Raw genomic sequence first — 72,089 nt, 5'->3', positions numbered from 1 at the left:
GTCAAAGAGGCGGAGAGTTTAACACTGAAGTCCAGCATTCCCTGCCTCACAAAGCCTCCTTCACTGTAATTGATGGTCCTGTATCCAGGGACATCATTGATCAGGTCTACTGAAGTCTGATGAATGATGTCAACTATATGGTGTTCATAGGTAGGGAGTTCTTGACTTCATTGTTTAACTCTCCGCCTCTGTGACTTTATACATCTAACTTGCATACTCAGTTGATTTTCTAGATGGCACCACACTGGGGCATGAAAGAAACATCATCTAGAAGCTGACAACATATTGGTAGTGGTTTATTAGGCCAATTTCTGAAGACAGGTTAAAATGTTGTTAGTTTTTTTAAATATTGTGGCTATTTTTACAAGGTACTGTTTCCATTTCAGCAATTCTCATAAATAGGTTTAATATGTTAATATTTGTGAGTAATATATGTTAACATTTATACTAAGGGTGTATAGTAAAGAGTACAGAGACATTTATTATAAATTTTCTAATCCGGCAGCTCATTTTGTGTTTCAGGTATGATGGTAGGTAATGAACATGATGATGCATTTCCATTGTTCAAGTGTTTTACTGTCACCACCTTTGCATAAGCAAATATTTCTAGGAACAAAATATTACTATGTATTCCTGGCAGTGTAATAAAAGGTAATCTAACCAATGCTCGGTACATCATAAAAGGTTTTCTGTCCTTGTGGCACAGGAGGGAAGATAATAAACTCATATGAGCTGTCACACTGACTGAAATGAGCAAGAGCCCCCAAAGCTTTCAATAACATTCATGCATATAGAATATTTTCATGCTTATGTATCCAGCGGCAGCTACTATTACACAATCACTCTTTAAGGCATTTTTAAGCATCCTCATATAAACCCCAACATCTTACTGGTCATTATAGGATTACAGAAACATGTCCGTAAAATCTATACACAAAATGGTATTATAAATAAAGGAAATAATTGCTCTGTGAGAGGAATTAATTCCTCTGTACAGTTTGCAAACATTTTTTTAAAGGGGTTGGCCACTCTTTTGAATATTTTCCTTGTGGATAATCCCTGGATGCTCAAGTGATTCAGAAGTCCTTCAACTTACTTTTGTGCTGTGTGTAGACTCTTTGTGATTCTTTGTTTACATGTCTGAACTCTGCTGAATAGTAGGAGCTGTAAGAGTAGAGTTATGATGTCTATATGTTTTTCTGATAGAACCACCGTGACTGTAAGATGACCATCTTTGAGAGAGAAAACTTTCTTGGAAGGAAAGGAGAGCTGAGTGATGATTACCCATCTCTCCAGGCCATGGGCTGGTGTAACAATGAAGTTGGTTCTTTCCGTGTCCAGTCTGGCGCGTAAGTGATCTATCTATATCTAGATAGATATGGCGGCACTGCGTCAATTAATCCAATATAGCTTGATGAAAAGTCCACACAAAGCTCTTAAAGAAAATCTACCACTTGATAGATGTAAAAAAGTGATCTTGACATGCCAGGACCACCTGATACCTCCCTCTCCCATGTTGGAGAGGGATGAGATGTCACAGAGGAGGCGTGAATAATTAGCAGCCCAGAGCGACAGACATTTTGTCTCTGCGCTACAGTCCATTGTTTATAAGGTGATCCCGGCGTATAAAGATTAAAGAGGACAAGCGCTGCGGACAGGTGAGTATCTGAAGTGTCTTTTTACTTTTTATTGAGTGGTAGATTTCCTATAGCTAGACTTAAAGAAGCAGGCAGCACTCCAAATACATTTTCACCTTGGATCACAACTAAATATTTGAAGAGTGGATTTTGCCTTGGGTCATAACTGAACATTTCTGCAGTCTGCTTCTCCATCTATTTATCTATTAACCAAACTACAGCTGCATTTATCTGGATTTAATTTCAAACATGTATTATCTATTTATTAGTATTGTGTTTAAGTTTCACCTTAATATGCAGTCAATAACCTTTATTAAAATAAAATTTGATATGAGTTACAGCTTATAATTGCAGTATGCATTCTGCAGGGAAATAAGAGAGAACGTAGCTTCTCCATGGTTTCCCTTTTAGGGTATAAGTTATATAGAAAACATGAATATTATATTATCCCCTAAAAAAATATCAAAAAAGAGATGACTGCTTTGGAAAAAATCAGATTTTTTTAAAATTAGAAAACCCCCCACCAAAATTTTGCTTATCACAGGGCATTAACATGTTCCCTTTAAACTGAAAAAGAAGTCTTCATAATGTATAGATGTACCTGTTCCATTCATTAGAGTGAGAGACGTCTCTGTTCTAACTAATATATAGGAACTTTAAATGACTTCTATTACTAAAATTCTCCCAATGTTATGAATATCAGATATTTGTTGAAACAGTTTTAGGTATTCCATTTCTACATTACAGCATGGTGCCAACTGTAGAGTGCTGCCCAGTCCAGGCATAACCATGTAACTAAATGTCATTGTTCCAGGCTGAATTTATTTGTTTCTTGCATGTCACCAGATGGGTGTGCTACCAGTATCCCGGTTATCGTGGCTTCCAGTACATCCTGGAATGTGACCGCCATTCAGGAGAGTACAAACACTGGAGAGAGTGGGGATCCCATGCACAGACTTTCCAAATCCAATCCATCCGCAGAATCCAGCAGTAAACACCTTTTATGTGCAACCAAATATTTTATCCTGATACTAATGGAATGAGGTTTAAAGAGAATAAAGATTTTTGTTTATCACTGGACACACTGATGACTTTTCATTGGGGACTTCTTGTATCGTGCAATAATCAAGGAACAATTCTGGGAACATTGAAAGTAAACAGCACATCTGACAGGGGAGGTTTAATGAATGTAAGTGCATTGGAAGGAGCACTTGGCTGATAGGAGCGTGCTAATTAGCAGAGCCACAATAATAAAAATAATTCTAATGCCAGCCGCGTCCTTCTTGTGATGCTCTGAAAATGGAATCTGGCAACAGATGAAAACGGCCAACCTGAGTGGCATCAAGCGACTTGGCACCACAGATGAGAATCTGTATCGTCTCAGTGTCTCCAGGGGCCCCTTCATAAATATGACTATAGCAACTAAAGACACCAACATTTCAGATAATCATCTTCTAAATGTAGACAATATACATAAAATTAGAAATCAGATGGAGTTTTAGCTCATGCCAAATTTTCCTCTGTGGGTAGAAATAGAGGTAATCCCAGTTAGTTTGAGTTCCTGCATTTTTATGTTTGATGGCTTTACAGGGATAATAGAAAATGTTCTATAGTCAACACATGATACTGGAGGTACAATACAATACTGGTAGTAAGCCAGTCACTGCAGTGTGCTAGTATAGCAATTGGATATGGATGACAGAGGTTACCATGAAAGGAAATCTACCATCAAAAAAACTAAAGGGACACTTCTCATAGATCCTGCCACCAGGATGAAGGATAATAAATAGAGATGAGCGAGCACAAAAATTCTCGGGTGCTCGTTATTCGATACAAACTTTTCCCGATGCTCGAGTGCTCATATCATATAACGAAACCCATTCAAGTCGATGGGAAACCCGAGCATTTTTTCACTGAAAGAACACATTAAAAGAACAGTGCAGAATAACACATTACAGATGTTTACAGATGTTTTCCTTGTAAGAACACATTGAAAGAACACTATTCTTCACTTTGCAGGTGTTCGCGCGTGTGTTCCAATACCTTAGGAGATATGCGCGCACATCTGCAAAGTGAAGAATAGAATAAAAACAGTGAAAACAGTGAACACAGGACCATTTAAGTGCAGAACAGATTGAAAGAACACTATTCTTCACATTCCAGATGTTCGCGCACATCTCCTAACTTAGCGGAAGACACGTGCGAACACCTGCAAAGTGAAGAATAGTGTTCTTTCAATGTGTTCTTACAAGGAAAACATCTGTAAACATGTGTAATGTGTTATTCTTCACTGCAAACACTGTTCTTCACTGTCTTTTATTAATTTACTGCTCGATCTCGAGCCGGCGAGATACTCGTCTGAGCAACGAGCCTGTCCGAGTATGCTAATACTCGACCGAGCAGTATACTTGGACGAGTATACTCGCTCATCTCTAATTATAAACAAACCACACTTACATGCTGGTGTATGCCCCCTCTGGTAGGATCCACTCTTCTTTTTGCTTCTTTTGCCCTGGCTTTTACAAAAAAAAAAACAGCTGAAGCAGATTAAGTTGGGGGAAGGCTAAGATGTGCTTCTTGTACACTGTAACATCAGGAGCACAAATGGGCTCTTGTAACACCCAGAGCACTTCTGACTCATTAGCATAATTAAATTATTATTAGAAGAAAGGAGGCCATGGATACCACGGTTACATTGCCTGGATCTATGAGTAAGTGACCCTGGTTTATCATGCTTGATTTTAATGGTAAGATTTCCTTTAAACAGAGTGCTGATAGGTAGGTGGCCAACAGGCAATGCTAATAAATGGCCAATAATATTCAGATAATACCCTGCATATAAACATGAAGCAATTGGATCATTTATATTACGTAAATCAATTGTGTTTTTGACACATTATTTATTTTTATATCCATGGCTTTATTGTAAATACTATGTTGAGTTCAAATAGGAAATCTAAAAAAAAAAAAGTAATAATACTGTTTCTGGGCTCAATTATTTTCAGTGGTGACTGCTCTATATCTTTTGTCTACTGATCCCGGTCTTAACAGTTACGCCCAATTGTTATTCCAAAGTGACCACAGCACAAAAACAGTCCCACTTGTGCCACTGATAACCGTTTAGTCCTGCGATTGGCTGTAGGAGTCACCTGGCACAGTCAGGATGCCAATGTTGATATAAGCTGGAACCTGCCAATAGAATACATTGAGAGGTCAAATCTGGACATTGAGTTGCTGGGAAAGGTTACGGTAGTTATTATTTGCTCACCTCCAGCACAAAGTTATGTTTTAAAAATAAGTTGGACAACCCCCTTAAGTAAAAATACATCAGTAATTTAATTCTCCCACTTTCTTGGTTTGAACTCAGAAAATCTAAATATGTCTTTATAGTTTACCACATAACCAGCCAACATCAAGGGTGACGTTGACATCAAATAACTTCTAAGTGGCTTCTTTACAGATGATTTCTGCAAGGTGCTCCTGGAGGTCTCCATAAATTCAAATAACAAACATCACGTTTATGTTACTGTACTAAAACGTCTTTTGATCACAAAATAATCCATTTGACAAGCACATGAATTTCTGGGTAATAGGTTTATCTTCAAAGAGTTTTATTATATTCAGTATGATTAGACAGGAATGTCACGGCAAGGTCTTCAGCTCATTTCTATTCCAAGTTACCTGCCCTTTGCAAAACCACTAAAATTAAAAACAAGGCCTACGGATCGTTGAGACAAAGTTCAATATGTCCCTGCTTGAAGTGGCAGCTGGCCCAATTGACTTTGAGATGCCCTTTTAACAGTTCTTAACCTGTAATTCTCAGCCTTCCGTTGATTGATGCTCCACTGCTCCTGGCTCAGCAAAACCACTTTAAGAAACGAGTGGAAAGGGTAGGAGGAAAGATTATTGTGCAATAAATAAGACAGAGGAGGCAGGTAGGAATGAGAGAGCTATCTACCATTCAAGAAACAAACTGTTCTCCTGTACGACAAACACAGCTTTTTCATTAGGTGACCAAACATAAACTACTAAGATGTCAAACCACACATAACCTGGATGATTATGTATAATACATTTTACAACCAATCCCTCCCGGAATGTATAATGATAGGTATTAGTACACAATCCAGTATTCGGTGTTCCAGAACAGACACGACTGGTGTTGACCTTAGTTTTATTACTTTATATTATACCTACATGTGAAAAGTGCAATAGGAACCTTCCGATACAGCCATTTGGGCACAAACCCGTTTCCTTCAGCATTACTACAGGAGTGCTCAACATTTGGGGAAGAAATGCTCACATCTGCAGACCTTCTTTACTTAAAATGTATGCTTAGAAACTAGAACTTTGCCCTCCGCCTTGCTAATGAGGTATATTTCACCTAGTAATTCAAAAAGACTTGTCAATACTCTACTGGTGCTGCCACCTGTCTCAGGCCTTATGGCTGAAGATCTGGCCACCTACTTTAACCGGTTAAGGACCGGGCCCTTTCCTGTTTTTTCATGTCCATTTTTCACTCCCCACCATCAAAAATCTATAACTTTTTTATTTTTACACGTAAAGAGCTGTGTGACGGCTTGTTTTCTGCGTAACAAATTTCACTTCCTAGTGATGGTATTAAATATTCCATGCCATGTACTCGGAAGCAGTAAAAAAATTCCAAATGCAGTGAAAATGGTGAAGAAATGCATTTGCGCCATTTTCTTGTGGGCTTGGATATTACGTCTTTCACTGAGCGCTCCAAATGATATGTCTACTTTATTCTTTGGGTCGGTACCATTAAGGGGATACCAAATTTGTATAGGTTTTAAAATGTTTTCATACATTTACAAAAATTAAAACCTCCTGTACAAAAATTATTTTTTTGATTTTGGCAACTTCTGGCGCTAATAACTTTTTTATTCTTTGGTGTACGGAGCTGTGGGTGGTGTTATTTTTTGCAAAACTTGATAATATTTTCAATGATATCATTTTTAGGACTGTACGACCTTTTGATCACTTTTTATAGATTTTTTTATATTTTTCAAAATGGCAAAAAAGTGCCATTTTCGACTTTGGGCGCTATTTTCCGTTACGGGGTTAAACGCATTGAAAAATCGTTACCATATTTTGATAGATCGGGCATTTTCGGACGCATCGATACCTAATGTGTTTATGATTTTTACTGTTTATTTATATTTATGTCAGTTCTAGGGAAAGGGGGGTGATTTGAAATTTTAGGTTTTTTTATTATAATTTTTTTTTTAAACTTTTTTTTAATTTTTATTTTTACTATTTTTCAGACTCCCTAGGGTACTTTAACCCTAGGTTGTCTGAACGATCCTATCATATACTGCCATACTGCAGTATGGCAGTATATGGGGATTTTCCTCCTCATTCATTACAATGTGCTATCAGCACATTGTAATGAAGGGGTTAAAACGAAATAGAAGACGAAATCGTGAAGACCCGAGGCTACCATGGAGACGTATCGCCGCTCCCCGCTATCTTTTTGAGGCTGCCGGCAGCCATCGCTGTGATAACACCCGCAATCGGTGCTAGCAGGTGTTACCGGTAAGCCTTTGCTGCAATACCGGCTATGGAGAGGGCTCAGCCCTGTCCTCATGAGAATACACCTTTACTTCAAACCTCCCACTCACATCTCCTGGACTTGAATGAACTTTTAATGTATTTCTGGCAAGACACCAGGTGGTGCTGTTGGAATCTTGTTGATTGGTTTCTTACTCCTCCACTCTGTTCAGCCAATACCTGATACCAAGCTACAGGATTCTCTGCAGTCCCCTTGACCCAGGACGGCTGATGACTGCTGATAACTGATTCAAGTAGCAACATCTTTATTAAATTATTTTTATTCTGTTCCCTTATAAAGAATGGCTGGACCATTATTATAAGCTCTTATAGCTCTTGTGTCACCCCCTTCATCCTCATAAGCTCTTGCAAGCAGGGCCCTCACTCCTATTGTTCCATATGACTATGTTTTTACACTGTAATGTCATAATACAGTACTTTATATAATTACATCTGAGTTCTTCAGTATACTAAGACATATTGCGAGAGATTTACTTTGCCTCCTCTGTCAGTTTTCAGGTGAACAAGGCATGTTATATGCCCCCTTTTCAACAGCGGTGGGGCAGGGCCGTGAAAATCTTGACTTGCCTTATTTACTATAGTTTATAGCTATAGTCCTAGCCCTAGCCAAAATTTCCACCAGGTTGCCTCTTAGTAAATCCTGGTGGTGGTCGGAAATTAGGACTGGCTTTCAAAATGCCAGTCCTAATAAATTCCCACTGTTGGGTGTCTGTGAATCTTAGTTTTTTTGGCACATACCGGTGTAACAGGGATGAGTTTGTTTAAAGTTTGACACATTTATGTATGATGTTGATCAGTGATTACTGTGTCCAAACAAAATAATGATAGATACAACTGTACTCCGCAAACATGCTCTCGTCTTCCTCCCCAGCATTCAGGGGTGCACTTCCCATAGCTTTTTCACTAAAACCCTTTGTTGTAGATATCTGCTAATCAAATTAGTTTACAAACTGTACCCTGCATTCTGTATTCACGGCAATTAATGTAATCCCAGAATCATTAAATGATAAGTAATGTGGAGCCCATACCAGACAATAAGGTTTTTTTTTAACTCTGTCTCACTTTCTTCAATAAAGTGGTGGTTGGACGTACTGCAAGAACTACATTCAGATGAATGATTCAGAAATAGCTGAGGAAGATTTATCTGCTATTTTCAGTGCTCCAATTGCCTCCTATTGGAGGCGCATGGTAGTGGAAGCCAAACCTAGACACGAGACCCACAAAGCAGAAAATGAATAATGCAAACCCCAGATAAAGACACTATTACAACCAATAATAAATAATCCAGACCACAGACCAGACAGTTCAGATAAAATAAATATCATAATAAATAAATACTAACTTCTGCTTCTGATATTATTGGTACTATTGAGCGTTTTATAGAGGATTTTTATTTAGAAACCATGTAGGGAATTTATAATCTGACAATATTGTATTATGTCCCTCTTCCCTGTACAAGGCAGATTTATCAGAGGCTCCAACCACCTGATACATCCGGTAGCCGGCATGAGGCGGGTCAGCTGTGGATCAGGTCCGACCTTGCGTAGAATTGCACTAGCAGATCCTGGTAGAGGCTATAGGTAGTGCACCCGCACCAATGCTGGGCGTCCTTTCAAGCCCATCCACACCCACTTAGTGAGGAGGTGGCACAATTCCTGCCTGTACTGTGTCTATTTTAGAAAATTGTCTTACAAGCCCTCATAAATCCCCCTCATATGCCCAGGGCCCCCTATCCTAAAGGGGGGCCCTGCATGTGAACTTTTGTGGGCAGATGATGTATTGCTCCTTATATACCAATTAGTTGAATGTCCAGGTAAAGATGCCCTATCTATTATCTATCCATCTATCACCCTGTCTTATATCTCTCTTCTACTGTATCAATCTTTCATATCTATTTTCTATCATCTATCTATAATTTATGTTATATTTAAACATCTATAAATCTATCATCTATCTATAAATCTATATCATCTTTCATATTTATCGTCTATTATCCATCTATCTATCTTATCATCTGTCTATCTCCTATACAATTCTCCTACAGCCCCATATTACACAGTTTGTAAACTACAAAGTCTTATTATTGTGCAGGACTAATGAAGCCTCTTACTGAATGTGACGGTTCATAAAATAGTTTAATTTTGGGTCTCACTTTTTGCCCAAGGCCCCACTTTATCTAAAACCAGCCCTGCATGTGCATTCAGTATCTGTTTGTAAATATATACTGGTAGTGGTACTGTAAGAAAGAAAGAAAAGGGAAATGTAGATAGAAAGAAGTGCTGCAAAATGCTAGATCGCCTCTCACAAAGGGGGGCCTACCTGATTTCGCTATGGGGTCTCATTATTACTATATTTTAACCTAGGTACAGGAACCTAGGTTAAAATGTCAAAACCTGATAAGTTTACCTTTCAAAAACCTTACATTAAAAAAAAAGAGGCTTGTGTGGCAATATTCTGTCACCCGCATCTTTTTCATACTTCAGTGTACGGAGCTGTGTAAGGTGTCATTGTTTGAGGATGGTTACGTTTTCATTGCTACCATGTTGAAAAATGCAAGACCTTTTGATCATTTTTATTAACATTTTAATTAGAGTCAAAATGGCGAAACAGTGGGGATTCTGACATTTAGGCGCTATTTTCTGTTGCAGGGTTCACCACCGGGAATAATTGTTATTATATTTCGATCGATTGGACTTTTTGGGATTGCTACATGTTTATGATTTTACTTGTTTGTTTATTTTTATATGCGTTCTAGGAAAAAGGGGGGTGATCTGAACAATCTTAAAATATTTTTTTAATCTTTTTTTTTTGCACTGACCATGAGCCCTCTCCATACCCCTCTTCACAACTGGCTGACATATATTTATGTTGTGAAGTGGGTTAAAGGTACGCTGTCACCAATAAACTACCAGCACCCTCAGGTAGGGTTATAGTATAGTTCAAAACTCGTCCGTTTACCTATAAGTAATTATCTCCAAAGTGATGTAAGCTAGCAGAAAAGATCAGCTCTTATCTGAAGGCTATTTACAGTTACTTCATATTAGAAACATGAGCGCAGTACAAACAATTTTTGCTACAGTTTATATAGGAGTTGTAGGTAATTTTTTAAAACTGTTATGATAAAAAATGACACTCAAAAGTAAATCAATAAATAAATCCGGTGTCAAATTGTCACTGGAGAGCAGGATCCGAATAAATAAAAATAACTTTCACATGCTTAAGATGTCGGCTCACCAGAGAGATAGCTCTCCATTAACACACTGACCTTCAGTTTAATGAAGCACTAAATTGTGTTCTAAGAAGCTGAACCCTTCTCTACAGAATTCTCTATGACAGAATTGATGGCACATCGCTCTTATTCTCACATGTATATAGGATTCTGTTTGGTGGTTTAAACTGGCAACAAACTATTTTTTTCCTATCATTTTTTATATAACGTGGTATTGCAGGTCATTTCGTGATTTATTTGTCTAAAGAAAATACAATCGCAGATGTGTATACAAATTTTCTTGTTTTGTCTTTATGATATGGCTGTAGCAGCATCCTTAAAAAATAAAAAAGAAAAGAAATTGTATGGTCAGTCATAGTCTTGTAATGCAAACTATAGCAATACAGATGGCATTGTTCTCACAAGTGACTGCTGACCCCTTAGCTTATTGTCTAAACCTTTAACGGGTGGATAGTAGTTTATCGCGTACCAAAAGATACACAGTGCAGTGCTCATGTGTACAGCAATAACTCACGTCTGTCAGTGTTTGCATAGAATCTTTAAAAAAACCCAGGAGTATGATAAGGTTCACAGCCATGTGTTGTGACTAATGTTTCGCTGTATGATTTGCTGCTGGAAATAAGGGATATCAGTGAGTATTACCTCTACTATCATTTATTTTTAGTAACCCCATGAATTAGATCCCGCATAAATAAAATAAATACATTTTTATTCCTATCAATGCCCACATATTCTGCAGAGCTTTACATATTTAAATAGAATAAGACATTAAGTCGAAACTGTATATTTTATCATTGTAGATCCAGACAAAAAAAAGTTTTGTCCCAGTGACAATTGGAGTTTAAAATTTTTTTGCTGTAATGGACCAAGGATTATCATTAAAGCTTCATTACAGACACCTTACAGCTGATTATTGCAGCCTAGTAACATTCAGAGATCTTCACCAGAGGTCACAGTGGGCAGATGGGTGCGTCTGTAACTAGGGGTCGTATGTAAGTCAGGTGTCCTTATGTAGGGGACCTCCTGTACAGAGAAATAACCTGGTCAGAGAAAACAATAGGAGGGCCCTGCTCCCAAGAGCTTGCAATCTATGATGTGTCCTGTGTGCTGACCAAGTGTATATGTACCATGTAACCCAGCTGCTTACTGGAAGCTTGAGGTCACATTATATGTAGGAAGGCCCATGAAGAGTAGGAGATTACATCTTTCACCACAGTTCACATACAAAAAAACACAGCCAGAAAGTCAACGCCTCCTTAGCTGCAGTCTGTGGAGAGAAGACAATGCTTTCACGGATGTAACAGTACCCCTCACCGTTTTATGAGGGGCCACCAGACCCTCATTACACCCACCCAGCTTGGAAAGATTTTGGTGGTGCTAAATATTGAGCAGACTTTGATCATGGAGATCCTCAGGACCATAATCCTTCCAATGAACCAGGTATAGTACAGAATTTTGGAACATGCAAGAATCCAAACTTTTCTCTACCTGAAATTCCACTTCACCCTGGACCCGGCGGGTCAGTCATAGGAAGTACAGGTTGGACATACTTTTACAGTAGGGAAAAACACAGGACTAAAGATTTCACTGATGGCGTACGGCCCAACAAATCCAGGAGCAAATTTCCCAGACTGAACTTTGAGAGGCAGATTTTTGGTAAATAACCACACTTGTTCCCACATAACAATCTGCAGATAGAAGATGATGCTGGTACGGGCGTTACAGATTTATTATGCTCTAAAATTCTAAATACAATAATATAGCAAAATATAGTAAAAACTTGAAAATCTCATTTACAACATTGCCACAATTCACTGATCCATAATGTACAGTAGATAATATTACCCACCTCCCTATTACAGTGCCTCTCTCCTGCCATCCTGCTGGCAACTATTGGAGTTTAATATGACTGGCTCATTGAAAGCCTTACATATAGGCAAAAAGACATGAGCCTGTTGAAACAGTTGTGGTCTAACATATACCTAAGACTCACTTACAAGAGAATCATTTGTACATACAAGCTCCTTAAAGGAAACCTACCACTTAAAAGTGGTAGGTTTAGACACATATACATGGCACCAGCTCAGGGTGAGCTGGTGCCAGAGCATATTTTTGTTAGGGGAACAAAGCCCCTATTGCCGTTTTATAAGTTATATTAACTTATAACTCGGCGCACCACACTTGGACACGGCGCACCATGCGCGTACCCGTGCGTGCGCCGGATTCTAAAGTGATGGAGAGCCGGTGACGTCACCGAGCTCTCCGGCACACGCGCGCCTGCACAACTTAGCACGGCCTGTTTCCCCGTGCTAAGTTGCGCAGGCGCGCGTGTGCTGGGGAGATCGGTGACGTCACCAGCTCTCCAGCACTTTAGAATCCGGCGCACGCACGGGCACGCGCATGGTGCGCCGTGTCCAAGTGTGGTGCGCCGAGTTATAAGTTAATATAACTTATAAAACGGCGATAGGGGCTTTGTTCCCCTAACAAAAATATGATCTGGATGTATATGTGTCTAAACCTACCACTTGTAAGTGGTAGGTTTCCTTTAAGGTTAGTCATTCAGCTCTATATGGCTACTGGTACAAGACAGACATGGACATCTTACCTCTTAGACATTGGAGAAGATTCAATCATGATGGACAACCCCTTTAAAGTTAAAAGAAGCTTTGGAAGAGAAAGGCAAACACCAAAGCCAACGGATGCAGTATTATCTATTTATAGAATCTGTGGCCGGCATAAAATGGCCTTACTCAGACATAATTATATATTGTGGTTAACATTTGTTACAATATACAACGAGAGGGGAACATCTGGCCTGTGAAGTGACATGACAAAGTGTATATAGAATCCTAGCTGCCATAATTACAGACAGTGAGAATTCTCCCTGATTAATGAGTCATAGTTTCATAGTATATAAAGTTAGAAAAAGACATTAGTCCATCAAGTCCAACCTATTAATTCTACATTATACAGAGTTGATCCAGAGGAAGGCAAAAAACCTGACCCTTAATATGGTGGTCAGAATAACTCCCTGGATTACCAGAAACTACTAACAAAAAGTTTAGTCCCATACAATGTGATATTGAATTGAACATGTTCAAATTAACCTTCTGCGGCAGAGAATTCCAAAGTCTCGCTGCTCTTACCGTAAAGAACCTTTGTTTATGGTGATGGTAAAGGCTGGTCACAGGCCTAGGTATAAAAAGATCTTTGGAGAGATCCCTGTACTGCACATTTGGATAATGGGTAATAAAGTTTTCTTTTTCTGAATAACCCCAACCTTTTTGCAATCTGTCATTGTATTCTAGTCCCCCCCATTCCCCTAATAATCTTGGTTGTTTTTTTCTTCATCAGTTTTACCAAGAATTGAAACATTTAAAACAAAAATTATAATGTTCAATTCCTCGACCAATTCAGTGCATAACCTGACATTTATCCACATCAAAATTAATCTGCCATTTCTCTGCCCAATCCTCCAATTTCCACAAATCCCTTTGTAATATTATACTATCCTCCTCTGTATTAATTACCTTACAGGCTTAGTATAATCTGAAAATATTAAAACTCTATTGTATAAACCATCTAAGAGGGCCCCAATGTTGACCCCTGGCACCCCACTGGTAACTTTGAGCCAATCTGACATTTATGATGACCTCCTTTATGTCAATGCTATCACTAAGCTATTTGCTTTCCCAAACACACAGATTTTCCATTAGTCCCAGCATTCTCATTTTATGTACCAACCTTTTATGTGGCACTGTAGCAAATGCTGGATCAGAGACAGAATTCTGACAAGGCATAAATCTGGCTAAGGTTACAAAAACATTTCTGCAGCACTCAAGGTTCCTAAGAGCACAGTGGCCTCCTGTGCTCCTTAAATGGAAGAAGTTTGGGATGACCACAACTCGATCAACCTGGCCGTCCAACCAAACTAAGCAATCGCGGGAGAAGAGCCTTGGTGAGAGAGGTAGAGAAGAACCACAAGATAACTGTGGCTGAGCTCCAGAGATGGTGTAGGAAGAAGGGAGAAAGTTCCACTGCAGCCTTCCATCAGTCGGGACTTTATGGCATAGTGCGCCAACGGAAGCCTCTTCTCTGTGCAAGACATTTGAAAGGTGCATACAGTTTGCAAAATTAACAAATGAAGAACTCCCAGACTATGAGAAATAAGATTCTCCTGTCTAATGAGCACACAGCTAAAATAACAAAGCAGTGGCTTCAGAGCAACTCTGAGTGACCATCCAACCTGAGGGAACTGGAGAGGATCTGCAAGAAAGAATGGCAAAGGCTTCTCAAATCCAGGTGTGAAAAACTGGTATCATTCCAAAGAAGTCTCATGGTTATACTAGCTCAAAAGTAGCTTCTACTCAATACTGAGCAAAGGGGTGAATACTTATGCTCACTTCAGTTTTTAGAGAAAAACAGAAATGTAGATATTTTTGCTATCAAGATGGGGTGCAGGATGTACATTAATGAGCAATAAAAGGAACTGTTTGGATCTTACCAATTTGCTGCAATGAAACAAAGAGTGAAAAATTTAAAGGGGTCTGAATACTTTCCCTACCCACTGTATATGAGCTTTTGTTTTGCAGGAACCAAAAAGAATGAAGAATTCATTTTACATCCTGTGGATGCAGACAACTTTTGGGATATTCTGGGAAATTACCATTTCGGGTACAAAAAGCTGAAATGAAAGCATTTTTTTCTGTTTCTGTCATGCTGAGGAGAGGCTACCTGCAAATGACACGGCCCCCAAAATCGGCTGTAAAAAAACAGATATTCACAGATATCTCAACTGATATTCTCAACTGATTTGCATCAGTGTGGCATGTTTTCACATATCATGCACTATAATCTATGGGGTGATTTGTCAGGACTCGTACTTCAGTTTGCGCAATGCCTTGTGAACTGCAAGTAATTGCAATGATTTGCCCCTTTACATCTCCTCAATGCCAAGTGGGCATGGAGGGACGTGAAGGGGTGCGCGGCCAGTTCCCGGGACGTTCAGGAAAAAAATTGATTGAGCTAGGACATGCCATACTTTTTAACAGTCTGTAGATTATGAGGTTCTGCAACAGCTAAGGTGAAGTTAGAGGTTCAGCGCCGCCTACAAAATCACTAAAATAGGCAAATCATGGGCCTAGATGGCATACACCTATGGGTAGAGCATGAGCTATGTTCTGAAATAGATAAACAACTGTTTTAAACAGTTGAAGATTCCTTGCAGACAGGTTCTGTTCCACAAAACTGGTGCATAGCAAATGTGGTACCCATATGAAAAAAATAAGGTGATCCTGGAAACTACGGACCTGTGAGCTTAACATTGGTTGCTTGGAGGTGTGTGTTAGAGATGCTATCCTGGTGTATCTCACTGTACATAACCTTAGGCTGGGCTCACATCACGTTTTGTGCCATATGTTCCTGTCATGTCCTTACAACATATGGCAGAGATGTATCCCACTGTATGCTTATGGCCTGTGACCAGGACAAGGGGGCATCCTCTACGCCTAGAGGAGAGACAGTTCTACCATTGCCATAGACAGGGATTCTTTACTGTAAGGGCAGTGACACTATGGAACTCTCTGCCGCAGGAGGTTGTTATGGAAGATACTTTGTACATTGAGAATAAAAATATCACAAGTTATGGGAAGGAAATATTTGTGCGATCCTAAAGAGTAGCTCTTTTTCCAACATCATCTATTATAATACAATGATGAGATTCTGCAGCAGTTGAATTGTGCATTGTGAGGTTCTGTAGCAGCTGAGTTGTGCATCATGAAGATCTGCAGCAGCTGAGATGTGTATTATGAGGTGAGATTCCATTAACTTTATAATACTATAATCAATTACCTGAAATATTTAATGGCTTGGACCGTGTACCTTCTGCCGATCAATAGCAAGCATCCAACAAGTGTATATCGGGAACTGTAACAATTATTGTCACCTTGCAATATATCACCATCACACGGAACAGTTAGGATATAAAAGTACTGGCAATGGTTGTGCAGAATAATTAGGGTAATGAAATTCTCCAAGCACCTCACTGCTGTGTTGTAGGAGCCATTTGATGTGATTAATAAACTTGATATAGTACAGTTGTCTAGCAGTTGCAGCAACCATTATTAGGCACTGGACGCTGGTCATAAACATGGGCATAGCAACATATACTGTAATAAAACAAGTTATGTTCAATAAACACAAAGGAGAGATCTCCAAACCTGAGTGTTCACTGCCTATGTAAGGCCTGAAGAACGAGAAGAAGAGCCTGTATTAGATAAATGGAGTCTTTTATTGATTTTATCAAAGAAGACAAAATAGGCTTAAAACATACATGTGGTGTGGACTACAGTTGATGGTTTGGATTTTGATGGTTTCGATTAGATATTTGTGTAGGATAACATTTCTTGATACCAAAGTCACAAAAAAAACCCAAACAACTTTTAAGGTAATATGAATGTTGTTTTGCGAGACTTAGAGATTTTGGAAGCCAGCCTTTAATTTACAAAGAGTCACAATACCCAAAAAAAGGTTCTCTATTGATTTACAAAGATCCACTAAGTGAGTATCTTCAATAAAACTGAAGACCCCCTTCCTGTAACTTTCCAATTTAGGACAAGACCAAATAATGTGCAAAAAATCTGTACCCTCCCAAGCACCTCTTATCTGCTATAAGTTTCATCTTATAAAGTAAAATGGGGGGTATAATATAATTGATGAACAACATTTAATTACAACATTGTGTGATTCCAGGAAATACAGGTAGAATGGATACCCTAACAACATTCCTTCCACTTCTCACTATTCAATACTCCAATAGCTGATTCCAATTCCTTTATACAATATGATACAACTTTATTGATCCCATGGGAGGAAATTATTGCGTACACAGAGCTCAGTCATATTGTTACAAACAGATAGGGATACAATTACATACCTGTTACATAGTGACGACGACAAACGATTAGTTAACTTGTTTCTTGCTTAATGTTCTTGGTTACAAAGCTTTGTTGACTTACAGATTGCTTTGCAGTGTTCCAAGGTACCACAGCAGTGAAACCAGAGGGGACACTGTCCATTGCTCCTGGGGCCACATGGTGCTGGCGTGTTAGCTGCCTGGCTGATAACCCCAAGTTCTGGATATCCCCTTATGTCCAGTGCTGGTTCACTGAGGTTGGAGGTTTTACACCATTTTGGGGTGCTGGGGGGTGATGTAGGTGAGATGGTATGGGGGGGGGGGGAGGGCAGGGGGTAGGAGGGCTGGGTTAAGGGCCAATAGCTTGTGGATTCCTCTGGACTCAGGACCAGTACATTTCTGCATCAGGATCAGGTGCTGTGTGCATCCAGATTCCAGCACTCAAATCCATCTGAAGCGTATACCAGTGGCAGAAGTTGGTAGAGAGGTTTGGGGGCAGAGCAGTGCCCCAAGTTGCCCATTGTTACAGCTAACGGGGCGCCATGTGTTCGGTTGATTGGGCCCGGGATGCATGTTTCTCACATGCCCAGGGATGATGCCGGGTCGCGGGAGGCTTAGTAGCCGGGCTTCGGGTGCCAGAGGCCACCAGAGGGAATGTCAGGCCATCAGCTGCTCACAGTGGGATGTTGGGCCCTTCTCTATACAGGCAGCATGCCGGGTCCCTAGTTCGGACATGAAAACAGTGGCAAAAGGAAAAAATAGGGAAAGGTGCCACAGAACGGCATACAGGCAGCCACCTATCGCCATATGCCCAGAAAGGTACCCTCAACTAAAAGAGCAGCAAGAAAATATCTATCAATCCAAGAAGTTACTTTAGTAACTGAAAACCTAATATAATCAATATATTCACGTGTCTCTTCCTGTAACCAATTTTTTATCTATCGTGTAAAAAGCGTGATAAATTAGAAAAAAAAAATATAAAGATTCCAGAATCTGGAATCTCATACAAACTTTTTAAATTCTTAAAATAATGCAATCGCCTATGTACAAATCTGTTTATAATACTTTATACCGCTATTAATCCAATATTATCGGGAATAATCCTTATCCAAAAGAACTGCAATTGGCAAACATCTATAAATCCCTTTAATCAATTCACCACTTTCCAATATATGAAAAATTGTGTACCTATGTTCCAAAAGCCTAACAAATGCACTACAATTTCTTTTTGTAATCAAAAACAAAATTTGAGAAGCAATGCAATATCCAAACATCCAAGGAGTACCCAATCCACCCAAGGTATTGTGACAGAATATCTGCAGAAGTTGTAGATGGGGTATATATTTGCCTCGCACCTACAAGTTATAAAAAATAACCAGGAAGTTTATTGAAGTTCTTAGCAGATGCCTTTGCATTTGGGTTTTGGAAAAACCTACTGATGTGTGGCATCACCCTTAGCCAAACCAGTTCCCTTCACTCTACTGAAGAGATGCATCCACACTGAAACAGTGCTATTTACAGTAGGGAATCTGTAACTTCTGAAGTAGATATACTGGTTTGGTTTTAATATATAACTACTAAATGTTTTGCACGGTTTTCTTGATATGTAAAGTAAACCCTGGACCTTATGATAGTATTCATGAATAATAAATTAAAATTATTAATAATAATAATAAATAATAAAATTAAGGTCCTGGCAGGGCAATTGCTCATTGACAGATAGAAATCACATAATCCTCCATCTGTGGCCATTTTATGGTCAGGAATGTCTGGCTGATGAGGTAAAAGACATGAGGCTTCAATCTACATATCAAGAAAGCAGTGAATCGCTTTCAATTTATGTATACAGGCGGTCCCTTACTTAAGCATACCCGACTTAGAGAAGCCCCCTAGTTACAGACGGACCCCTCTGCCCACTGTGAACTCTGGTGAAGCTCTCTGGATGCTTTACTTTACTCCCAGGCTGTAATGATGAACTGTAAGGTGTCTGTAATGAAGCTTTATTAATAATCCTTGGTCCCATCACAGCAAAAAATTTTGAAAATCCAATTGCAACTGGGACAAAAAAAAAATTTGTCTGGAGCTGCAATTATAAAATATACAGTTCCGACTTACATACAAATTCAACTTAAGTACACACCCAAGAAATCTATCTTGTATGTAACCCAGAGACTGCCTGTATTGGTCAACTACCTAATATCCTGCCCACCCACACTTGCACACACATTAGCGTCAGGTCAATAGTTCCAGTGGTGACCCGAAAGCAGAGGGGATTGGACTACTGCTCCTTCAACAGGCAACTTGTGTAAGGTTGAGTTTTGTTTTTTGATTATCTTTTTTCCCTAGCATTCATATAACTTTTTGGGGATTTGGATAACCTTTATGGTGAAGGCATAAATAAAATATAACTTTTATTAGTAATATATTAAAAGAGTAAAATGTGTTATTTCAACCACCAAATAATCTCACTGATCTCTATGTGTCAATGTTATACATATAGGGTACAGGGAACTCACGAGGATAGTTATACCGTATTCTATTGGTTGTAGCATATGGTGACTCTATTTGTTTATACCAGTGCTCGTTACAAAAAGGCATAGATCTCACCCATCTTGTCGTCACAGCTGGTGAAGTGGAGATGATCCGTCCTGGGCACTTCCAATCCTGGATATTAAATTTATGGGCATTGATGTAGTGACCCCAAATCCAAGAGGGGGAGACTGGGACCGAGCCATTTTACAAAGAGAGGCCAAATGGATATTCAGATGTGAAACGGTAGCTCCAAGAGGCTTAAATGAGAACTTATCATATGCACCCTTTGTTTAAATAGATACATGGTCAAAAAGTAACAACAAGCACTATTTACCCTATGTCTTAGGGTCAATAGAGCGCAGAGAAACCGGGGGATGACATATCTGATATGAGTAATGAGACTACTGAAGTGTGTCCCACTCTGACCAACCTTAAGACAACTTTCATAGAGTGTCATTGCTAGTCCTACTAGTCACTGTATAAATCACCCAAAAATCGGTACACAAGACAACAAATGTGATTCCCAGGATTAGAAGCACCAAAGTTTAAAGGTGACCTAACGCCTGTGATATCTACAATCTAATACCTATTGCTGGGGACTATGTAGGTGACTAAGTACATAGGGTCACACTGATGTCGCCACTGCAGCGTACCAGTAACAAATCCCTGTGATACTAGACGGACGGGTATGGGCTTCCTGGGTTTACCATGGTAACGGCAGCTGCCCGGATCGTACTACAAAACACACAGCGTGTCTCGGTAAGCATAGCAACCGATGACGCAGTAATACGCGTCACCGGAAGTGACGTATCGGAGCCATCGCTAAACCGGAAGTAGCTAGCTGGCGTCCTTCACTACGCCGAGACACGTGCAGGAATGGACCTCCAGTGGGCGGGTAAGTGAAATATCACACTAGGAGGGATTCCCCTTTACATTTCAACCTCCACACATCCCCTACAGAACAGGTGAGAGGGGCAAAGGTCCAACCAATCAGATCAGGGAATGATACCTGGTCACATGGACTAACACCCTTTAAAACTCAGTGAGGATGTGTTAATAGGCTGCTACAGGAGTGGAGTGCACCACTGTGTTACCCACCACCACTGACCACTGTTGATGGACCACAGCCACATATCATTATTTCTTTAAGATATTACTCATTGCTATTCCCCTGATGAAGGTTCCACAAGGAGTGGCACTGGAAACGCGTCGGGAAGCTTTTTGCTTTTGTTTTTGTTTCTGAAGATATAGGGCAAAACAGGGTGACTGTTATCTACAGGGACAGCTTGGGACCGTCCTTGTAAGGACGGGAGCAACTCTGGGACACTGAGGGAGATCCGATATTACAGGGTATACTAGGGGCAGTACCATATTCCTCATCCAGGATTGGAAGTGCCCAGGACGGATCATCTCCACTTCACCAGCTGTGACGACAAGATGGGTGAGATCTATGCCTTTTTGTAACGAGCACTGGTATAAACAAATAGAGTCACCATATGCTACAACCAATAGAATACGGTATAACTATCCTCGTGAGTTCCCTGCACCCTATATGTATAACATTGACACATAGAGATCAGTGAGATTATTTGGTGGTTGAAATAACACATTTTACTCTTTTAATATATTACTAATAAAAGTTATATTTTATTTATGCCTTCACCATAGAGAGTTAAATATTATTTTTGGCAGGTGATCACCTTAGCCGGGTTCAACAGGCTCTAGGCAGCACAAGGAACGAAGACTGCTACAATTTAATTTGTGGATTTGGATAACCCCTTCAACCTTGGGGGGGAGAGCTGCACGGAGAATTTGAAACTACAACCTGGGTCACTGCAAATGTATGATATTACACAGCACAAGCCACCTTTAAATGCATTCATAAAAAGCAGATCATTCAATGAGGCGCTATAACACAAGCTTTTATAATCATAACTTTATACTGCTTTAACATCTAAAATACTGCATTACTTCAAGGGTTTCAATATGTTGTTAAAGTAAAACTATTTTGAGGTCAGATAAATGCATGCTGTGAAAACACAAAGAAACTGATAAGATGATGTCTTGATCTTTACTAACGGTTCACATCACAAGTCCCCAGGATAAGATCGTTCATTAATGAGATTGCATTAGGTAATCCATTACAAACACTGACGTAAATTTCACATTTGTGCCTATGCCACTGAAACCCACCAACTTATGAGCAGTGGGTAGCAGCCCCTACCGACACCATACATCTGTTATGTACATCGGTTATGTTCACCTAAAAGCTGGAATTTCCCAGTGTTTGGGTAGAAAAATTCTATACTTACCCATCCTGAGATGGGTATTCACCTAGGAATTCAGATAGGCCAAGGTCAGGCTGGTAAACGCAGTCACCACCAGAGCTTGATGGCTCTTTAATTCCTCTCCAGGACTTCCTTTTACATATTCATATCTGAATGCACGTCCATCCATAAACCCCACTCCCATGTCAATGGGAGGCTGTTTGAGAGGAATGACGATGAGAGCATGGTCCCCTGACATGACAAGTTCAATCTGGGTTAAAGTATACTGTACATAGCTCATGGAAGAGAAGATCCTTGGAATTTGTGTTCCTAGGTTTTGCAGAATGTCAATGCAGCTTAATAGCGGACAATCACTAGTATTTCCTTTTAGACTAGAGTGTAAAGGCCTATTTTGATTCCGTCTAGTTCACAGCAGGAAGCTTGACCATATGTTTACCAGATTTTCCAACCATCTTAAATGTACTGAACTGACATAATGGGCCACATTTATCAAAAGTGGTGCTGTTTGCTTGTGGAGTGTGCAGAGTGCGCCAGATTAATCAGAAGTGGCGCACGTTCTGCATTAATCTGGCTCACCCTGCACTGCTCGGGAAGTGTGCACAAACTTTTTTTTGGTGCACCTTGGTACGATTCTGTCAAGTCGCTGTATTAAATGTAGCGCACAATCCGACTCTACACCGGAATGCGCCTTTAGGTACAGAATTTTGTGGCGCGTCGGACACAACGCAGCCACAAACAAAACTGGTGCAGACACTTTATAAATACATGTGCTAGCAGACAGAAAACTGGCGCAAATGCTTTAATAATTGTGGCTCGATGGGTTCAGTTCAACTGTGTAAAGGCCAGTTAATCCGGTCAAAAAAACACAGAGCGAGTTTTGCGCAGTGTAGTATTTATGCTCAGAAGACAAAAAGAAACTCAATACTTACCGATTGATGTGCTCCAGGTATTGATCCATAGAAATGAACTAAAATCTATTCCGGTGAAACCGATGGAAGCTGGGCCAACAGGCAAACCTCAAAAGATGCAGATGGTTAGATATATATGGAAAGGGGCTGCAACATGGTCTGTGCATATGTAGTATCTATCTGTAAAGGAACTGTGTGTTTTTGCCCAATTTTCCACTGGTACTTCCCACAATCTCTAACATTCAGCTAGTGCCATCTTATATAGTCCTGCCTCTATCTCACAAATACTTCAAAGCTTCGCCTTCCCAGATATAGAATTGTGATCTCTGAGATTATTTAGGAGAAAATAGAGAGAGGTATGTTCTATGGCCAGGCAGGAAAGGTATACATGACAAATAGGTGGGTGGTGGAGAAATTTTTTTTGGGGGGGATTCCTTCTTTTATTACATGAAAGATCAAACCCTTCTTCACACTTTTCTAAAACATGATGTTCTCTTCTATTTTAATGGGCTTCCAAATAATACAAATAGCATTAGAATTCTGAGAATAAAGCACAGCCAGGTAACACGAGTCATTGCCACATCTATATAGGACGCTTTTCAATTCATAAAATAGAAGCCTCATTGGTTCCAGCCTCAGTTTTGTGCACAGCTTTATTCCTACTTTCAGGCCGCCTGGCATAAAGCTCTGCTGCATTAAAGACACCCCTGGGCCTCATTTAAATAAGAAACACTGGAAAGAAATGAGGAGAACAGATAATGTGCCCAGACATTCTCCTCGCTATGCTTGCTGCAGTACATAAAATAGTCAAACAAAAAAAAAAATGGGGATGTTTTCTTTTTACATCGTTCCAAAGGGTAAATCTTTCTTTGCATCCAAATATATGCTAATATATGTTTGAATATAGAGAACAGTGAATGTTTCTTCCTTATCTGTAGTCTTGTCGTGTACCACTTATTACATTATGATAAAAGAGACATGGCCGCAATAGTCTATATGCAAGACATAAGATTATGCTCTGCCAATCTATTATGGTCGCTCTGGGGGTTGTCAGAGAAACTCCATATAATTTTATGCCAGGCAGGATGGATTTATATTGGGCATTGCACTAGGCCCAATCTTAAAGGGGTTTTCTCATCTAGCGAATCACAATTAATTTATTTACTATATATATTTCAATTGGATATTAAAAAATGTACCTGTGTGACTATAAAGTTCCATAAATGTAGTGATGTTATCCCATAGAGACAAAAAACAGCTGTCCTTGGATACGACCACAGCTGCAGGATTAATTGTGCAAAGATACAAATTAATTTAGCAAATTAAAGGCTTTTTATTTTAGAATAACATGCAATTGAATTTTTTTTTATTATATGGCAGATTAATTAAAATTTAATGTAAATGCCCAGATGAAAATACACTTTTATTGTATTGCCTACATATGAATGTATTTGGCAGAATACACTTCCCTGTGGGTGTCCCTATCTCGTTTACTAATCAAACTCATGCTAGGGTCAATCAAATTAACAAACTAATAATGATATTTTATCTAGGGGGATTCACAGTTTCTAGATTAATTATTCTAAATTCAAGATCTGCACACCCGCTGAACCGCTATGGCATTCAGAGAGCTGCAAATGAAAACACATCCATGCGCCATGTAGGTGGTCAGCGTATGGTTCAGCCAATTTCCAATGAATAAGGATGAGATGTAATCCTGAGCACCACTGTTCTGGAAGAAAAATAAAAGCTGACGTACACCATGGGGTCTTCATGGTGGCTGAACCTGCCAAGTTCTGCAGAAATGATCAATGCGTATGGGGTGCTCCCAACTCTTCTTCAACCCCTTTGTTCTTGAATAGGTAGATACAGATACATCTGTTGGCTGATAGTTCTTATCATGTATATGCTCCATGAGACAGATTTGTCTGTATATTATCAAAATGTTCAATGTTGAATGATAATTTTGGCGTAGGTAAAATGTGCTAATCCTACTTTATACCTTCTATTTGTTAGCGTAGCTTAGCCAAAACAACGCCCCATTGGCAAAATATTTTAGGAAATTTAGGACACGCCTTTCTTCTGTTAAACTCTTTCAGCAAGGTCACATCCACCTACTCATAAACATTGCAAAACCAGCTAAAAACAGATTAAAACGTATTTTAGACAGTTTTTTGGTGGACATTACATAATATTTCTACAGCAGGAAAGAGAAAAAAAAATGCGTGCACATAAAATCTTATTTTCCATGTATAATCTGCACAGGTACACCTAAAATGTACACTTTCATCAGTTTTTTGGGAACATCACACATAATAGGGAATTTATTAAGGTTCTTATCAAATATTTTCGAAGTACCTGCCCTGGAAGAGATCTATTGTTTATGTTACCTTTGGGATTGTGCTGTGTTATTCCCATCATTTTTCATTTTGTTGATGTGGTTTAGGTGTCCAATGAAGTTTACAGACTGATTTTTTTTAAATAACAAAAAATTGTTGCAATTTCACTCAAATTATTGGGTGGCATAGAAAGTACAGCAACAGACTTCAAGATCCGCCACATTTAACAGTATCCTCAAGACCAACTTCAAAATGTCTCCTGTTATATGTTAATATAAATATATGAGCATGTTGAAATGAAAAAACACACAAACATACAATACACAAAAGACACCAGCGATCTTCCCCCTGCAAATACATATGCATGGGATGCTCTTTGCTAGATTCGAGGAATGGTTCCGCCAGCTTGTAGACAAGACGGTCACTTATCACTCTGTAAGTTGTAAGGTATAAATAGGAAATGTTAACAGTTTCATGCGGTTGTACGAATAAAAAATGATTAAAAACTATTATCTCGTTCTTGAAGCTAGATGTTCCCTTGCTGAAGAATTAAGTCCAACCATAGCTTCACTGGCCTCCCACAGTTTTTTGGCAATGCCAGCGTCCTGTACATATGGGCGCAGCTTGCAGGGCTTACAGTCGGAGAAGTAGCCACCATTATGCTGGAGAACGTCATCAGAGATAGCACAGTATATGACAGTCTGGGCTGCTGCCTCACAAGAGATGAAGAACAGGGCTGTAATGACATACATCACTATTCGGAAAAGAATTGAAAATTGTGAGGTCCAATCACCACCGACATAACCTACAAGAGGGAGGGATAGTGTTTAGTTGGCACACTGCTGCCGTAATGTGAGCATTTCCCCCCCCAATTTCTAATACTGCCATTCCATACGTTAGTGTGACTACACTGTCATGGCTATCTGACTACACACACACACTAGACTTGTGTAGTCTACACTAGGCTACATAGAAATTGTAAACATAAGGCTTCATCCACACGACACCCATATGCACATGCACCCTTCCCATCTCATCATAAAGACCTATCCTAAAGTTAAGTAATCAGTATGCTAATCCTGAAAAAACCCTTTGACTCTAAAGGTTAAGAACTTTATTATTGAGCTCCGTTCACATTAGCATCACATGATAATCCTGAGAGGTAACAACCCTGGAGCACACACTTTCTCACCTGGATGCACAGCACACGCGGTAACTCCATGCCTCTCCATATGTCGTGCTAGCTCCTGTGTAAAGTAGACATTTGCCAGCTTGCTCCGAAAGTAGGTGAACAAAGGTACAATGTTGTAGTTTAAGTCGGCAAAGTCCAGCTTCTGATATTTGTGAACGTTGGAAGTGATGTTCACAATGCGGCTTGGAGGACAACTCTTTAGCCGTTCTAGTAATAGATTGGTGAGAAGGAAAGGTCCAAGGTGGTTGACTCCAAAGCACAAACTGAACCCGTTATCTGTCCAGTCTAACACAGCTGGCACGCCTGCCAAAAAGAACAAGTAGATCAAAGCAAAGATGCACCAACAGCCAAAGAATTTGAAGATTGTAAAATTGAAGGGAGAAGTGTACGCCATGGCAACAGGGCAGTTTCGAGCTCAATGGCGCTTTATCAAGCCAATGGTGCCGCCCCTTGTGACCCACCAACAGCCAAAGCAAAACTCACTTAGAGTACAAGGGAAACTAAAGGGGAGGGAAAATGGCAATAGGGTCGTCCCGCCCCAGGTAAATCCTCTAAAAGTAGTAGTGACTCTAAAAGAAGTGACGAAGTGAGTTAAAAAGGACAACAGGTAGGGAGACCCTCTGATCAAATCACCTGACGTTCCAAACGACAAATACAACCAAATTAAAAAACAGCAGATACAGGCAGAGTACCATCAATGAGGACATGCAGGATTATACATTCATAATAATAAGGGAAGAAAGGAGAAAGTATTAGCCTTACGGACTAACATACCAGCCAAATAATTCAGGCAGCTTTCAGTAATTGCTTCATATCAGGTTTTTATGTGTATCGTGAACATTTGCACCCTTTTGGTTTCTGATTTGTAATAATGCTAAGATATTAACATCAATGAAATACATTTAGCTCATTGTGGTCGTTTAGACCTAGAGGTCCCAGAGCCCCAAATTTCATAATCCATATACTCTCCCGCTGCAGGAAAAAACAGGATCGATCCCCTCTTGCCATGCTAGGGTTAGCCCTTTCTATCCCTGAGAATTTTAGAACCCCCAAATTTCCTCCATGACATTTCTGTATGTGTTCAATAAGCCAGGGGCTACCATTCGTAGTAGACCTCAGATTTTACCTAAAGCGAGAGAATAGTTTCCTAATGGTTTTCCCAATGTAAAATCTGCCACAAGGGCAATAAACAATATACATCACAAAATCAGACTGACACGTGATAAGTAACGGTACAACATGAATAACGCCTCCAAATTCAACTGCCTTCAATTAACCAGTAAGATTACAGTAATTTGATTTGTAACGCGCTACAGGATTTGATGGTGCTATATAAATGAAGATTATGGGAACACACTTTTTGAACCAAGTACCTTGAGGGGAGGAAAAGCTACTATAAACCAGCAGGTCCCTAAGTGTAGCACTTCTTCTAAACATAATCAGAGGTCTATCTAATGCTGAGATCATCAAATTGGGTCCTGTTCTAAAATATGCCAGTGTCTATGCATGGAGGAGCGGATCACTCTTTTACATGGGCTGTAGATGAAGGAGAAAACAAACCAGGTCCTACCATGTCCCTCCTTCCTTTTTATTGTATTCCTTTCTATTTTCTCTTTTTTCCCCAACAGACGAATGTAAGAGGTTTTTTTGTAGCACACTCATTGGGGCTCATTTACTAAGGGTCCGCACTATCGTTGGAATACCCGACAATTTCCGATGTGCGGCGCATTTAGAAAGGGTTTTTGGCGCCGGCTTTCACGCGTCACAAATCGGGGGGGGGGGGGGAATGGTTGTGCCGTCGGATGATCTGACGGATTCGGACAACACGCGGGATTTAACAAAGCAATTTGTGTCGCAAGACATGCACCGGGAAGAAGAAGGTGAACTCCGGCAGACTTCAGCAGGGAAGTGACAGATGCAGGAAATCGGGCGCACGAGCTACGTGAATCGTGCTGGACTTCATCTTCGTCGGACCGTCTGGATCGGGGATTGCGACAGGACCGCATAAGTAAATTTGCCCCATTGGCTTCCTCAAAGCTCTTTCCAAGGACTGTGGAGGATACCTTTGATCCATCAGTCTGGATTTTATACACTGAACCCTACCTTTGAACATCAATAACATTGATCTTCCGATTATCGTTTGGATATTGTAGCTATTCCAGTGAACTGTTAGTCCGTAAGGCTAATACTTTCTCCTTTCTTCCTTTATTATTATGAATCTATAGTCCTGCATGTCCTTATTGATGGTACTCTGCCTGCTGTGTTTAATTTGGACATATTTGTCCCTTAGAAAGTCAGGTGACTTGACCAGAGTCTCCTCATCTGTCGTCCTATTTAACTCACTTTGTCACTAGTTTTAGTTGCTTGGATTTACCTGGGGCAGGACAAGCCTAGTGGCATTTTCCCTCCCCTTTACTGTCCCTTGTACTCAAAGTCAGTTTTGTCTGTTGTTGTAATGGCGCCACACACCTTTGATTGCGTCTATAATTAATGCACTGCCCTGTACCCATCACTTTGAAATAATGAAGTTCTGTCACACAACCTGGTGACTGCCTTGGATTCTGAGCTGAGCACCCCTTGAAGTATAGGCTTGTGAAAGTGTTAGCTATTGGGATCGCGGTCTTAGACTGCCATACGTATACCACCCAACCGTAGATTGTGTCCTGCGTTTGACTTTTCTCTGGAGTAGTGTATTAAAATTGAAGGGGTTTTCCAAAAACCTCTGAAAACAACCTATGGGCCGGAAAAGTGGTAAGAATAAAGAAGAAAAAAAGTGCTGCGGCTCCATCGGTTCATCATCATATTGTTAGTGACTTCACACACACTTCACACCTATCTACTGCACAACAGGCATTTCTAAAGTTTCAGAAAGCTAGGATGAGCCACAACACTGGAAGGGGAGCCAAAAAAGGGTATATATATTTAATATTTAAATACATTTTTCTACATTACTAAAAACACATTTATATTCAGAAAACCATCATAATCAGACTTATTTGTTCCCTAGTGAGATCTGTTACAGTATGTGACTCCATTTACTTGTAGCAAATCCTTTAGCGCCATCTAGTGGACATTTGTGTTACTTAAATTTGGTGTAGTAAATGGTTTATGACAAAACATATGCTGTCTATATAGACATATAAAGCAACATAGTCACTATAGATAATACACTCAGTTTACTATAAGCTGAACAATGATTGTAAAGTTAATAGGTTGGATCATTTGGCATGAAACAAGGACTTAGCTATTGGATAGAGAGATAAGAGATGTTAGAATTGAAAATGGTGCTTCACATAAGGCCACACTACATACTATATGGGCCATATTATGGTCACTAATCACATACATAATGCATATCTAATGGCCAAAACTACCAGCAGCTTAAGTGAGGATTTGTGGGCATCCGGGCAGCTGTATAATAGGGATTTATTATGTAATGGAAAATCAGAGCTGCGATATTGCATGGCGTTTGATGCTTTTCTGGAGTGGTGCAGGTGGGGAAGCGGAGCCACAGGTCTTTACCTGCCAGGATGGGTGCTAGGTCTTTGTCCCTGCTGGTGCTGTGTTGCAGCAGCAGTGGATGCCATGTGATGCTGCACACAATAGCGTAGGGACCCACTACAGTAATCAACAATTTGATCAAAATGTAACTAAGATACTCTAGTTTGTTTAGTAAATGTAGCCTAGCGGATCATTGCATGACCCAGTACTTTATTCTCTCCCAATATTGACTACCTCATTTATTGCCCATGTACTAGAATAGGGTGTAATATAGAAGAAAAATAGCAGCACTCCAAGATTGCAAACAGTGTACCTTCATTCATGCAAGACCACATCGACGTTTCAGTCCCTCAGGTCCGGGACTTTTCGCCCGCTTGCTGTTTGGAATCTTGGAGTGCTGCTATTATTCTTCATTGTCTATTGGATGGGCCAAGTCTGGACCCGAGCCTGTGCACCCAAGTCATTGGTTTTGTATTTTTAGCAGGTGCTAAACTTTTTGGTTCATTGCAGCCAATTGATCAGAACAAAAAAGTTATTTTTTTGCTCATTAATGTACACCCCATCTTGGCAGAGAAAAAACTGAAATGTAGATATTTTTGCTAATTTATTAAACAAGAAAAACTGAAATATCACATGCTCGCTAGTATTCAGACCCTTTGCTGTGACACTCATGTTTAACTCACACGAAGTTCCTCTTCCTTCTGATCCTCCTTGAGGCACTTCTACTCATTAACTGGAGTCCAGATGTGTTTAATTACATTGATTAGGAAAGGCAAACATGTCTACACAAGACCTCGCAGGGGACAGGGACCAATTTGACAAACCTCTGTGCAGCGCTGCGTAATCTGTGTGCGCTATATAAATAAAGAATTATTATTTATTAGCATACACTGCACATCATAACATGAGAACCATGAGGTCTAAGGAACTGCCCAAGGAACTCAGAGACAGAATTGGGGAAAGGAAGAGATCTGGCTACAAGGTTACGAAAGAATTTCTGCAGCTCTCAAGATTCTTAAGAGCACAGTGGCCTCCATAATCCTTAAATGAAAAAAGTTTTGGACGACCACAACTCTTCCTAGACCTGGCCATCCAGCCAAACTAAGCAATCATGGGAGAAGAGTCTTGGTAAAAGAGGTAAAGAAGACCCCCAATACCTCTGTGGCTGAGCTTCAAACAAGCAGTAGTGAGATGGAAGAAAGTTCCAAAAAGTCAACTATCAATGATACCCTCCACCAGTAGGGGCTTTATGGCAAAGTGTGATGACAAAAAAACTCTCCTCAAGACATATGAAAGCCAGCAAAAGACATATGAAAGTTTGCAAAAAAACAACACACATGAAAGACTCCCAGACTATGAGAAATAAGATTCTCTGGTCTGAAGATCAAACTTTTTGGTGTTAATTCTAAACAGTATGTGTCGAGAAAACCAGGGACTGCTCATTACCCGACAAATACAATCCCGACAGTGAAACATAGGGGTGGCAACATCATGTTATGGCAGCAGGGACAGGACGACTGGTTGCAATTGAAGGAAAGATTAACTTGACCCAGTACAGAGATGTCCTTGATGAAAACCTCTTCCCGAGTGCTCTTGACCTCAGATTGGGCCAAAGGTTCACCTTCCAACAAGACAATGATCCTAAGCACACAGCTAATATAACAAAGCAGTGGCTTCAGAACAACTCTGTGACCATTTTTTACTGGACCAGCCAGAGTCTGACCTAAATCCAATTGAGCATCTCTGAAGAACTGCAGAGGATCTGCAAGGAAGAGGCAGAGGATCCCCAAATCCAGGTGTGAAAAACTTGTTGCGTTATTCCCAAGAAGACTCAAGGATATACTAGCTCAAAAGCTGCTTCTACTCAATACTGAGTACATACATACATATTATATATAACTAAATATACACACACACACCTGCTTTACTATATATTGTCCCGTCTCATAATTAATTGATGGGTATTACATGGATGTGCTCACTCACCATCATTGTTGATGAGAATGTCAAGGCGGCTTTCGTTCTTTAGAAACGTCTTACAGAAATTGCGAATGCTTTGTAGATTTGCCAGATTCAGGCTCCAGAGGCGGACGTTCATGCTTGCGCTTTCCTTCTTGATATCTCGTAGAGCTGCTTCTCCTTTCTGGTCATCATGACTTGTGATATGTACACGTGCCCCACGTCTTGCCAGGGCAATGGCGGTCTCTTTCCCGATTCCTGATGCCCCGCCTAATGTATGAAAGAGATAAGAAGGACATTAAACCACAAATAAAAAACAGCTTGCATGTATAATTTAGTTGTAAGAAAAGGTAGGGGAATCAAAGATATTTGCATACATTACCAATAAAACATAGCACGATCCATCTAGTCACAATTATAGAATCCAGTCTAAACGCATACAGAGTTGTACTGTTTAAAGGAAACCTACCAAGAAATTTCCTCACGATAAACCAGGGACCACGTGACCCCTGGGTAGTAGAACTCTGGACTTCCTGTGACATCTTGTATCCTGTTGGCTGCTAGCGGATGGAGGGGGCTATACAGTGAAGGTGACAGTGGGGCATGGCATGTTCAAGGACACCAGTGAAAGAACAAGGGGTCAGGCAGTTCAGTTTCAAGGCAGCTACACACATTTCATCTACCATCAGAATCCAGGAGACAAGTTGTAGGTCAGGGGCAGGCAGCAAATAGTCAGGGATAGGAGAGTATCAATTTATCAAGCTGCCTAAGAGTAAGAATGTGCTTAGTTGCCCATGACAACCAATTACAGCTCAGCTTTTATTTCACCAGTGCTAATGAATATTTTAGAGGGGAGACGTAAATCGGTTGCCTTGGGCAACTAAGCACATTCTTACTCTTAGGCAGTTTGATAAATCTCCCCCAGCCCCACATCCTGTCATGTGCATCGAGCAGGCAGGCGAGGGATGGTGTGGAGGAAGGGAAGAATGTATGAGGAGACAGACACAGGCTACTGCAGCTGAAAGTATGAGGCAAAGGCAAGAACTGGATCTTGTGAGATGAATGATGAAGTGTGTGTGGCTGAGGGATTGATTTGTGACACACCGATCTGTCTGCTGTCAGAAGGGAGGGGTATGGCAAAGCAGCAGGTTTTGCTGGAGTATGTAACAGGGAGAGGACTGCAGTTTTTGAGGTCCAAACCAGGAATGGCCAGGTGGATGTAGCGAGTGGTATGGTGGGCTCTAAGTCTACAGTAGGTACAGAAAGTATTCAGGCTCCTTTAAATTTTTCACTCTTTGGTTCATTGCAGCCAATTGTCAAGATAAAAAAAAGGTTTATTTGCTCATTTGCTCTGAACCCCATCTTTGCAGAAAAAACTGGAATGTGGATATTTTTGTTAATTTATTAAACATAAAAAATTGAAATATCAAATGGTCAGAAGCATTCAGACACTACTCAGTATTGAGTAGAAGCACCTTTAGAACTAACACAGCCATGAGTCTTCTTTGGAATTAGGCAACAACAGAATCTTCTTTCTTTTGCATACAGTATGCTGCCTTCATACGTCATGCACCGAGGAGAGGCTTTTTGTTGGCACACTTTGCCTTAAAGCCCCAATTGGTGGAAGGCTGCAGTGATAGGCGACTTTGTGGAACTATTTCCCATCTCCTTCGCCTTCCATCTTTATCTCTCTCACCAAGGCCCTTGGATTACTTAGATTGGCTGGATGGCAAGGTCCAGGAAGAGTTATGGTTGCTCCAAACTTCTTCCATTTAAGGATTATAAATGCTTATCTGCTCCTAGGAACCTTGAGTGCTGCAGAAATTCTTTTGTATCCTTTGTCAGATCTGTGCCTTGCCACAATTTTGTCTCTGAGCTCCTTGGGCAGTTCCTTAGACCTCATGATTGCCATGTGCTCTGACATGCACTGTGATATAGACAGATGTGTGCCTTTCCTAATCATGTCCAGTCAGTTTTTTTTAAACACAGCTGGACTCCAATGAATGAGTACAACCATCTCAAGGAGGATCAGAAGGAAATGGACAGCATGCGAGTTAAATATCACAGCATAGTTTACATTTTCTTTTTTAAGAAATTTGCAAAAAATACCTACATTTCTGTTTTTTCTGTGAAGATGGGATGCAGAGTGCACATTAATAAGAAAAAAAAGAAAAAAAAAAAAGAAAGGTTTGGGCTGTAATGAAAAAGTGAATAAATGGGTATGAATACTTTCCATACATACTGTATATGTTTATAGAAGGGGCAGAAAGGCTAGGTAACCTATACACAAGTAAATTACGACTTTTTGAGCCACACATTTTTTTAATGATCTTTTCTTTTAAAATAAAGCATATATTTAAATGTATATAGGCAGTTAATATTTTTTTCTTTTTGTGAACATTTGGTAGACAACAGTTGGTTCACTATCAATAATCTTTTTGAGGAAATAGAAAAAAACCCGCTGGAAAACGTGTACATAGGCTGTAACTTATATGGACTCCAGTGTGAGTTGGCTGGCCCACTGAGAGGCACTCTGTTAGTAGTTAATAAAGGAGGTCCTAAATGCAGTGATTCATTTCTTTGTGCAGTGAAGCAAGGTATATTGTCCTAGGCTTCAAAAGCACAAAGTGACCTATGCTCCTGGAGATGGTCTTTCTATAGCCTATACAGAAATGGGGGGAGGGGATCTGTCAAACATTATGAAAAAATGGCATTACAGTCAAATGATCCCTAAAGCTAGTGATAGATGTTGTTGAGCACATTTTCTTGCAAAAATTTTTTTTAAAACAGCCTTGGATATGTGACTGGCGTTGTGTTTATTGATCAGATCTTCACTGTCTGCTGCTCATTTTTTTGTGTACATGGTAGCTATATTTTATCACTTGCCATCTGCTTACACATCAAATCCTTACTTATATATGTTCATCCATCGGTCCATTTTATTGTCAGCCTTCTGTCACTTGTAGTGAATCCAACAGAAAACCAAGAACATATAGAAGACAGATCTGAGGTTTTTGTACTAAGCAAATGATGAATTAACCCTGCCAGGCTTCTTATTTGTTTCCAACAAGGAAACAAATGAAAAATAAATTGAAGGCACGTCTTACAATCCCCTCTTGTTTTCCCGAATGTAATCGAAATACAACACGCATATAATGAAGCAGCAGCAAGCAGAGCATGGTGGCCAGGAGATGTCACTTCCTCTGTGGGGGTGGAGGGGATTGGCACAATTAGAAAGACACGCCAGGAGTCACACGGAGACCAGGTGGCTTTGCTTCCTTTTGAAAGCTCGGCTACTTACATCTATGTCAGTACTAATTCGTTTATAGGCATCTCAATGTTCAGCTGGACAAAAGCTCCACTTGGAAAAAGTTTTGGTCATTTGGCATGAGTGGGGCCTGGAGTCGCCAAATCACAGCATGGCCTTCTGTAATTCTGCAATCCAAGAGCACATGCCAGGAGAACCGTGGCAGGAAGTGAGAGGGCTTAATAAGGGATGAAAACTTGACTATAGAAAAATGAAGACAGGAGGTTGTGGAGATAATTAAGAGATAATTTACTGATATTCTCTCTAAATGGATTAAAGGCAAATTAATATGTTGCTAATACTGATCATAATGAGCGTCACAATGTCCTGGCCAAAGCCCTAGCAGGAGGCATCTGGAAGGAAATGCTACATAAAAGCGTGATTTACTGCTGACTACTAGTCCTACATTACTGCACTGACCTTCATAATATGAACCTAAGCATATAGCAATAAATCAAGATATTTACTGCAGCACTGGATAGCTGACGTCACACACTGGTGGTCAATGAAGACACATGAAGCATCTGGATTCTCCACTCCTTGCCATCTGCTCTTCAATGTACTGATTATATAGCAATGCCCTTTCCTGGATATTCCTGGATCCATAATGCAACTCTGTGGGTTGGCAAACTTCCTCTTCTCTAAAGAGGGAGCCATCAGACAAATGCTTGCATGTTTGCTTCAACTATTAGTTTATGCTAAGGTTGCCCATTTAAGGTTTAAAAAAAGATCAGACACTAATGGCTTAACAAGTGCTAGAAATGACCAACCTTACAGAATATACTATAAAATATTTTCCAAGTATAACAGACCATGTACATTTAGAGTGTACCTCTACTCAGTATGTTGTGACACAACTTAAAGGGATGCTGCAACCAGATTTTACCCTGCTACCTACCCGTAGGTAGAGTATTCTCCCTTACGTGAAATCTTGCCCGTTTACCTATAAAAAATTGACTTCCAAGGTCATGTGTAAAGTCATATTGTGCCTGAGATGAGTCAAGCTTAGAGGCTCCTGGGGGAGTGTCACTTGAGATGTCCCTATCTGCACATGGACAGCGAACAACAGATCTGTGGTCTGCTGTTGGCGGCCTATATGTCATCAGCACGTGAGTTCCGCACCCGCTGCTATGACAGTAGAAAGGACTGTCTGGGTCAGCTTACACATGGCGCTATTGAAACACATAGTACACAGTCTTATGTATTATAATCTGTTGAAACAGCGATAGTGCTTTCTTCATACCTGGATTATGGGAACTAAAGCCAGGAAAGGGTATCACATAATTCTTCTCTACCCCTATGAATTTGTAGTTAAATATATTTAAACATCTATTTCTGTGTAATATTGAATCTTGCAGAATATATAATTAAATCACTGTGATCCTTTCACTGTCCTGCATAAAAGGTTTGTGGGCCTAAATCCTCAAAGCAAGTTTCCTTTAATGAAGCTGAGAACTAATACCAGACACAGCCATGGTTAAGTGTGATGCACTAGAAGTACAACGCCTAAAAAAAAGGGGTGACAAGGTATAGTCTATAAGGACCTGCTCACCTGTAATGAGGACAGTTTTGCCATCCAATCTTTTTGGATCAAGACACAGACGTCTGCTCTTGAAGCGCCTTTGAAGTAAGGCTAAGAATAATGCAGCCAGCACAGTAGCAAGCACATACATGACTTCTTTCTGCAAAATACAAGTGATATTATATTTATAATGATGGTCAGATGAATTTATACACAGGGCTGAAGAGTGTGTGCCAAGCTCTAGCCTAACCTTTTGGCTTACATCAATACAGCACACCAAAACAAGAAAAGGACTAATTAGGTAAACTAGAGAATACAAAATATTTCATTTTATTAATTCACCAACAATTACACCACATTTAACAATGGGAAGAACAAAGTCGGGTCCCAAAAGATGTGTCCAGGTTAGTTTGGTCACAATACTTCTCCTTCGGTTAGTAACAAAAGACAGGTAAGACGGCAGAGAAAAACTAACAATAATGTTTGTCTAAAAATCTTTTCTGTTTCCTTTTTTCTGTTTGCCATGGTTGTTTTACTTGCCTACCATCCATCTATTACACCAGTACTATCTATCTACATCAATGCCTCACTTCTTCACTCACCTTAGTACATCACTTGATTGCGTTATATAAAGCTTATTATTACCGTATATTCCTCGAGTATAAGCCAAGCCTTAATAGGCTTATACTCGAGTCAATAAAACAATTAAAATGGTACTCACCTTTCCGACGCGCATGCATGTCCTCTTCTTGCTTCAGATGCTTCGGATGCTCCTGTGCCTCTTTTGGTCCTTCCGCTCCTCTTAGAGTCCTCATGCGATGCCAGGGGCTCACAAACAATGACATCAGCAAGTGGCAAGAGGAGCCGAACGACCCGAAGAGGAGCAGAAGGACCCAAAATGGACCAGAGAGGCACCATAGCATCTGAAGCAAGAAGAGGACCTGCCACAAGGGGACTGGGGGATGCCACTAAACGAATGGCGGTTTTCTCAACGCTGCAGCAATACTCACCTGCAATACTTTGTCTCTGTGAAACACACTTGACAAAAGATAACACACACTACTTACAGAAACGGTGGATTTCTCATAGTTACCACTCTACGTTCTCTACACACTCAAGGGGGGTGAGCATACTGGTCCCTGCCACTATTCCGTTTGAATGTTTCTCTTCTATGGTGGATTCTGAGGGGAGATATGTTTGTCTACACTGCTCCATTTATAAGATCCCTCAAATTCTGATCGCGCTATACATTCCTCCTCCATTTAACTGTGAGGTCATCAGGAAAATTTTAGCTTTTGTAAATGGTCTGCCTCAGATTCCGGTCCTAATGGTAGGAGATTATAATATGGTCCTGTCTCTGGGTTGGGATAGATTTGGAGGGAGTGCCCAGCTGGGCACTGATGGCCCCACAGCTTTGGCTAGAATATTGGAGGAAGTTGGCTGGTATGACTACTAGAGGAGGAGGAATTTAGACGCTCGACAATACTCGTGCTACTCAAGTTCTCATAATACACTGTCTAGGATAGATCTTGCTGTCATCTCGCCGCAGATGCATAAACATATCCTGGATGTGGAGTATCTACCACGTAGTGTGTCAGATCACTCTGCGGTTCTGGTTAAAATGGTAGTCCCAACTGAAGTCCCACGGCAGGTTGGTAGCTGGAACATTAATCCCTTCTGGATACAGTTGGTGGACACAGGGGGCCTGTTCGGCAATGAAATAGAGTCCTTCTTTGTGAGAAATGGCAACTCTACTACGCCTAGCTTAGTGTGGGATGCTATGAAGATGTATATCAGGGGCATATACCGGCAACACATCAATAGACATAAGACTAAGTCACGGGAGTTAACTGTCCATTTACAGGAGAGAGCCCTTAGTACAGAAAGGGAGTTTTTGGCGAATCCTTCGGTGGGGACTGAGGCCACTTGGAAGGAAGCTCAAGATCTCTTGAAGGAACATGTATTAAAAGTAGCGGAGGACAAAAGGTTTTTCCTTAAACAGAAGTACTTTGTTCAGGGTGAGGCGGTGGGCCACCTGCTGGCAAACATAATTCACACCCCAAAGAGCCGCACACAGATACTAGAAATACGAGCGCCGGATAACTCCATAACTACAGGGGATAAGGAAATCATGGGGGTATTTCACAATATGCATAGAGATTTTTATAAATCTCAGCTTAGATGTAGTGCGGCAGAAATAGAGAGATATTTAGATAACATACAATTGCCTAGACTAACGCGGGAGCAAGCAGAATGTATGGATTCACCTTTAACGGTGGAGGAGTTGGAGGCGGCCTTAATATCCCTCCCCAATGATAAGGCCCCGGGATTGGATGGCTTACCAGGGGAATTTTTTAAAAAGCATCAAGAAGTATTGTTACCCAGATTATTGAAAGCACTGGAAGATTCAAAGGTGCAAGGTACTCTTCCTCCATCAATGAGAGAGGCGATTGTGGTGCTAGTACCGAAACCAGATAAGGACTTACAGAGCCCGGACTCTTATCGTCCGATTTCATTACTTTCAGCAGATGTTAAGATATTTGCTAAAGCATTGGCTAACTGTCTTCTAGGGGTTATTACCTCCCTAATACATGCAGATCAGTCCGGATTCATGCCAGATAGGTCCACCTCGGTCAATATCAGGAGGCTGTACTTAAATATTCAGGCTGAGGCGGAGGGCAGGACAGGTAGGGCGGTTCTCTCACTCGACGCTGCCAAAGCCTTTGACAGTGTCGAGTGGGGCTTTTTATGGGCCGTACTGAAGAAATTGGGGTTTGGGCCTCAATACATTGAATGGGTTCAGTTACTTTATGCTGACCCAAAGGCAAGGATAAAAGTGAACGGCCTAGTCTCGGAGGAGTTTCAGTTGAGGAGGGGGACAAGGCAGGGCTGTCCACTTTCCCCTTTCTTGTTTGCACTAGCAATAGAGCCGCTGGCGGCCATCCTTAGATCTACCCCAGACGTGCAGGGCTTCAGGGGAGGAGATGTAGAGGAGCGGGTGTCTCTCTATGCCGATGATCTCCTAGTATATCTGGGGGACACAGATAGATCTCTAGACAGTACCATGAACATTATTAGGACCTTTGGAGAATACTCAGGGTTTAGGATCAATTGGGATAAATCCGTTATACTTCCCCTGGATTCAATCCCGGGTGACCCCCAAACACTGGGCCCATTACAAGTGATAACCAAGCTCAAATACTTGGGAGTGGTGGTGACGGGACGACCGAAAACTTACCTAAAAGATAACTTAGACCCTTTGCTTTCTCGTTTTTTAACCAGAATAGAGACGTGGTGTAAGTTGCCCTTGTCCCCAGTGGGTAGGGGAAACCTGATAAAAATGGTTTTGATGCCGCAGCTTCTATATGTCCTGCATAATACCCCGGTATGGGTGCCACAACATTATTTCCATAGAATACAAAGCTTATTTCGTAAGCTGATATGGAAAGGCAAACAGGCACGTATCAGTCTGGATACGCTTCAGAGGAGTAAAACGGAAGGGGGACTGGCGATCCCTAATCCTTGGCTATATTTCTTGGCTTCCCAGGTTCAGCACTTTGTAGGTTGGGGGAAGAAGGAAGCGGTTAACGCGTCAGGAACCCTAATCAAAGCATGGACGGGCTTCCCTACCCCGGCACACGCTCTGGAGGCCAATTTTGGAGGTGGTCCACATAATAGTAAGCCTACATTGACACTTATGGGGAAAATATGGGATAAGGTAAAAGGTATCTTGGGTACCGCTAAATTCACTCCTTACAGCCCTTTATGGAGGAACCCAGCGCTTCCAGAGATTTTCCGTTTGGAGGGTTTTACACCTTGGGAGGAAAAAGGAGTACTTACCATAGAAGACCTATGTAGTGAGGGTGTATGTAAAACATTTGAAGACCTTAGTACAGCTTACCAAATTCCCAGGACCTGGTTCTTTCAATATTTACAGCTGCGGCACGCTTATGACACTCAGCACAGGTTAACACCAATTACGCTAGGACCCTGCGGAGCCCTTAATAGGGTATTGCTGTCCAGTACAACTAAGGGATTAATTTCTTTTTACAATAAGGTACTACTTAACGATATGATAAAAGATGTGCCAATTAAATGTAGAGCTAGGTGGGAAGCGGACGTGGGTCCCATCCCAGACGAACAGTGGTCTGATTGGAGATTTTACCTGTTTTATCTCCTAGTGAGTCCTACAGGATGTCTCACCTTCTCATGCTACATAGGGCTTACAGGTCGCCGCAATTACTATTTAAGATAGGAGCCCGAGGGGACTCATCCTGTCCCAGGTGTGGGACGGAAGAATCAGGTATCCTACACATGATGTGGGAGTGCCGGGAATTAGAAGGGCTTTGGAAGGAAGCACTGGACCTCTTGGGAGGGGTTTTTTCAACAACCATCCCAGCAACACCCCTTGCTTGTCTAATGGGGATTCTAGACCTAAATGGGGTATCAGTCTCTAATACGATAGGGATTCAGCAGTCTCTATATCAGATCAGAAAACTAATTGCAGCACATTGGATTAAGCCAAGGCCTCCATCTATTAGGGAATACATAGACAGAGTGAATAATGTCATCAGACTGGAGTATGGTACATACCTAAAAAGAAACTCTATTAAGAAATTTGAAAAAATTTGGGGGAAATGGATGGATGCTCCGGGATTGCCATCGCGTTCCCTAACTCAACTTAGAGCAAGCCTGCAGTACCAACTATCGCTAGCCACATAGAGGGCCTTATAGGGAAATTGGTCGTGGGGCGTACAGGCCCTGTTTCTGGGAGCTGACTCTGGGGTGCGGGGGGGGGGGGGGAGGGAGGGACTGTTTTAGTTAAATTACACGGTTGGTAACTGTATGTGGTAGCTAGCAATGAATATTATTGCAATATCTTGTGAAGATTTAAGTTGTAATATGTTGCTGTAAAAATACTGCAATGTTCTTATATTCTCCTTGTACAGTGATCTATACTGCTGGAAAGAGATATACAAGATTTTATGTTTGTTTGTGTTTAAAACCAAATAAAAATTTATCTGATTTAAAAAAAAGAAGAGGACCTGCAGAGGCTTCTGAAAGAGGAGTACAGTGTTAATTTTATTTTATTGGCACTCTCGGGGTGGGGCTGGCCCGGCTATATACTGGGAGGGTGGCTATATACTGGGGGGGGGGGCAGGGGCTGGCAGCCTATATACTGGGGGGGGGGGCTAGCTATATACTGCAGGGCCTGTTAGGCTATACACTAGGGGCGCAGGGGCTAGCAGACTATATACTGAGGGGGTAGGGGGCTGGGCTGGCTATTTAATGCAGGAGCTGGCAGGCTATATACTGGGAGGCAGGGGCTGCAGGCTATAGACTGGGTGGAGGCTGTGACCAATGCACACACCCCTCGGCTTATACTCGAGTCAATAGGTTTTTTTCCAGTTTTTTGTGTTACAATTAGGTACCTTGGCTTATAATTGGGTCGGCTTATACTCGAGTATATACAGTATAATGTATAAGATTGTAGTATTATATAAGGCAAGTATACACACTGTACAAGTTATAGCCCTCTAGTTGAGCATTTTTCACCATCTGTAGCTATAATAGTTTAGATTACCAATACTCAATGGATGTGGTCTGTCTGGGGAGGAGACGGGTATGATCCCTACACGTATTGCTGCATCTCTGACAGCTTCCTCAGGGGTAAACTATCTTATACATTGTCTGCGTTGGATTAGTCAAATTTCTTCCATTGTGAAATGCTATTAAATGTGTTGTGATCATTGGTGATTTAATAAAATGAAATATTTTGTAACTATAGCCCACTTAGTTAGTCCTTGTCTTGTACGGTATACTTCTAGAACTGTCCACATTAGTTACAGACTATTCTGATGCCATCATCAACCCAAACAATGATTTCCTAGACTTACCCACTTTCTGCTGCTTTCTCAAAAGACAAGCATAGTAAATTCTAAGGGCTGCATCCATACCTGTGCTCTGGTGTTTGTGGTCCGTGTGTTATCAGAGTGAGGTCCACTCATGTGCCCATCACAACATAAAATATTGCCCAAAAGTCAGCAAAGCATGGCCTTGTGTGAGCCCATGGAAATTAATCTGTTCATGTTCTATCCATTTAATCATCAGATAACACATGGACAAAAGTCAGAAAAGGGTGCAGCGTTAAAACAGAAACAAGTCACACTAATGATGTAGTATGATTATTATGATGTTCTAGAGCCACAAAACTGTCTATGGTTTACCGATTGTCTATGGATACATGTGGCATCAGAGCTTTAGTAAATTTGAGTCTTTTTAAAACAAAAGTTGCAAAAATCTCCAAAAGTCGCAATCAGTTCCAAGCTAATTTCTAAGCCAAAATTCATAAAACAATGGATCCAAAGGGGGACATATATATTAGGGTTTTACGCCAGTTTTCTGGCATATAAGCCCTAAAACAAAATCACAATGCCTGACGAATTGCAATTATTTTCCACTTTATGATAATTCTATGCCAAATGGGCAAGGAGGGGTGTGGAGGGGGAACAGCTGGCAGAGATGTGGGCGCACTCACTTTGCCCAGCGACTGTCCAAGCCTCAATGGTAGCTGGTAATATCGCAATTCAACGCCTGACACAGCGAGCAAACGCTGACGCTGGTCTCCCCCAATGAAACGATGAAGGTGGTGAAAGGTCATCTTACTCTTACATATAACAGTGAAGAATTTCTTACTTCGCTGCACTGTTTGTGCCATTAGTCTTATTTTCGGCTATATTTATGCAGCGCCACTTTCGCCTCAACATCTGTGCGCAACTGTTTTTACTTTGGCATGTCATCCACATGTCATTTATATCCGAAATAGAAGTATAAGTGTGGCTGTGGCAGTAATGCCTGGACAGGATCTCTTACTAGAGCATTCATGACAGTCCACCACATGTGACGCACCTGCTGGGGTCCAGGGCCACGTTACTCAGTGCATGTGTCATTTGCCACGGAAAGTGACAACAGTGCACTTTTTATGTCAGTTCCACTAGATGTGACTAAGAAGTACAAAATAAAATTCCTAAAAGAACCCCGAGAATGGAGAAATACAGTTATGGCTATTGGAAGGGGAGATGAGAACCACCAAAAAAGGAAAAGGTCTGTAAAATGAAAAGATGCCCCTAAATTCTAGGTGCCAATGAGTCCCCCAGAGACACCAGTGATGCCCGGGCAGTGCAGTCACCTATAGACATGTATCAGGGCTCATTACACTAATGGCCAAGCTGAAGTGTATTGTGCTCTGTAGCATCACCTGTACAGGGAGCCGATGGCAAACACCTTCCTGCTGCACCTGTATATAACACCTATATATAACACCTTCCTGCTGCACCTGTATATAATACCTGTATATAACACCTTCCTGCTGCACCTGTATATAACACCTTCCTGCTGCACCTGTATATAACACCTTCCTGCTGCACCTGTATATAACACCTATATAAAACACCTTCCTTCTGCACCTGTATATAACACCTATATATAACACCTTTCTGCTGCACCTGTATATAATACCTATATATAACACCTTCCTGCTGCACCTGTATATAACACCTATATATAACACCTTCCTGCTGCACCTGTATATAACACCTTCCTGCTGCACCTGTATATAACACCTTCCTGCTGCACCTGTATATAACACCTTCCTGCTGCACCTGTATATAACACCTATATAAAACACCTTCCTTCTGCACCTGTATATAACACCTATATATAACACCTTTCTGCTGCACCTGTATATAACACCTATATATAACACCTTCCTGCTGCACCTGTATATAACGCCTTCCTGCTGCACCTGTATGTAATACCTGTATATAACACCTTCCTGCTGCACCTGTATATGACACCACTTCATGTAATGACAGCACTACAGGAATGTATAGAGCATTACATAGAGCGAGCTCTGCTATGTATGAATGGATCCGCAGAGACACTCCGGTCTATGAGCAGCCTCGCCGAGTGATATACACTGCAGACAGCGGCACCAGTGACGGGACACAGCCGTTACCTTTCCCACCACCCACAGACATTCAACCCGCCGCCTGCACCGAAGATGCTGCTACTTCCTACTGGAATAAAGGACCTTCGGTGATGTCATTATCACGTGACTACAGTGGGAGGCGCCAGTCTGGACTCTAGGCCTGACACTGGCGATGTATGAGGAGCAGCAGGTGCATGATACAGATACTGGGGCAGAAAGATTGGGACATGGGGTGCAGGCTGTGTGACAAAGAATACTATGGGGAGCAGGCTGTGTAACACAGAGGGATATGGGGTGCAGGCTGTGTAACAAACAGGGATATGGGAGAGCAGGCTGTGTAACAAACAGAGATATGGGGGAGCAGGCTGTGTGACAAAGAATACTATGGGGAGCAGGCTGTGTAACACAGAGGGATATGGGGTGCAGGCTGTGTAACAAACAGGGATATGGGAGAGCAGGCTGTGTAACAAACAGAGATATGGGGGAGCAGGCTGTGTAACAAACAGAGATATGGGGGAGCAGGCTGTGTAACAAACAGGGATATGGGGGAGCAGGCTGTGTAACAAACAGGGATATGGGAGAGCAGGCTGTGTAACAAACAGGGATATGGGAGAGCAGGCTGTGTAACAAACAGAGATATGGGGGAGCAGGCTGTGTAACAAACAGAGATATGGGGGAGCAGGCTGTGTAACAAACAGAGATATGGGAGAGCAGGCTGTGTAACAAACAGGGATATGGGAGAGCAGGCTGTGTAACACAGAGGGATATGGGAGAGCAGGCTGTGTAACACAGAGGGATATGAGAGAGCAGGCTGTGTAACAAACAGGGATATGGGAGAGCAGGCTGTGTAACAAAATGGGATATGGGGGTGCAGGCTGTGTAACAAACAGGGATATGGGGGTGCAGACCGTGTGAGAAAGAGGGGGATGAGGGTTGTAGGCGGTGTAAGAGTATATAGAGGTAAGATTGTGTAAGAAAGGGGATGTGGGGTGTAGACAGTATGAGAGAGTGGAATATGGGGGTACAGGTTATGTAAAGATGAAGGGGATATGGCCATGCAGACTGTGTAAGAAAGAAGAGATAAGGCAGTGCAGGCTTTGTCAGAAAGAGGGTGAAGGCATGTAAAAAAGGATAGTATTGGGGTGTAGACCGTGTGAGAAAGGGGGATATGGGGTTGCAGGCTGTGTAAGATAAAGGGGATGAGGGGGTGAAGCTGTGTAACAAAGAGCGGGTTGTGGGGGGCCCAGCTGTGTGAAAGATGGGGATATTGGGGTACTGGCTGTGTATTGAACAGAATAAGTAAGATAAATAATGCATGATACATGATGTGTTAAATGAGTACATACAATAAAGTATCCGACAAAGGAGAAGAAATTGAGTAGGAAGTACATCGCAAATGTACGTGAAATCATGTCGGATACATAATGGTTTAAAGCCGAGCAAGGAGGCAATGGCAAAGCAGTATATGTAGCCGGAGGTACAAGTAGAACTGCAAGGTTCTGCCCTGACAGCGGAGGAAGTCCCCTGACCCGTCAGATTTTTTATCGAAACCAGAAAGACTGTAAGAGGGGGCATTCTCACCAGTTGCATGGTACCAGGAGCCCAGCGATATCTCCAGCATTCAGCTTGGCGAGTTGGATCTAAATAGGATTTTATTGTTGGTTTTCCTGGGCTTTGTAGGAGGCGGAAAGTTTGTGACATAATTCATAGGCTATGGACCAATCCTCTGGAGTCAAAGTCCTGTCCAATTCCTGTAGCAAAGGATGGTACAGAAATCAGCCTATCTGTCTAGGAATACACCCTTAAGCACAAAAATGGAACGGGTTGTTGCAGCAGGAGATGTTCATGTTCAAAGGGGGTGAGATCCCTCTGAAGCCTTAGGTGGGTCCTATTAGTGTTGTAGTGTTGTTCTCTCTCAGTGTATTCCCACCTGGTCATTGGAGTGCATGAAACAGAAGAGGTAGCTACATCATATGATTTGAGAGTGGCATCTTGTAGGAAAGCTCTATGAGGGGGGTTTGTGTCCTGAAAGGGGGCAAGGCAGGCTGAAAGAAAGCCCAGGATGGGGATCAATTGTCCACTAGGGTCAAAGAGGCATTTCTAGGTATTTGACTTATCTTGAGTAGGGATGTTTGTCACGGGTGGTCCCGTGACCCATATTGCGGCTCATGGGCTCACCCGTGCCCCTCTGCCCCCACCAGCGTGTCGCCCGTGCAACTTACCTGTCCCAGCTCCTGTCCACATCACCCGCCGTGCGCGCACGTTCCCGACTCCTAGGACATGCGCGTCGGCTTCTCTGGAGTTAAAGGGCCAGCGCGCCATTAATTGGCACTGGCCATTTTCTAAAAACTCGTATAAGCCTGCCTCTTCCTGTACACCCTGCCGGATCTTTGTGCTACCCAGCCAATGTGAAAGTCTCCCAGGGTTTCTCCTGTGCTCCGTGTTCCTGTTCCAGTATGCCCGTGTTCCTGTTCTCGTGCTCCTGTGTGTTCCAGTCCATTCCTGTGTTCCCGTTCCCATCTGCCTGGACCTCCCGTTGCTGACCCCGGATTGGACTTGACTTTGCAACTCTGCTGCCTGCCCTTACTTTGTGCCTGAACTTTATCACGAGACTGTCTCCTGCAAAGATACCTCAACCTTGGCTGCCATCGCGGGCCAGTTGCACCTGTGGAACGACCTGGTTGTACCCTGCTGCAGCAAGACCATCCCGCTTTGCAGTGGGTTCTGGTGAAGACCGGGTGCCACTTAGATTCTGGTCCTGGGTTTCGGCTAGTATCACCTCCCGGGTGGTCCAGAGGATCCACTGATCCTGAATCCTGACAATGTTTTTTCCATTGCTGATATATATAGGTGTGTAAATATTTCATAGGGCTGTTTTTATGTAAATATATCTGATTCATCACTTACATATGTGCATGAATATTTGCTAAATATTTTTACTTTCTTCAACCTCCTTATGCCACTCACTGACATATGTAGAGTAAGATGAGTAATGTTAACAAGCATATGTTTCCCCAAAGTAGATTGGGTTGCATTTTAGATTTTTGTTACTATTCTATCCATGCTGTTACTAAGAATTTTTAATATATTTTTACCGTATATACTAGAGTACAAGCTGAGTTTTTCAGCACAAAAACTGTTTTTTTTTCTTTTTGGCTGGTCATTCCTCGGGCATGGGCTGCTGGCTATAAACCGAGGGCAAGGGCTGCTGGCTATATACTGGGGGCAGGGGCTGCTGGCTGTATACTGGGGGCAGGGGCTGCTGGCTGTATACTGGGGGCAGGGGCTGCTGGCTATATACTGGGGGCAGAGGCTGCTGGCTATATACTGGGGGCAGGGGCTGCTGGCTAGATACTGGGGGCAGGGGCTTCTGGCTAGATACTTTGGGCAGGGGCTGCTGGCTATATACTGGGGGTAGGGGCTGCTGGCTAGATACTGGGGCATGTGCTCACTGGCTATATACTGGGGACATGGGCTAGCTATATACTCGGGGCATGGGCTGGCTGTATACTAGGGGGCATGGACTGGCTGACTGTATACTAGGGGGCATGGTCTGACTGGCTGTATACTAGGGGGCATGGCCTGGCTGGCTATATACTGGGGGCATGGTCTGGCTGGCTATATACTGGGGGGCATAGGCTGGCTGGCTATATGCTGGGGAGCATGAGCAGGCTGTATACTAGGGGGCATGGGCTGGCTGACTGTATAGTAGGGGGCAATGTTCCGCCAGCTATATACTTGGGGCAGGGGCTGCTGGCTATATACTGATTGCATTGACTGGCAGGTTATATACTAGGGGGCATGGGCTGGCATACTATATACTAGGGAGCATGGACTGGCAGGCTGTATACTGGGGGTATTAGCTGGCTGTATACTGGGGTTTATTGGATATAACCTGAAAAATGGGGCTTGCAATATTATTCTGCCCCTGTATTGCCACCTTTTGCTGAGATTACAGCTCCAAGTCGCTTGGTGTATGTCTCAGTTTTGCACATCGAAAGACTGAAATTCTTGCCCATTCTTCCTTGGGAAACAGCTTGAGCTCACTGAGGTTGGACGGAGAGCGTTTGGGAACAGCAGTTTTCAGCTCTTTCCACAGATTTTCGATTGGATTCAGGTCTGGATTTTGACTTGGCCATTCTAACACCTGGATATGTTTATTTGTGAACCCTTCCATTGTAGATGTTGCATTATGTTTGGGATCATTGTCTTATTGGAAGATAAATCTCCCTCTCTGTTTACCTCAGACATTTCTGATAAATACCTGTATCCTATCCTTATCTATATTACCTCACACCTAAGCTGTCTTATACTCATTGCCTATAGTAGGCATTCGAAGCTTAGAGCCCATATTAATGATCGCGGGTGTTAAAGGCGGGTGTCGCCTATAATATATAGCCGACACCCGCAGCTTCTGGCGCCGGCTCCGTTCAGGAGCCGGCGCCAGAAGCTTGACGTACTATTACTGCATTTTGCGGGAACGCACCTCCTGCCGTGCAGTAATAGTACGTCAAATGTCGGGCGGGGGTTAAGAAGTGTGTTAACCCTTTAGATGCTTCACAGGGGTTAAAACAAAATGGAGGTGTAATTTACAAGCTGTAATTTTTTTTAGACAATGTATTAATTTTGGCCAAAAATTAAACCGTCACAAAGTATTAAATGACGAAAAACTCCACAAAGTCTGATATCCAATTTCTGCCCCATATGTGGTGGTGACTGCTGTATGGGCACACAGCCGGGCATAGAACAGAAGGAGCGCCATTCAGAGCAGATCTGCAATGTCACATTTTACAGGCTATACAATGTTTATTTTTTTGTCATTTGGACATATGGGAGATTATTATTTTTTTTGTGGATGAGATGCACTTTTCAGGTACATCATTTATGTTAATAATCAGATTGTATTAACTCTTTCTTGGTGGTGGTTAAAAAAATAATTAATTCTTGTTTATGGTTTTTAGCATTTTTTCCCCCTAACGTTCACCATACCATAAAAATAATGTGTTATCTTTATTCTATGGGTCATCACTAGAGATAAACGAGCTCTAAAATGCTCAAGTGCTCGTTATTCGAGACGAACATTTCCAGATGTTCGAGTGCTCGTCTCGAATAACGAGCCCCATTGAAGTCAATGGGAGACTCGAGCATTTTTCAAAGGGACCATGGTTCGGGAATAAAATGTGTTATTTAATTGAAAAAGAATGTCTTCTGATAAGTTAGCAGATGTATGCAAACATCTGCAATCTATTCTTCACTGTTCCGCGCGTATATTATCTCCCGACAAGTTAGCAGATGTGAAGAACAGTGAAGAATAGTATAAAAACAGTGAACACAGGATCATTTAAGTGAAAAACGCAGTGAAAAACACAGTGAAGAATAGATTGCAGATGTTCGGCACATCTGCTTACTTGTCGGGAGATACGCTGTCCCGGGTTCCGCTCCTCTTCTTCCACTGAAGACTCCCCGATCTCTCTGCCGCTGCCCCGATGTCTCCGTGCTGCCGCTGCCCCGATGTCTCCGTGCTGCCGCTGCCCCGATGTCTCCGTGCTGCCGCTGCCCCGATATCTCCGTGCTGCCGCTGCCCCGATGTCTCCGTGCTGCCGCTGCCCCGATGTCTCTGTCCTGCTCCCCGGTGTCTCTGTCCTGCTCACCGTGTTCTTCAATGTGTTCTTCACACATATATATTGTTCTTCACATACTATTTTGTTCGCACCGTTTCGCGCGTATCTTCCGACAAGTAAGCAGATGTGCTGAACATCTGTAATCTATTCTTCACTGTGTTTTTCACTGTGTTTTTCACTTAAATGATCCTGTGTTCACTGTTTTTATTCTATTCTTCATTGTTCTTCACTGTGTTTTTTAAATTAAATGCTCAATCTCGAGCAGGGGAAATACTCGTCCGAGCAACGAGCCGTTTCGAGTACCTTAATACTCGAACGAGCATCAAGCTCGGACGAGTATACTCGCTCATCTCTAGTCATCACCATTACAGCGATACCCCATTTATATGGCTTTTTTATGGTTAACTTGTTTTGCAGAATATAGAACTCATTTTGTGAGAAATTTGCTTGTTTTGTATCGCCATGTAACAATGGGCAGAACATTTATATTTTTTTGTTTGCAGAGCTGGTTTAGAGCTTATTTTTTGTGGGACAAGCTGTACTTTTTCTTGGTATCATGATGGGGTAAATTTTACTTTTTGATTACTTTTTATGTGCTTTTTATGCGGTCAGATGTGAAAATTTAATAATTTTTGTGAGGTTTTTTTAGTGTTTTTTTTTACGGCGTTCACCGTACGTGTTCAGTGACCATTTTATTTTATTGTACGGGTTGTTACGGCCGTTGTGATACCCAATATGTTGTGTTTTTTTGGTGATTTTCACTTTTTTTATGTTTTATTTGATTACTGCATGGGAAGGGACTTAAGGGGACTTTTATTATTTTTTAATAATTTTTTTAGTTGCACTTTTTTTTTTTAACTTTTTTTTTACTGTTTTATTTTGTCCCATGGTGAGAGATGAACAAGTGATCATTTGATCACTTGTTCATTGTAATATGCTGCAATACTATATTGTACTATTGTATTGCAGCATATTACATAGTCAGCCTATGCATTCTGCATAGGCTGACAGCTGCACTGTTAGATCGTACACAGAACACAATCCTAGCAGGCAGCTACTAAAGGCAGCCCTGGGGTCCTTATCGGAACTCAGGGTTGCCATGGTAACAATCGACACCTCCGTCCCACGCACGAAGGGTACTCGCACGGATGCACCATAGACTAGGGTTAAACAGTTGGGATTGCGATAGTCGCGATCCCGGCTGTTGCTGTAAGATCCCGGGTACCGCGTACCGCCAGAATCCCGTGGCGATCGCCTGGGCTCCTGATTCTACGTCAAGGTGCAGGATCGACCCTCATCCTATGACGTAAAATTACGTCAAGGTGCGGAAAGGGGTTTAAGCTGCTACTGTGATTAATTGATACATGAAGGGGTACATGCTGTAACTTCCTGCAATAATAGTTTTTTTTTTACACGGGATGCTGCTGGCACCATCACATTTCCTAAGTAGTAATGCAAAATGGCGCCTATATTTCCAATTTTTGTCTCTATGCCCTATTATGGGCATTAAAGAGGGAGTTTCCTTATGGCACAATCCCTTTAATTGTTATAGATTTCTGCTGCATGGTTTGTCCTGTTGTTATTGTATTTAATAGGGTTTGTATGTTCTCTCTGTGTTTGCGTGGGTTTCCTCCGGGTCCTCCGGTTTCCTCCCACACTCCAAAACATACTCTTAGGTTGTTTAGATTGACAGCCCCATGGGGACAGGGAACAATTTGACATGCTTTGTGCAGCGCTGCGTTATCTGTGTGCGCTATATAGATAAAGAATTATTATTATTATTATTATTATTCCATAAAAGATCTAAAGATACCGTATATACTCGAGTACAAGCCGACCCGAGTATAAGCCGAGACCCCTAATTTTACCACCAAAACTGGAAAAAACTACTGACTCGACTATAAGCCGAGGGTGGGAAATGCATTGGTCAACCCCCCCCCCCAGTAGTATACAGCCTGCCAGCCCCCAGTAGTATACAGCCTGCCAGCCCCCAGTAGTATACAGCCTGCCAGCCCCCAGTAGTATACAGCCTGCCAGCCCCCAGTAGTATACAGCCTGCCAGCCCCCAGTAGTATACAGCCTGCCAGCCCCCAGTAGTATACAGCCTGCCCCCAGTAGTATACAGCCTGTCAGTCCCCATTAGTGTACAGCCTGCCAGCCCCCAGTAGTATACAGCCTGCCAGCCCCCAGTAGTATACAGCCTGCCAGCCCCCAGAAGAATACAGCCTGCCAGCCCCCATGTAGTATTTAGCAGCCCCTAGTAGTATACAGCAGCCCCTAGTAGTATACAGCAAGCCCCTAGTAGTATACAGCAAGCCCCTAGTAGTATACAGCAGCCCCCATGTAGTATACAGCAGCCCCCATGTAGTATACAGTAGCCCCCATGTAGTATACAGTAGCCACTAGTAGTATACAGCAAGCCCCAGTAGTATGCAGCAAGCCCCTAGTAGTATACAGCAGCCCTTATTACTATACAGCAGCCCCTAGTAGTATACAGCAAGCCCTCGTAGTATACAGCAAGCCCCTAGTAGTATACAGCCAGCCCCTAGTAGTATACAGCAAACCCCTAGAAGTATACAGCAAACCCCTAGTAGTATACAGCAGCCCCTAGTAGTATACAGCAGCCCCTAGTAGTATACAGCAAGCCCCTAGTAGTATACAGCAAGCCCCTAGTAGTATACAGCAAGCCCCTAGTAGTATACAGCAAGCCCCTAGTAGTATACAGCAGCCCCTAGTAGTATACAGCAAACCCCTAGTAGTATACAGCAAACCCCTAGTAGTATACTGCAAGCCCCTAGTAGTATACAGCAAACCCCTAGTAGTATTCAGCCAGCCTGCCCCCACGGCCCTTAAAAAAAAACTTAAATACTCACCCTCCGATGTCAGCACGGCTACCTGATGTCAGCGCGCCCCGTCTTCTTTCTTCTCCGCGGCTCCTCTTCTCTCTTCTTTCTTCCGGCCATGTTTTCTTCTAGCAGGCGCATACTTTTTTTTACTATTTTTTTTTTTAAGTGGGTTATTTTTCTTTTTGTAATAGATTCGTGTATAAGCCGAGGGGACGTTTTTCATCACATTTTTTGTGCTGAAAAACTCGAATTATACATGAGTATAAACGGTAATTGTTTGATCCTGGAACAGCATACAGCCTTTTTCTAAGCCTTAGGGTGAAGACACACATGGCGTTTTTGGGCCGTTTTTGGGCCGTTTTTACTAAGTGCGTTTTCAGATCGTTAAAAAACGCATCAGTTTTTAAAAAACGCATCAGTTTTTAAAAAACGCATGCGTTTTTTGAAAACGCACGCTTTTTTGTCCGTTTTTCATTGCGCAATTTTGGAAAACGGACAAAAACGCATGCGTTTTCAAAAACCGCATGCGGTTTTAAAAAACGGATGCGTTTTTTAATGCATGCGTTTTTAACGATCTGAAAACGCACTTAGTAAAAACGGCCCAAAAACGGCCCAAAAAAGGCCATGTGTGTCTTCACCCTAATGGATGCTACAAATCTCATTTCCAATTTGGTTGCAATGATTGCTGCTTAATTGAAGAACCTTGATTGTATGGGGATCATCCCACAATCTATGCATTATTAGCCAAACACTCTAACCAACTGAGCTAACCGTCCAGCCACTTACCTTCAGAAGGCACATGCTTAGTGAAATGAGGTCCACCTGTGTGCAGTCTAGGTGCCACATGTTCTAGCAAAGTACAATGGGTATGGAAAGTATTCAGACCCCTTTAAATTTTTCCCCTTTAAAATTTCATTGCAGCCAGTTGGTAGGATCCAACAAGTTCTTTTTCCTGCTCATAAATATACACTCCGCACCCCAGAGAAATGTATATATTTCTGCTAATTTACTAAACATGAAAAACTGAAATATCAAACGGTCAGAGAAATTTAACCCTGCAGGGTCCGATTGCTAATACTATATACTGCAATACTAGTGTATTGCAGTATATAGCTATTTTACAATGATTTTTAATAGCCTGCCCTCTGGTGGCTATTAGAAATCATTGCACCTGGCAAGCCTACGAGTCTCAATGAGACTCTAGACTGCCATAGCAACCGATCGCCGCCCTCCAATGACGTTCCAGGGGGGCGGCGATCGGGCATCCAAGATGGCGGCGCCCATGTAAAGGTAAGTTAGGCACCGACCGCGGCAGTGACAGGTGGGTGTTGGCTGTTTTTTACAGCCATTACCCGCTGTGTATGGAGAGAGCTCAGCTCGTGAGTATATAGTGAATCACTATATACAGCTCCCCCAGCAATCACTATATAGAGCCCCCCCAGCAATCACTATATACAGCTCCCTCAGCAATCACTATATACAGCTCCCCCAGCAATCACTATATACAGCTCCCCCAGCAATCACTATATACAGCTCCCCCAGCATTCACTATATACAGCCCCCTAGCAACCACTATATACAGCTCCCCCAGCAATCACTATATACAGCTGCCACAGCAATCACTATATACAGATCCCCCAGCAATCACTATATACAGCTCCCCCAGCAATCACTATGTACAGCCCCCCAGCAACCAGTATATACAGCTCCCCCAGCAATCACTTTATACAGTTCCCCCAGTAATCACTGTATACAGTTACCAGTAATTACTGTATACAGCTCCCCCAGCAATCACTATATACAGCTCCCCCAGCATTCACTATATACAGCCCCCTAGCAACCACTATATACAGCTCCCCCAGCAATCACTATATACAGCTGCCACAGCAATCACTATATACAGATCCCCCAGCAATCACTATATACAGCTCCCCCAGCAATCACTATGTACAGCCCCCCAGCAACCAGTATATACAGCTCCCCCAGCAATCACTTTATACAGTTCCCCCAGTAATCACTGTATACAGTTACCAGTAATTACTGTATACAGTTCCCCAGCAATCACTATATACAGCTCCCCCAGCAATCACTATATACAGCTCCCCCAGCAATCACTATATACAGCTAACCCAGCAATCACTATATACAGCTCCCTCAGCAATCACTATATACAGCTCCCCCAGCAATCACTATATACAGCTCCCCCAGCATTCACTATATACAGCCCCCTAGCAACCACTATATACAGCTCCCCCAGCAATCACTATATACAGCTGCCACAGCAATCACTATATACAGATCCCCCAGCAATCACTATATACAGCTCCCCCAGCAATCACTATGTACAGCCCCCCAGCAACCAGTATATACAGCTCCCCCAGCAATCACTTTATACAGTTCCCCCAGTAATCACTGTATACAGTTACCAGTAATTACTGTATACAGCTCCCCCAGCAATCACTATATACAGCTCCCCCAGCATTCACTATATACAGCCCCCTAGCAACCACTATATACAGCTCCCCCAGCAATCACTATATACAGCTGCCACAGCAATCACTATATACAGATCCCCCAGCAATCACTATATACAGCTCCCCCAGCAATCACTATGTACAGCCCCCCAGCAACCAGTATATACAGCTCCCCCAGCAATCACTTTATACAGTTCCCCCAGTAATCACTGTATACAGTTACCAGTAATTACTGTATACAGTTCCCCAGCAATCACTATATACAGCTCCCCCAGCAATCACTATATACAGCTCCCCCAGCAATCACTATATACAGCTAACCCAGCAATCACTATATACAGCTAACCCAGCAATCACTATATACAGCTCCCCTAGCAACCACTATATACAGCTCCCCCAGCAATCCCTGTATACAGCTCCCCCAGCAATCTCTATATACAGCTCCACCAGCAATCACTATATACAGCTCCACCAGCAATCACTATATACAGCTCCCCCAGCAATCACTATATACAGCTCCCCCAGCAATCACTATATACAGCTCCCCCAGCAATCACTATATACAGCTCCCCCAGCAATCTCTATATACAGCTCCCAGTAATCTCTATATACAGCTCCCAGTAATCTCTAGATACAGCTCCCAGTAATCACTATATACAGACCCCTATAATAACTATATACACCACCCTTTAATAACTATATACACCTTCCCTATAATAACTATATACACCCCCCTATAATAACTATATACACCTTCCCTATAATAACTATATATAGTTCCCCTATAATAACTATATACACCCCTTATAATAACTATATACACCTTCCCTATAATAACTACAGGCAGTCCCCGGGTTACATCCAAGATAGGGTCTGGAGGTTTGTTCTTGAGTTTGTATGTAAGTCGGAACCGTATACTTTATTATTGTAACCCCAGTCAAAATTTTTTTGGTCTCTGTGACAATTTGATTTAAAAAATGTTGGATTGTCATAAGAACTAGATTAAAGAATAAATCTTAATTACAGGGCACCATTGATAACTGTTACAGCTGTTTAGTGTAGCCTAGGACTAAAGTACATTAATTTACCAAAATCCAGACGCCCGTTTGTAGCTAGGGGTTGTATGTAAGTCAGGTGTTCTTAAGTAGGGGACCGCCTGTATATACAGTTCCCCTATTACTATATACACCCCCTATAATAACTATACACACCTTCCCTATAAGAACTATATACACCCCCTATAATAACTATATACACCCCCTATAATAACTATATACACCCCCTATAAGAACTATACACACCTTCCCTATAAGAACTATATACACCCACTATAATAACTATATACACCCCCCTATAAGAAATATATACACCCCCTATAATAACTATATACACCCCCCTATAATAACTATATACACCCCCATATAATAACTATATACACCCCCCTATAATAACTATATACACCCCCTATAATAACTATACACACCTTCCCTATAAGAACTATATACACCACCCTATAATAACTATATACACCCCCCTATAAGAACTATATACACCCCCTATAATAACTATATACACCGCCCTATAAGAACTATATACACCCCCTATAATAACTATATACACCCCCTATAATAACTATATACACCCCCCTATAATAACTATATATACCCCCCTATAATAACTATATATACCCCCCTATAATAACTATATACACCCCCATATAATAACTATATACACCCCCCTATAAGAACTATATACACCCCCTATAATAACTATATACACCGCCCTATAAGAACTATATACACCCCCTATAATAACTATATACACCCCCTATAATAACTATATACACCCCCTATAATAACTATATATACCCCCCTATAATAACTATATACACCCCCCTAAAATAACTATATATACCCCCCCTATAATAACTATATACACCTTCCCTATAATAACAATATACACCCCCTATAATAACTAAATACACCCTCTATAATTACTATATACACCTTCCCTATAATAACTATATACAGTTCCTCTATTACTATATACACCCCCTATAAGAACTATATACACCCCCTATAAGAACTATATACACCTACTATAATAACTATATACACCTTCCCTATAATAACTATATACAGTTCCCCTATTACTATATACACCCCCCTATAATAACTATATACAGCCCCCTATAATAACTATATACACCCCCCTATAATAACTATATACACCCCCCTATAATAACTAGATACACCCCCTATAATAACTAGATGCACCCCTTATAACTATACACAGCCCCCCTATAACAACTATTTACAGATTCCTATTATTGCTATACACCCCCCCCCCCCACATAATAAATATATACAGTCCTAGATAAAATACTAAAATTGTACTCACCCTCCATCGTTCCCACGATGCGCGCTGTCTTCATCCTTCCTTGTGGTGTCAGGGTGGAGAACGGATGTAAACAAACTGCTGCAGGGCGTGCCGTGAGTCGCGGCACGGTGACGTCACACGCTGTGACGTCACACTCTGCAACGCGATCCAGCGGCAGGGCGACGCCATCTTTATTTACATTGGAACTTATTTTTCCTCGCTCTCCCATAGACTAAAGGCAGAAACCGGCGGGATTTGGCCCAATAAATAAATTGTTGGCGAATCGCCCCAATTTGGTGGGGGCTCCTTTTATAGGCAAAGTTGTGGGGGCCCCGGGCGCCCTGGGAGCCCCCCCTATGATCCGGCTCTGCGCCAGGGCATCGAACAGAAGCTGCGCCATTCAGAGCAGATTATTCATTGTCCCTTTATAATGGCTATACAATCTTTAATTTTTTGGCAAATTGGACATATAAGGACATGAGATGCACTTTACAAATACTTCATTTTAGTGGGTCTGCAGCTTTTTGATGAGATTTTATTAACTCTTTAATGTATGGAGGAAAAGAAAATTGTCAATTTTGGGTTTCTTTTTTTTGTATATTTTGAGGGTCGTACACCGTACACTAAAAATACTATAATATTTTTATTCTATAGATCACTACGATTACGGTGATATCTCATTTATATAGTTTTTTAAAATATATTTTACCATTTTACAGGAAAAAAACGAATATAAAGAGAATCTCATTAGTTTTTTGCATCGGCATCTTTTCGGAGATATAACTTTAATATTTTTTGGTTGACAGAGTTGGTTTAAGGCTTATTTTTTACGTGTTGAGTTGTCCTTTTCAGTGGTACCATTTTGGTGCACATAACTTTTTTTGATCACTTTTTGGAACATTTTTGTGAAGGAATTTTATGAAAATTTACATTTTTGGTGAGTTTTTCGGGTTTTGTTTTTACGGCATTCACCGTACGGGTCCAATAATGTTTCTTATTTTCAGGTTTTTTTTACTTTATTATATGTGTATAGGGAATGTTTGTGTTTAGGGGACTTTAACTTTATTTAATTAATTCTTTTTATTAAAAAGTGTGTTTATTTAGTGTTTTTATCTTTTTCTCATTACTTTTACAGGTTAGCTTGAAGCGATCCACTGATTGCTTGTTCAAGCTATTCTTCACCTAATACAGTGTAATACAGATGAATTACACTGTATTATGTGACACACTGAGCATGCTGCGCAGAAGGCAGGACCCGACTCCCTGGAAGAAGATCGCACAGCCCCGGGCAGTCGCCGGGGGGGTCCGATTACAGCGCTCTTAACACCCGCGATCGGAGAAATCTCTTATCGCGGGTGTTAGAGGTGGGTGTCGGCTATAATATATAGCCGACACCCGCAGCTTCTGGCGCCAGCTCCGTTCAGGAGCCGGTGCCAGAAGTTTGATGTACTATTACTGCAAATTGCGGGAACGCACCTCCCGCCATGCAGTAATAGTACGTCAAATGTCGGGAAGGGGTTAAAGGAGCTGAAGCCATGACTAGTGGACAGAAATCCTATTGGCAAGCTCACAGAGACTTTTCCTTCATCCTCATAGACTGCCCCTCATCCTCATAGACTGTAAGCTCTTGCGAGCAGGGCCCTCACTCCTATTGTTTTATATGACTATTGTTACTCTATAATGTCTTATTTTATTTGTATGTTGCCCAAAATCTGTAAAGCACTGCGAAATCTCATGGCGCTATATAAATAAAGAGTATGATTTTTATTATCTAAAACAAAATGTAACCAAGTGCTGCAAATGGTGGCTCTCTAAAGTACCAAGGGGAAGAATAGTTCTGCAGATTGAAGTTTTCTTTAATTTTGTCCTATTTGTTTTTTCTTTTAAATAAAAAGAAAAGGAAATGTTCACATTTGTAGATATTCTCCTGAAATCGTGCAAACTATCAAAATCCAGTTTAATTCCTGATTTTGAGGAACCAAAACATGAAAAATGCCAAGGGGATATAAATACATGCACAAACCACTGTACAGGTTGTCCCCGACTTACAGACGACCCCTAGTTACAGACGTAACTGCCCACTGTAACCTTTGGTGAAGCTCTCTGGATGCTTTACTATAGTCCGAGGCTGCAATGATCAGCTGTAAGGTGTCTGTAATGAAGCTTTATAGATCATCATTGGTCCAATTACAGCAATGGGGCAAAAAAAAAATGTGTCTGGAACTACAATTTTAAAATATACATTTTGACTTACATACAAATTCAACTTAAAGGGGTATTTCGGGAATATGAACGTCTAACACACAAACCCATGATGATATAAATAAATGAATACAACAATACTCAATGTCATTAGTCACAAAATGGAGCTTTAATAGTTTGATTTTATGATTTACAAAATGTATGGCCTCTCTAAAGTAGGTGGAGATGGCCTAAGATGGCCACCACTGGAAACTACAAGTTCCATGATCCTTTAGTTCTCAGTAACTCCTCCTCCTTCTTATGCTGTGCTCCTGGTGATGATATAACACACTTTCTTGCTCTGTTACCATAGTAATGTTGTGTAACTGCCATCACCACAACACTGGCCATACTGGATGCACTTCAACCAACCAACTACAGCCAAACATAGTGGTGATCACATGACCTGCCCAGTGGACATGTGAAATTAATGGACTGATTAAAGGGCCAGTAGCATTTTAATTCTCCATCACGGTCTATGTCATCAGCATTTTCTGCTAAGGGAAGCTAAATTTTAAATAACAAGTAATTACACATTAGTTTATATTTTGAGTACCCATTTGTATATGGATTATGCTGATTCCTGGAATACCCCTTTAAGAACAAACCTATGGAACCTATGTTGTACCTAACTGCCTGTATATATTCCACTGCAACAGACGGTGATTTGGTGATAAGTCATTCAATATGACAACGATGAAACCCATTTTTGTTTATTGTATTCTTTATTGTTTCACGGCATTATGTGCTATATAAGAACTATTGCATCTGCACCAGGAATTGTTTGCGTATTACTTGGCTATAGGGCTTTCTATAGAAATGTTTCTATTAGTTGGTGGATTAGCCAGAGGTACATTATTTAAAATAATGAACACATCAATCACAAGACTTTGCCATTGGCTGTCTGTAAAAGCGGGGAAGTATCATAAATATTGCTAATGAAACATGGCGCCATTTTATGAGAGCACAAATATTATTTCTAATTAGCATTTAACTCCTAAATGCCCAGGCATCGAAATGAGGGGAGGGTTATCAACTCCTGTCATAAAGATAAATGGCTGAGTGATAATAAATGTATTTGGACTAGTCAGTGCTTCTTAGATCTCACCACCATTGTCATCTGTACACAGAAGGAGTTTGTTAGAGGCTGTCAAGAAAGCCATTGAGCTATAGGTCAGCCTTAAAATATAACGTCAGCTTGCAGCCTGATTACATGCCATAAAAGAAAAATAAGGTGGAGATGAGGGAAAATAAGAGTGCTTAGCCTTAATCACTTCTTCCACAAGGCATGGGGACTGGGTGCTATTTGGAGATAACTTACACACTGAGAGAATCATCAACAATAGCACCGGCTGATGATCAGGTGATTTGCATATGATTGGAAGGAGCTAACATAGCCTGCCATCCAACCATCAATCTTCCAGCAGATGTCCACCTAATGATATGTCTTCTCCTTATGAAGCTACTTACTGCTGTACAATTTGTTGTAATCTAATTATTTAGTGAAACATCTCTGTGGGGGTGGTGGTGGGAGTATAGGCTCATTATGATTTTACTTCCATTCACAGCTTCCCGTGCTGCCAGAAACGAGGTTTTTAGACAGTTTTAGCTTCTTTTTTTTCTATTGATGTACAACGAGTTTGTGCTTATTATTGTGACAAGACATGTGGATTAATCACGTTATGGATCTCATAATGATCTTGCAGGACATTTCATGAAGTTAAAAAAAATTGATGTCCCTGTCTTCGGGTGCAGTATCTGCTATAAAGAGTACTGTACAGGAGGATGAAGCAAAGTGCAGCCATGCTAGAGAGTTCTGTAAAGTGGTATCCATTCGGTGACTGCATTTGGTTTCATCGGAATCAAAGAGCATTTTATGTGAGCTTTTTTACTCTTTCTCCAATTTAGTTCCCCTAATTTATAGACTTGTATGACTGGCTCCTTTGATAATGCTCCAGCTATAATGTAATATTTCAATGTGGAAAATACCCGAGACTGAATCAGACAGTTCACATCTATGTTGTTCTATCCAGCTACAATTACATTTGTATTTATACCAGATTATTGCCAGATGTTTTATATTACAGATACCACTAGTGCTTAGCACGCCCCATTGACTCAAGAAGATCACTTTTTTCCACAATGAGTCTGTGGTGAAATGTACATTGCTGTGTCAAATCTCTAATAACTTTTGCCCAATACACCTTGCTTATTATGATGATCGTGTCATGTGTATCCAGTTAGAGGATACACATTACATATGGTTTTTCAGTAGGGTATCTGACTTTCAAGGACAGCATAACCTTAACCTTAAAAAAAATAAAGGGTCAGTATACTCAGTGACAATCATGAATAACATACTAAGAAAAATTAATCCCTAAGCCTGCAAGATTCTCCATAAGTAGGACACTAGTGTGTCTTCCGTTTCCCACTTTCGTTTTTATACTTTGTATGGATGGTTGTTGGGAAAATGAGAAATGCATTGGTCACATGCCCCCTTGTATATAGCCAGCGCCTGCCCCCTTGTATATAGTCAGTGCCTGCTCCCCTGTATATAGCCAGCACCTTCTCCCTTGTATATAGCCAGCAGACCCATGCCCCCAGTATATAGCCAGCAGCCCCCTTGTATATAAACAGTGCCTGCACCCTCTTTATATAGCCAGTGCCTGATCCCCCCTCCCTGTATATAGCCAGTGCTTGCCCCCTCCTCAGCCTGTGAGCCAGTGCATAGCTAGTAACACGTAGCCACAGGATACGGGCCAATTTTCTGATCATTTGGGGTCTCAGTGGTGCCCCCCCCCCCAGATCACAAGAAGGAGGATGAAGCAGAAGGGCACTTGTGTATTCATTTGAGGCACAATTCTGGTACATTACCCCAAATGAACTCACATGTGCCCTTTTGCTTCGTTCTACTTCTCGTGATCCTTGGGGCTCTCACCACAAATACACTGTGCACTGGAAATCCTACAAAACAATGAGCACTAAGCTGAGTATTATAAATTGGTAAAATCTACCCCTGAATCTACATTAATACAAAATTTAGCTTTTTAGTTCTTTGTAGTGTCAGTAACTTATTATTTGTTAAGTGTTGTCTCCAGTGATTATTTCCATAATCCCTTTATTATTATATTGCTTCTCTGCAGAATGAATTCCTTACCTGCCATTTACAGTGCTTATAAAAGTAATTGCCTGGTGGCTATATGAGTGGACCCGGAGACAGTTCATGGGCAGAAGGTAATGATAGTGCTATGGAAACGCAGATTATAAATAATTCGACCTGTTTTTTCTCTCAGCAATAAACAGGCTGAACAAGGTGTAAAGTAAAACATCATGAAACCAGGAGAACTGGGTTCTGATTTCTCTATTAATCACACAGTAGGACTGTTCTGTTTTGCTTGTCTATAAGATAAAGTATAGAGTATATTTTGTAAATAAATTAACAACACTCCTAATGTTGCTGTGGATGATTGTAAACTTGCAGATATTTATGTTGTTTATTTTGTAGAGAAAAGTATCTGATCAGTGTTAGCCAAAACTTAATTTACTCTTCGAGTAAAGTTATCAGAAGTCTTAAGAACGTACATGTAAATAAGAGAGATGGGAAATACATGCCAACCCAATAGTTCCCTAAGATATAAAGGCGCTGTATACAGCCAGCTAGAAACGTTCCTTACATGATGCAGCCATTTAAGGCCCTGTACAAAATGTGACCATTTAGCTGGTTACAACCTAGAGATTATCCCAATATTCAGGGCAGATACGGCTTTGGCTCCAGGTTATAATCAATGCTTCACTGTGCTGCATTCTGATGCCACCATCTTTCTCGACAGTTTCCGCGCCTGCACAGTCAAAATTTTGGGCACTGCGGTTTATTCCATGAGTACCTTAACCCCTCATCACCGACACTAGTTTTCAGCTCAATGACCAGACTCGATTTTTCAAATTTGACATGTCCCACCATCCCCCCCCCGATTTCCGTCGCATGCATGCCGGCTCTGATGCGCCACAATCCGCGTGCGCCAAAAATCCGGGGCAATTCAGGGAAAGACGGCGCAAATCGGTAATATTCGGGAAACTTGACGGAAAGTAGCGATTCAGCCGTTAGTAAATGACCATTTTGTACAGGGCTATACTTAGCTGCACCTAGTAGGGAACTTGTTCTAGCTGGTTAAGGTGGGGCAAATACATACGGCACGTGCTTTCCTTAGTATCTACAATTCTTACCCCCTCCACATATATAGGTCCCTAGATCAATATCCCATTCCTCACATATAGTTCCAATAACCTGTGATATTTTTATTTTCACGAAAGTCACTTTAGACTCTGTTGAGTATGTACTATGTTGATGAAAAAACTATTTCTATTTTAGAATAGACTGGCCACTGGCTAAAATATTTTGGTGCCATTAAGCGGGAGAAATACAAAAATAAAAAATTATCTTTTAGATACATAGTAACATAATAAATAAGGTGTAAACACATGTTGGTCTATTCTTTTAGATCTGAAATGATAGCAATGATTGTGTGGGCTAATCTTCCTCAGCTTCAGGCTCCAGCAAGCTGATGTGCTTGAACTTTTTTTCCTGAAGTGTTCTGGAACTAGAGATGGAACAGTAATAATGTTTTACTGCAGTAGTAATGGTTATGCAGTCAAACATGTGCTTGCTTTCCCAGACAGCAACAAGATAATTTCCCTACAATAATGTAATACATTTAATATGTTAGCTATAGTTATAGTATTGGAGATTGGATTTGCATACAGTACAATCAGTTTGATGGCAATTCTCTTCTATGTGACTAATGATTACAATTTGGCATAGAGCATCCTGTAAACATCTGTGTCAGGTACTTCATCTCTACAGAATACCAGGTTTATTCCATGCAAATATTTGGACATCATTTCTCTAAAAAAGTTTTCGAAAAGCTTAGTTTTATCCCATATTTAATAAAATACAGGCAGTTGAATTTGTATGTAAGTCGGAACTGTATACTTTATAATTGTAACCCCAGGCAAGAAAATTTTTTGGTCTCTATGACTATGGGGTTTTAAAAATGTTGGGTTGTCATAAGAACCAGGATTAACAATAAAGCTTCCTTGCAGACACCTTTGATAATTGTTATTGCTGTTTATTTTAGCCTGGGACTAAAGTACAGGAAATTACCAAAATCCAGAAGTCCGTTTGTAACTAGGGGTCGTTTGTAAGTCGGGTGTTTCCTACCTCTCCATTATTTCTGGATGAGATCACCCGATACAGCAGCCAGCAACTATATTGCTAGCAATGTCCAGCTCTCCTAAGGGCAGAGAATGAGGCAGCAGAGTGTATGCATTACATATTGTTCTGTTGAGTTAGGGGAACAAGATCCTCATATTTGTGATCAGTTTGGGTCTTAGAGTCTGGAATCCCACTCATGTTTATGTTATGACCTGTTCTTTAGATAAAATAGCGTTTTAAACGAAATCTATCACTTAATTTCACCTCCTCAAAGCTCCACCATTAGTGATCAGTAGGTTTCTTTTGTTAAAACTTCATAATTATGTAAATGAGGCAGAATTGCTTTGGAGGCGTTACTTCTGCCATACTTTCTGTCTCTTCCTGCCGCCTGCTACTCACCGCGGCTTTACAAAGTGGTAGCTCCAGCGCAGGGGCGTAACTACAGACGTAGCAGTTGCTACGGGGCCCTGCAGGGTCATGGGCCTGTACTCGGCTGTGTGTCCCGGGCTCCGCTTTCCCACTGGCTGTAGCTACTCCCCTCCATGTAATGAGAAGCGCAGCGGTACCACAGAGTGCAGGGCTGTATTTGGGGGCGGGCAACGTCCTCTTGCTCCATGCAGGCTATCAGGAGGGAGAGAGAGGGATGGGAGGAGCCTGCCTGCAGCCAATCCCTGCTGTGCATGTCAGCAGCGCGGGAAGCTTCATTCAAAGAGAAGAGGGAGAATGTCCAGCACCTGCAGAGAAGAAGCAGCCTCCTCCATAGCAGCCGGAATCAGCCAGAGATAAGTGCTCCCTCCCCCCAGTGTCGCCTCACACTCTGCACTAACCCCTTAGTGTCCCCTGTGTGCAGGAGCAGCTATGAAGCTCTCCTCACCTGTCCTCACCTGTCCTAGTTTGTCCCTTAAACACATACAGACCCCTCTGCATCATCCCCACATATCTTTTCCCACCACTGCATTTCTGCATTAATATGAGGTTCTGCAGCAGCTGTTGTTGAGCAGTCAGTAATAAATGTGGAGCAGTCAGTAATAAATGTGATACGGTCAGTAATAAATGTGGAGCAGTCAGTAATAAATGTGATAGTCAGTAATAAATGTGGAGCAGTCAGTAATAAATGTGATACAGTCAGTAATAAATGTGGTGCAGTCAGTAATAAATGTGGAGCAGTCAGTAATAAATGTGGAGCAGTCAGTAATAAATGTGATACAGTCAGTAATAAATGTGGTGCAGTCAGTAATAAATGTGATGCAGTCAGTAATAAATGTGGTGCAGTCAGTAATAAATGTGGAGCAGTCAGTAATAAATGTGGCGCAGTCAGTAATAAATGTGGAGCGGTCAGTAATAAATGTGGAGCAGTCAGTAATAAATGTGATAGTCAGTAATAAATGTGGAGCAGTCAGTAATAAATGTGATACAGTCAGTAATAAATGTGGTGCAGTCAGTAATAAATGTGGAGCAGTCAGTAATAAATGTGATACAGTCAGTAATAAATGTGGTGCAGTCAGTAATAAATGTGGAGCAGTCAGTAATAAATGTGGAGCAGTCAGTAATAAATGTGGCGCAGTCAGTAATAAATGTGGAGCGGTCAGTAATAAATGTGGAGCAGTCAGTAATAAATGTGATAGTCAGTAATAAATGTGGAGCAGTCAGTAATAAATGTGATACAGTCAGTAATAAATGTGGTGCAGTCAGTAATAAATGTGGAGCAGTCAGTAATAAATGTGGAGCAGTCAGTAATAAATGTGATACAGTCAGTAATAAATGTGGTGCAGTCAGTAATAAATGTGGAGCAGTCAGTAATAAATGTGGAGCAGTCAGTAATAAATGTGGAGCAGTCAGTAATAAATGTGGCGCAGTCAGTAATAAATGTGGAGCGGTCAGTAATAAATGTGGAGCAGTCAGTAATAAATGTGGCGCAGTCAATAATAAATGTGATGCATTCAGTAATAAATGTGGCGCAGTCAGTAATAAATGTGATATTAATAAATATGGCGCAGTCAGTAATGTGGCGCAGTCAGTAATAAATGTGACGCGGTCAATAATATATGTGGTGTGGTCAGTAATATATGTGGTGCAGTGAGTAATAAATGTGGAGCAGTCAGTAATAAATGTGGAGCGGTCAGTAATAAATGTGACGCGGTCAGTAATAAATGTGGTGCAGTGAGTAATAAATGTGGAGCAGTCAGTAATAAATGTGGAGCGGTCAGTAATAAATGTGATGCATTCAGTAATAAATGTGGAGCGGTCAGTAATAAATGTGATGCAATCAGTAATAAATGTGATAGTAATAAATGTGGCGCAGTCAGTAATAAATGTGATAGTAATAAATATGGCGCAGTCAGTAATAAATGTGGCGCAGTCAGTAATAAATGTGGCGCAGTCAGTAATAAATGTGATAGTAATAAATATGGCGCAGTCAGTAATAAATGTGGCGCAGTCAGTAATAAATGTGGCGCAGTCAGTAATAAATGTGACGCGGTCAATAATATATGTGGTGCGGTCAGTAATATATGTGGTGCAGTGAGTAATAAATGTGGAGCAGTCAGTAATAAATGTGACGCTGTCAGTAATAAATGTGGTGCAGTGAGTAATAAATGTGGTGCAGTCAGTAATAAATGTGTTGCAGTCAGTAATAAATGAGGAGCGGTCAGTAATAAATGTGGCGCGGTCAGTAATACATTTGGCGCGGTCAGTGATAAATGTGGAGCGGTCAGTAATAAATGGCGCAGACACTTTATAAATGTAGTCTCTGAGTGGTGTATTATAATGTTCTGCAACAGCTTAAGTGTAAATAGAGATCTGCGGTAGTTCGCTCGTGTATTGGGAGGTTCTGCAGCAGCTGCTGCTTGTATTGGGAGGTTCTGCCGCAGCAGCTGGCTTGTATGTTGGGGGTTCTGGACTAGTTGACGCATGTATTGGGGAGCGTTTGCAGCGAATGGCGCATGTTTTGGGGGGTTTGCAGCGAATGGCGCATGTCTTGGAAGTTTTGTAGCAGCTGGTGCGTGTATTGGGGGGTTCTGCAGCAGCTGGCGCATGTAGTGGAAGGTTCTGCTGCTCCTGTTCCTGCTTATAAGTAACTTTAGTAAAATGAAGCAAGGAGTCCAGAGATTTAACCCTTACCCTGCTTTCTTGCAGCTAATGGCTCTTCAGACAAGCAGTGTAAGAGTTAAACCTCCTGACTAGTTAGTGATGAGGAGACATGGCCCATATACTGGTACTGAGCAGGAGCGGCCATGATTGGTTTCCTTTATCTTCTTCCATTATGGAGAATAACAGAGATTGGCAGTAAATAGAAGCCCCTCCCCCAGCGCCATAACTTCTACCATTACTTATAGCAGACAAACATGCACAGCATCCAGCATTATTATTACAGCCATTAATACAGTAGAAGGAAACCTCCTGCAGAGCTTCATCTACTGCCGGTCTCTGTTAATCTCCTCCATAATAGAAAAAGATAATGGTAACCCCTATGTAAAATTGAGGACCTATGATTGGAGGGGGCCCCAGCCAAAATTTTGCTATGGGGCCCACTCATTCCTAGTTACGCCACAGCTCCAGCGAGTAGAAAACAGTCCAGTGGAGAGAGCAGCGGGCAAGCATGAAAGGGTCCGAGAGCTAGGTGACGTCATCTAGGGGACCACCCGAGGAGCCAGAGCTTCACCCTAAATCCTAAAGTGAAGGGACTGAGGAGTATGTGGTTAGCTGTGTTTCCCATAAAAGGTCCCTGCAGAGCCTGCACAGCACTGGGTCAGGAGCAGAATTATTAGCACAGTGCTCTATCCTGGCCTCTATCTTAAGATGTCTATTTATCTTACTTTTTACAATGTTGTCAAATTAGCAGGAACTGGCAGAATATGCTGTTTCTAGAAAAAGAGAAAAACATTATGCTTTAAGCAAATAGCAATCACATGACTTTAATATGCCTTGGATGGTATTGCTCAGTAATATAGAGAAAATTAGCAGTAATATTTTACTATATCCACAAGCAGCAACACTTTGCAATAGGCTTTTAAATGGTAATGTACAGAATACCTCCAATAATAGCTTATTAATACGGCCACCAGCCTTAATTGCCCATAAAATGGTTTTAATTTGCTCTTAGATACGTTGCCATTAGCCCCATTTTTTTCAGTGGCATTAGCCCTTTTATCATTATGTATACTCAGCTGGCCTATGCCTCTAGGCGACAGCTAGAGTTTAGAGGTGGCTCCTTGTCAGGACTGCATTTGAGGTCTTGCTTTGTATATTTATTGGCAAAGAAAGCTTTGAAAGCAGTAGAAAAGATCTAAAAAGTAAAGCTGCCTCTACTTAATTTATGCTGAACCATTAGGATTTATGGGTCATAGAGTTCCACACTTTTGTGTGTTCATCTAACCTTAGAAGTAGCAGTTGCTAACACTGCTTGTAGTGTATGACTTGAGACATCAGTTCTTAAGAACCCACGCTCCTTGTTTTTATACTTATGTGTCTTGAAAATGCATTTGTTCATGGAGGCCTTTGTCACATAACAATAGTCCTTGGCTCATGTACAGCTGACTGTACTGACTTGTACATGCAGCTACATTTATATTACAGATGCTAGTCAGTCCCACGGACAAAATTATCTGTTTTGTTTTTCTTCCCATTTTATTGAGCTGGTAAGAAAATTAAAGAATTGTTTCTACACAGATTCTGACCCATTTTCTGACTTGATTTAGATGCATAAAATATACACACTAATGGAATGCAGTGGAAATTAGGTCAGGTTAATTTTTCCTAGTAAGTCAACAGGAGGTGGCGATTGGCATGCTGTTTTCTGTGTGATTGGGTGCTAATTGATTGGGCATTTTTTTTTTTGGTTATTTAAAACCACCACCTATATTTTTTGTTTTTCCAAATGTAATGCAGCCTGGAATTTGTAGGGGCATGTAAATAAAGTTATTAGTCAAAAAGCTTGTCTGTGCCTTGCTGCTTCATTTACCGTATATATACTCGTGTATAAGCTGAGTTTTTCAGCACAGAAAATGTGCTGAAAAACCTCACTTCGGCTCCCCGATGCCGCGTTGATGGGAGCATCACGTAGAAGACAGAACAGGATCTGCGGCGAGCATGGGGAGTTGCGCTGAGCAACGAGGGCACCAGAAGGTGAGTATGTAAGTTTATTTTTTTTATGTGCTGGGCAATCAGGGGCTGGCTGGCTTCTAAAGGGGACTGTCTGGCTGGTGACTAAAGGGGGCTGGCTGACTACTAAAGGGGGTTGGCTGGCTACTAAAGGTAGCTGGCTGCTGAAGGGGGCTGGCTGGCTGTATACTACTGGGGGCTTGCTGGGTATATACTGGGAGGCTGTGACCAATGCATTTCCCACCCTCGGCTTATACTTGGGTCTATAGGTTTTCCCAGCTTTTGGTGGTAAAATTAGGGGCCTTGGCTTATACTTGGGTCAGCTTATATCCAAGTATATACGGTATGTATTCCTTAAGTTCTAACTTTCTTTCATTAAATTCACTGTTTTTTTGGTTCAATTATAACTAACATAGTTTTTCTTTTGTAAATTAGCACATTTTATAAGTTTCTTTTGTCAGTCAAGTAGTGATTGTAAATCTACCAGGTAAAAGCTACAATACTGAGAAACAAGGCTGTTTCAGTTTCAGCCCTAAACAACAAAATGGTCATAGGCCAATCTCCCAACTGCCAACTTATATCACTTATGTGATAATTGACACTAGATGGTTTGGGAGGGGACGGCAGGAATTAGAGTTGAAAGATCCCTATTCCTGTCGTTCTGCTGTCCCTTCTCTCTTTGCCGACTTTCATGATACTGGTTGTATATTGCTGGAACCCAATGGCAGGAACTAGACAATTCACTGAAGGCACATGAGTGCTATACAGGAGGCAGAATGTAGGCATGCAGGCTGGAAGCAGCAGTACCACAGCAAACAGGTAGCTAAGCGAGCAATCTGGGAGCAATAGTGCTGCAGGGTAAATGGCAGGATGAAGGAACAATCCGGAGAAGATGTGCCAAGCAAGAGGACTGCACTTGCAGAAGCTGAAACACAATACTCAAGTCTAATGAGCAGGACAAGAAATACATATGAAACAGTAAGTAAGATGGCATCCGGTTGAGACACAATCCACCATCTTAACTGAGGGAAAACGTAAGGGCAAGCCCCTCATGGGAAGGGTCATCCTTGTGTTTTGTACTTCCATTTGCTCTTGTCCTAATGTAATGTATTTGAAGCCCTACAGTGTACAGCAGCATGGAATACTCTACAAATAATAATAATACAATTGTGTTGGGGCTACAGAATACTACCTGGGATGAGAATGCCTCTTAATATTTCTACATCATCCAAACCTACAAAACCATACCTTATACTGACCACACTGCTCAATTTTCTGATGTATGTACTGTGTATACTTTGTCGGTC

The 72,089-nt window shown here is 41.4% G+C and overlaps 2 protein-coding genes across 3 annotated transcripts in view; one reads left to right on the top strand and one right to left on the bottom strand.

Annotated features, from left to right (window-relative positions):
• CRYBA4 (crystallin beta A4) overlaps positions 1-2,717 on the top strand; it is a 14,537-nt gene extending 11,820 nt beyond the window's left edge. Inside the window, exons 5-6 of the mRNA XM_072146722.1 lie at positions 1,207-1,349; positions 2,484-2,717. Coding sequence (XP_072002823.1) covers positions 1,207-1,349; positions 2,484-2,631 — 291 coding nt within the window. The 3' untranslated portion in view covers positions 2,632-2,717. The remainder of the gene's footprint in view (positions 1-1,206; positions 1,350-2,483) is intronic.
• A 22,621-nt stretch (positions 2,718-25,338) lies between these two features.
• LOC140126816 (retinol dehydrogenase 12-like) lies at positions 25,339-45,077 on the bottom strand. Of its 2 annotated transcripts, none has more exons than XM_072146710.1 (5): positions 44,937-45,077; positions 36,950-37,079; positions 32,118-32,360; positions 26,631-26,933; positions 25,339-26,243 (listed from the first exon to the last, which is right to left on the bottom strand). In XM_072146710.1, exons 2-5 carry the CDS (start codon positions 37,068-37,070, stop codon positions 25,948-25,950), a joined length of 963 nt encoding a protein of 320 aa, XP_072002811.1. In that variant the 5' UTR covers positions 37,071-37,079; positions 44,937-45,077; the 3' UTR covers positions 25,339-25,947. The 2 variants fall into 2 exon arrangements, with proteins under 2 accessions (XP_072002811.1, XP_072002802.1); XM_072146701.1 differs by lacking the exon at positions 44,937-45,077 and adding an exon at positions 44,763-44,922.
• Positions 45,078-72,089: the final 27,012 nt, after the last annotated feature.

This window comes from Engystomops pustulosus, chromosome 1 (assembly GCF_040894005.1).
Source record: "Engystomops pustulosus chromosome 1, aEngPut4.maternal, whole genome shotgun sequence".
Classification (NCBI taxonomy): domain Eukaryota; kingdom Metazoa; phylum Chordata; class Amphibia; order Anura; family Leptodactylidae; genus Engystomops; species Engystomops pustulosus.
This window is presented reverse-complemented; position numbering and strand designations above follow the sequence as displayed.

Coding starts and splice junctions, on each gene's coding strand:
- LOC140126816 (XM_072146701.1), bottom strand. CDS start 44,783: ATGAAGTGGTGTCATATACAG. Junction 37,080..44,762: donor TGAAGTGGTGTCATATACAG/GTGCAGCAGGAA, acceptor TGTATTTTGCAG/AAAGAAGTCATGTATGTGCT. Junction 32,361..36,949: donor CAAAACTGTCCTCATTACAG/GTGAGCAGGTCC, acceptor TTCATACATTAG/GCGGGGCATCAGGAATCGGG.